General features: G+C 37.0%; 5 protein-coding genes across 10 annotated transcripts; all 5 read left to right on the forward strand.

Moving 5' to 3' along the window:
- Nucleotides 1–6538: 6538 nt before the first annotated feature.
- Nucleotides 6539–37647, forward strand: LOC103961250. 2 transcript variants are annotated; one of them, XR_007253651.1, is made up of 63 exons: nucleotides 6539–6774; nucleotides 7707–7788; nucleotides 7984–8087; nucleotides 8196–8291; nucleotides 8433–8477; nucleotides 8651–8701; nucleotides 9417–9520; nucleotides 9649–9766; nucleotides 10155–10256; nucleotides 10402–10578; nucleotides 10961–11118; nucleotides 11426–11584; nucleotides 13782–13874; nucleotides 14043–14385; nucleotides 14691–14804; nucleotides 15163–15258; nucleotides 15356–15423; nucleotides 15563–15683; nucleotides 15765–15986; nucleotides 16112–16342; nucleotides 16430–16539; nucleotides 17424–17520; nucleotides 17736–17834; nucleotides 17924–18064; nucleotides 18260–18328; nucleotides 18788–19276; nucleotides 19436–19750; nucleotides 19881–20012; nucleotides 20117–20230; nucleotides 20323–20507; nucleotides 20731–20839; nucleotides 20916–21059; nucleotides 21739–22014; nucleotides 22235–22912; nucleotides 23280–23498; nucleotides 23781–23881; nucleotides 24061–24356; nucleotides 24471–24555; nucleotides 25302–26003; nucleotides 26109–26427; nucleotides 26995–27153; nucleotides 27259–27422; nucleotides 27508–27688; nucleotides 27769–28038; nucleotides 28138–28344; nucleotides 28433–28487; nucleotides 29148–29278; nucleotides 29390–30349; nucleotides 30434–30510; nucleotides 30969–31422; nucleotides 31525–31611; nucleotides 31977–32132; nucleotides 32226–32410; nucleotides 32661–33188; nucleotides 34279–34456; nucleotides 34549–34691; nucleotides 34779–34905; nucleotides 35022–35243; nucleotides 35618–35974; nucleotides 36102–36260; nucleotides 36368–36649; nucleotides 36946–37189; nucleotides 37283–37647. XR_007253651.1 is itself a non-coding variant. In XM_048571953.1 (62 exons), the coding sequence occupies exons 1-62, from the start codon at nucleotides 6760–6762 to the stop codon at nucleotides 37090–37092; spliced, it is 12408 nt and encodes a 4135-aa protein (XP_048427910.1). In that variant the 5' UTR covers nucleotides 6539–6759; the 3' UTR covers nucleotides 37093–37647. The 2 variants fall into 2 exon arrangements, 1 of the variants encoding a protein (XP_048427910.1); XM_048571953.1 differs by having other exon boundaries at nucleotides 36946–37647.
- A 1855-nt stretch (nucleotides 37648–39502) lies between these two features.
- LOC103961251 (zinc finger BED domain-containing protein RICESLEEPER 2-like) lies at nucleotides 39503–42666 on the forward strand. The gene is made up of 3 exons (XM_009373791.3): nucleotides 39503–39869; nucleotides 40433–42245; nucleotides 42373–42666. The coding sequence occupies exon 2, from the start codon at nucleotides 40435–40437 to the stop codon at nucleotides 42229–42231; it is 1797 nt and encodes a 598-aa protein (XP_009372066.1). The 5' UTR covers nucleotides 39503–39869; nucleotides 40433–40434; the 3' UTR covers nucleotides 42232–42245; nucleotides 42373–42666.
- Nucleotides 42667–47973: 5307 nt separating this feature from the next.
- Nucleotides 47974–50661, forward strand: LOC108868232 (zinc finger BED domain-containing protein RICESLEEPER 3-like). Of its 2 annotated transcripts, none has more exons than XM_048572130.1 (3): nucleotides 47974–48174; nucleotides 49064–50322; nucleotides 50451–50661. In XM_048572130.1, exons 1-2 carry the CDS (start codon nucleotides 47989–47991, stop codon nucleotides 50297–50299), a joined length of 1422 nt encoding a protein of 473 aa, XP_048428087.1. In that variant the 5' UTR covers nucleotides 47974–47988; the 3' UTR covers nucleotides 50300–50322; nucleotides 50451–50661. The 2 variants fall into 2 exon arrangements, with proteins under 2 accessions (XP_048428087.1, XP_048428088.1); XM_048572131.1 differs by having other exon boundaries at nucleotides 49067–50322.
- Nucleotides 50662–52749: 2088 nt separating this feature from the next.
- On the forward strand, nucleotides 52750–55998 carry LOC103961252 (zinc finger BED domain-containing protein RICESLEEPER 2). Of its 3 annotated transcripts, none has more exons than XM_018650905.2 (3): nucleotides 52750–52859; nucleotides 53838–55532; nucleotides 55659–55998. In XM_018650905.2, the coding sequence occupies exon 2, from the start codon at nucleotides 53840–53842 to the stop codon at nucleotides 55517–55519; it is 1680 nt and encodes a 559-aa protein (XP_018506421.1). In that variant the 5' UTR covers nucleotides 52750–52859; nucleotides 53838–53839; the 3' UTR covers nucleotides 55520–55532; nucleotides 55659–55998. The 3 variants fall into 3 exon arrangements, with proteins under 3 accessions (XP_018506421.1, XP_048427491.1, XP_009372067.3); XM_048571534.1 differs by lacking the exon at nucleotides 52750–52859 and adding an exon at nucleotides 52866–53007; XM_009373792.3 differs by lacking the exon at nucleotides 52750–52859 and having other exon boundaries at nucleotides 53016–55532.
- A 4755-nt stretch (nucleotides 55999–60753) lies between these two features.
- Nucleotides 60754–64719, forward strand: LOC103961254 (hydroxyproline O-galactosyltransferase GALT3). Of its 2 annotated transcripts, none has more exons than XM_009373794.3 (8): nucleotides 60754–61071; nucleotides 61311–62253; nucleotides 62621–62853; nucleotides 62977–63255; nucleotides 63555–63683; nucleotides 63815–63991; nucleotides 64078–64185; nucleotides 64306–64719. In XM_009373794.3, the coding sequence occupies exons 2-8, from the start codon at nucleotides 61449–61451 to the stop codon at nucleotides 64510–64512; spliced, it is 1938 nt and encodes a 645-aa protein (XP_009372069.1). In that variant the 5' UTR covers nucleotides 60754–61071; nucleotides 61311–61448; the 3' UTR covers nucleotides 64513–64719. The 2 variants fall into 2 exon arrangements, with proteins under 2 accessions (XP_009372069.1, XP_048428334.1); XM_048572377.1 differs by having other exon boundaries at nucleotides 60755–61071; nucleotides 61559–62253.
- Nucleotides 64720–69003: the final 4284 nt, after the last annotated feature.

Raw genomic sequence — 69003 nt, forward strand, 5'->3', positions numbered from 1 at the left:
AAAGGGAGCTTTAATAATAAAAAAAAGGGTTTTGACTAAGTTTAATTTAACCAAAAACCATATTATACTATTATTTAATAAAAAAAACTTCACATTTAATCATAAGGACAAAACTAATTTATATCAGACCTACAAACATTTAACACACATGATCTGAATTAAAAGCCCAAAACGAAATGAATGATTTTTCCACCCTTGACCCTAACAGAAATCCCATCCTATCAACAACTTCTGTTAGAAATAAACTTTCCTTAAAACCCAACGTGGGTGAAGGAAAAAGGGAAGTAAAATCAAACTGATTTCATTTTTTGGATTGATCAAATATGGAACAATGTTTCTCCTTTATTATTTTAGAAAGTCTTTATTGTTTTTCCCCTTCGCTGGAAAAAGTCTTTACTGTTTGTTGGCTTTGATGTTAATATCAAAACTAATTTTAATGGTGAGGCAGCTTGGGGTTTCCTAATTAGAAATTTAAATGGTCACAATACTAGGGCTGGGTGATTTCCTTTTAATATCGAAGAGTTTACAAGATCATTATTCACGCCATACAGAAACATGTTCAGATTCCTTAGAGATTTGCTTCAGTCATACAAGACATTTGGCATCTTCTTCACCAATTTCCTCTAGAAGTGAAATATGGTTGCAGAGGTTTTGCAGCTGTTGGTCATTTTTATGATCATTCTTATACCTAGTTCAATAACTTTCTCAATTTAAAGTTTGTTTTGGAATTAATTATATTATATAAAATTAAAAAAAAAAGTGGGAGTTATTTTGATTCAATGTCATAAATAATGTGAGTTATTTTGCTATAGTTCTAAAAATCATATGGGTTATTTTGGTTTAGTTTCATAAATAGTGTGGGTTATTTTGATTCAGTTTCATAAATAGTGTGAGTTATTTTGTTAAAGTTCCAGATATAATGTGAGTTATTTGGTTCAATTTTAAATAGTGTAGGTTATCTTGCTATAGTTTCAGAAATAGTGTGGGTTACTTTGATTCAGTTTCATAAATAATGCGTGTTATTTTGTTATAGTTCTAGAAATAGTGCGGATTATTTTGATTCGGTTTCATAAATAGTGTGAGTTATTTTGTTATAGTTCCAGAAATAGTGCGGGTTATTTTGATTCGGTTTCATAAATAGTGAGTTATTTTGTTATAGTTCCATAAATAGTGTGGTTTAGTTTGTGATAGTTCCAGAAATAGTATGAGTTATTTTGGTTCAGTTTCATAAACAATGTGGGTTATTTTGTTATAGTTCCAAAAATAGTGTGGATTATTTTGTTATAGTTTTAGAAATGAAGTGGGTTATTTTGATTCAGTTTCATAAATAGTGTGGGTTATTTTGTTATAGTTCCAGAAATAGTGTGGGTTAGTTTGCGATAGTTCCATAAATAGTGTGAGGTATTTTGGTTCAGTTTTATAAACAGTGTGAGTTATTTTGTTATAGTTTCAGAAATAATGTGCGCTATTTTGATTCAATTTCATAAATAGTGTGAGTTATTTTGTTATAGTTCCAAAAATAATGTGAGTTATTTTCATTCAGTTTCATAAATAGTGCGGGTTATTTTGTTATAATTCCAGAAATAGTATGAGTTATTTTGGTTAAGTTTCATAAACAGTGGGTTATTTTGTTATAGTTCCAAAAATAGTGTGGACCATCTCAGTAATATAGGAAAGGTGTTGGGTAAGGTCAATTAAGCTATAAAGAAAATGAAGCTAAAAACTAACATAGATTTTTAGTTTTTAGTTTTTATATTCTTGCTAGAGATAAGAGGCTTACATGAAACAAGAGGGAACATATTTGGTGGTATATTTTAATCAAACAACTCATATTATTTTGATGTACACCTGAAGCTAAGTCAGACAGAATAAGAAAGATATGAAAAGAAAACCGTTACTATAGCCAATGTAGATTTCTCCATGTTGAGGGTATAAAGATGCAACGTCCTAATACCATTAGCCAAAATCTTCTTGCACATCTCGGCTCCAAGGTGAATTCCGTATAATCTCATAGTTTCTTCATTGTCCTTGATAGGCTCCAAGGCAGCAGTAACCTTAGTTGGTATCTACAGTGTGCCATTTTCTTGTTTGTAAAGTGGGGGTGATGAGGAAGAAAATAGAAGAGTGAAAAGGCAATTAATAATGTAGAAACCAATATCTTCCTGACTAAAAAAAATATCAGAGAGAAGGTGAAAAGTAGAGAGACATTGAATTTGGATAAAATGTTTCTCATTAATTGATAATGTTATTACACTAGAGTGTGTGTGTGTGTGTGTGTGTATGGCATTTGGCTTTGTGCAACAATACCCTTAGCTAACTATGACTAATTACATATTGTACCACTACTCATCTCAACTAACACTTTATTGTTATAACAAACTAACAATTTTGGATACTGAGGCATTTGCCTCAATACACCCCCTCAAGCTAATATTGGACTCAGCAAGAGTGCCAATGGGAAGCTTGGATTTTAAGTAACAAAACTTGTTTTTGGACAGAGACTTAGTGTAGATATCGGCCAACTGATCTTCACTACAAACAAACTGAACTTTGATAAGATGTCCAAGAACTAACTCTCGAATATAGTGATAATCTATTTCGACATGTTTAGTTCTTGCATGAAAAACAAGATTTGAAGCAAGAGAGATAGCCGAGATGTTATCACACCACAGAGTAGGGACAAAATTGAGAGGGAAGCCAATATCACGAAATATTTTGCATATCCATGTAAGTTCAGCAGCTGTGTGTGCCAAGGACCGATACTCAGCTTCGGTGGATGATCGAGCTACAGTAGCTTGTTTCTTTGCACTCCAGCTGATTAGGTTTGAACCAAGAAAAACACTATAACCACTAGTGGATCTGCGATCAAACAGACAACATGCCCAATCAGCATCTGAGTATGCAATGAGATGAAGAGAACTTTTCTTAAACCAAATGCCTTGAGAAATTGTTCCTTTCAAGTATCGAAGAACTCGTTTAGCAGCCTGCATATGTTGTTCTCTCGGAGCATGCATAAATTGGCAAAGTTGATTCACTGCAAAGGAGAGATTGGGTATTGTCCAAGTCAAATATTGGGGACCACCAACAATAGACCTGTAATAAGTGGAATCAGATAGAAAAAGACCACTGTGATCAAGTTTGGTAGAGCTGAGAGGAGTGCAGCAAGGTTTAGAACCTTCCATATTTGTCTTTTAAAGGAGATCAAGGACATACTTGCTTTGGTGAAGAAACATACCCTCAGATGTTCTTGAACTTCCAATCCCAGAAAGTAATGCAAAGGCCCCAAATCTTTGACTGGAAAAATAACACTCAATTTTTGAATGAAAGATTGACATAGGGCAATGTTGGGACATGTGACAAGTATATCATATGCATATACCAGCACTATTACAAAGGTAGGTCATTTGAGAACAAATAATGATGCATCTGAAGAAGATTGGACAAAACCAAAAGTGTGGAGGACCTAAAATAATTTGTCAAACCATGCCCTTGGTGCCTGTTTTAGGCCATAAAGAGACTTTCTCAATTTGCAAACATACTGAGGCTTTGAGGGATCAATAAAACCTACAGGTTGATCCATATACACATCTTCTTTTAAATCACCATGAAGGAAGGTATTGCTTATATCCAATTGATTTAAGAACCAATTGAATTGTACTGCAAGTGATAAAAGAACTTTTATTGTAACCGATTTTGCTACAAGACTAAAAGTATCTTAATAGTCAATACCAACCTGTTGATGAAAGACATTTGCCATAAGGCGAGCTTTATATCTGGCTATAGTGTCATCTGGTTTCTTTTTAATTCTAAAAACCCATTTATATCCAACAATGCTCTGGGAATATGAGGCAAGGACTAAAGACCAAGTACCAGTAGATTGCAATGCATTGAATTCTTCTTGCATTGCAGATCTCCAATGAGCATACTTGGATGCCTGGAAGTATGTATTAGGAGCATATTCAAGATCAATGGGAAAAGGATGTTTGGTTGCTGAGTATGCCTTGGGCTTGTATATACCAGCTTTCAATCTTGTGACCATAGGATGAGTGTTGACAACACTAATACTTGGAGCAGAAACAGATGAATTTGTAGTGGAATCACTTCAAACAAGATGGTTAGTAGAGGTAGATGTAAAAGATGCACTGGGAGTTCCAATGTGAGAGTTGGAAGGTAGACTAAGTGCATGACCATCTGGAGTTGTAGAGGTAGGCATAGAAAATTGCAAATCAACCGATGGTGAGCTAATGGAAGCAGTGGGAACTGATGATAGTTTGATGGACTTGTGAAATGGATATGTGCCTTCATCAAAGAGAACATGTATAGATATATACATCCTGCCAGTAGTTGGATTGAGACATTTATAGCCCTTGTGTTGTAAACTATAACCAAGAAATTCACAACCTTCACTTTTGGGATCCAATTTTGATTGAACATAAGGTTTGAGTCAGAGAAAGCAGCTACAACCAAAAACCTTAAGCCTTGAATAGTCAGAAGGCCTGTGAAAGAGTAATTCCTATGGAGACTTTGACAACCCAGAAATTGGCAATCTATTAATCAAATATAAAGTTGTGGAGAAAGTTTCCACCCAATAGAGATAAGGAACCTTAGAGGCAACAAGCAGAGTTCTTGCAGTTTCAACAAGATGTCTGTGTTTTGTCTCTGCATAGCCATTTTGTTCAGGCATATGGGGACAACTTAACTGGTGAAGAATGCCACGAGTTTGGAGAAACGAGTTAAGAACATGAAAAGCAAACTCACCCCCTGAATCCGTACGCGAAGTCTTTATTTATCACAAAGAGAGTTCTCTACATAGGACTTGAATACAACAAATGTATGAAAAGCTTCAGACTTAGTTTTTAAGGCAAAGAACCAGCTATTCTTGCTATAATCATCTACAAAACAGATCAGAGAGAGACCAATATCTTCCTGACTAAGAAAACAGATCAGACAGAAAAGGAGAAAATGAGAGAGATATTGGATTTGGATAAAATGTTTCTCATTAATTGATAATGTTATTACACTAGAGTATATATATATAGCCCTTGGCTTTGTAGACCCTTAGCTAACTACGACTAATTACATATTGTACCAGTATTCATCTCAACTAACACTTTACTGTTATAACAAACTACTAGTTTTGGATACTAAGGCATTTGACTTAATAAATAATACCTTGGTTTTGCAGAAGCCAATCATGCGTATGAAACCCTCGTAGTTATTAATAAGTGCATTTTTACTCACCACCATTTAGTGTGGTGTATGCTCATCACCCTATTTATCATCGTTAGATGAGTTTGAATTTTGAGATTTGTGCTTATTCACTACACGGATCTCAAAATTCAAACTCATTTAACAATGATAAATAGGATGGTGAGCATACACCACACTAAAGGGTGCGGAGCAGAAATGCTCCCGTTATTAATAGGCATAATTCCAGGAACAATGGGACAAGTTATTCCAATTTTGCTACATTCATTCACCAATTTGGGCAGAGTCATTCACGAATTCACGGCACCATCATCAACCTTTCTCTTTGAATAAGCTAGATCACTCTGATATGCTTTTTGAGAGGCGAGCCCATCAACTGCATGGTGTTTGAGTGGCTCATCTTTAACTACAATTCCTTCATCCTCAAAGGCTCCTAATATGGTGATTCGAAAAATTGGTGGAATTCGAATGGAATTGAAAATGAAAACAGAAATGTGGAGAGATCGAGAGATCGAGAGAGAGGTAGAGAGATCAATCTGATTACAAAAGTGGAGGAATTGTTTCTATGCAGAGGAGAGATCGAGATTAGGCAAAGAGATTGAGAATGAAGATCGAGAAATAGGGATTAGGTGGAAAGATTGAGAAACGGATAGAGGATCTGACGTGAAAAGGTTTGCCGTTAGGGGTAAAATTGGAAACTTATTTTTTGGGCTAGTCTTATTACGTTGGTTTGATGTTAGGGTTTTGTCTTAACCATTAAAAAAAAACTTATTACCTGATTTTTTTTTGTTAAGATTCAAAGTTTTAAAGTTATTTTCATTAATTTTCTTTAAATTAAATACATTAAGCGTAATTTGCAAAATATCTTCCTTGATACATACTTTTTCCATTGAAACTTTGTCCTAATTTGCAAAAATACAGTAATGCACATTATTTTACTTTTATTTGACTTGGGCAAAATAATGAATATTATGTCACTTGGTATTATGGTTTAATGGTATTCCTCTTCATTTGATTCTCGACAAAGAAGAATTTGAACTACATTATTGTTGGCCCATTATGAGGCTAAACCAATTCTCTTTTCTCTTAATGCAGATAATATCATTTATTAAAAAAAAAAAAAAGTAATGCACATCATTTATTTCATTTTTCAGAATATTTCCAAAAAATGGAAGCAGTTATTAATTTTCGTAGCAAAAAGATAACCAAAACGCACATGAAAGCAAAAAAATAAGGAAAAAAAGAAAAGAAAAATGAAAACACCTGAAAGCAGCACCATCACCTGAAAGCATATATATGGAAACGTTCACACGTCGGTTCACCGCTTCTGGTTCCTACGTAAGATTGTCCACACTGGTCCTTTCAGACCGCTCGCTTCTCTCTCTCTCTCTCTCTCTCTCTCTCTCTCTCTCTGAGCGTTTGAGCTGGCAAATCCTAATTCGACCGACGTCAATGGTAGTGCTCGGACGCCGATCACACTCAGTTTGCGCATTGTTTAGGTCGTGATCTCCGGCCGATCGTGTCCGGTTAGCGGCGGTCCGATTCCCTACCATGTTCGAAGCATACGTAAGGCTCTTCATTCCTTTCTTCCCGATTTTTATGGTTTACGCCATGAATTTGACTGTATTACAGCTCTGTTTGATCGGTTTAGCTTGTTTAATTGTTGAAATTTGATGAATGCCCTTTGGTTACTGGCTTTGTTGGATCGTTATTACTGTATCTATGAATTTTTCTCTTTTTCTGATGTTAGGGAAGGTGTAATGTGTATATATAGTGTATATCTTTGTGATTATTCGTAGAGCTCAGTAATATTGCACTTGAAACTGTTCGCCGTGTGAATTTGCCAAACCGGTTTCTTTGGAATGTTTTGTTCCTCTGGTTAAGATAAACTAGTGCGTGCATGTTGAGAATTTCGATGGTTTGTAGTGAGCATTCTAAGTTCCAAGTTTCGAAGTACTCGTAATTTGGCTTTTTATAGTTTGTAGCGACCTAATTGTTCTTCTGGACATTGCACATTTTCTAAAAAGAAACATAATTAAAAACAAAGCAAAGTTATAATGTCGGATGACATTCAATACACTGAAACAATGTGAATAACGCCTGCAGCGGTCAATTGATACAGCTATCAGATATACAATTAATTAACCAGACTCAACTGGACCAAGCAAGAAATTCACTGACTGCCTAAGAAGCAATAGTCTTCCAGTTCATATTCAGCAGAAGAAAGGGGTATCTGTGAAATCATTGGCATGGGAAGTCCCAAATCTGACCCTTTCCCATATAAGGGAATCACTTACAACCGCTTTTGTCTCAAAGAATCTGTATTCCGAAGTCTATGGTAGATGAGATGAAAATCTTGTTCATGCATGTAGTTCTTTCTCTATAACAAGGTTATGTTTACCATATGAAAAAGGATTACGTAACATTAACAGACATGCATGTTTATTCATATCTAGCAGCTCTAGATGAAATGATAACTTGTAATGTTTTATTGGTAGGTTCTGCATTTGCTTCGAAGATATTTGGGGGAATATGTCCATGGACTCTCAGTTGAAGCTTTAAGAATCAGTGTCTGGCAAGGTTTGTTTATGACTTAAGTGGTCATGTTCTCTGTATTTTCTTGTCCTTCCTACCTAAGTTTTTAAGATTACTAGCTTACCATTATGTTTGTGAAACTTTTAAGCAACGTGCTTAGCGTATTTGCAATATGTACCCAACTGCAGTGTTTTATAATATAATGACTCGCTGATACTCTTATATATCCTCAATTAACAGGTGATGTTGTTCTCAAAGATTTGAAATTGAAGGCAGAGGCCTTAAATTCACTGAAACTTCCAGTCACTGTGAAAGCTGGTTTTATTGGTACCATTACATTAAAGGTATCAAGTGGCTCCAAACCTTCCCCTGGCTGGGTTTTGGTTCTTAATCACTGCTGATAGTATGTTCACTTTTCTTTTCAATGTTCCTATTTTCCTCTTTCCTTGTAGGTTCCCTGGAAAAGTTTAGGCAAAGAACCTGTCATTGTTCTCATTGACCGTGTATTCATTCTTGCTTATCCACTTACTGATGGCCAGAATCTCAAGGTACGGTGATGTCCGTATAGTGGAAAAACTTATATTTCAATTGCACACTGTTGGAGGTGTCTTTTCTTATGTATTAAGATGATCTTGTTTTACATTACTATCATCATTAAATTATTGTTTGTTACTAATTTTGTTGTGTAGGAGGACAGGGAAAAACTGTTTGAAGCCAAACTTCAACAGATTGAGGTAAAATGCAAATGTGTCTATGTATGCTCTATCTATTTTTTTTAGGCTGCTAATATGGTTTTTATGGACATCTCTTTCATCCCACCGTAATAGTTCTTTTAGAAGTAAAATGTGTGTTTCTCATAAAAAACTGGTAAAAGTGGCAAAAAAAAAAATTTGTATATTGTGTGCAGGAAACAGAGGCAGCAACCCTTGAAGCAATGTCGAAGTCAAAGCTAGGAAGTGTATGATTCTTAATTTTATTACTATTTTACGTTGGGCATCTATTGTTGGTTAAATTTGTTATGCATCCTTAACCCTTTCTGTAGTAGTAGCTCCCCTCTGACATTACATCTTGCTTAATAATTAAAATAGGCTTTTTGCCACGTATTACTTGGATCTGGCTTTTTTCATTTTCCCTACATGAAACATAAAAACATGGCCTTTTTTGGCTCAAGCAATTTTTAGTGAGGCCACATAGCTCATAATAGGCTATTTGCAAAGCCACAAACAAGATCATTCTTGATGGCATGCACTTTTGATTTGTTTTTCCCTTTTCATAACCAAAACATTCGTCAAAGTAATGTTGGTTGTCTTTTTTTGATTGGGATATATATGGAGTTGGGTGATGTTGAAATATATGAAGTAGATATCTGTCATGAAAGTAGTGATGGGGAAGGAAATCATGTGGTGCTTGCTAGGAAATTCACATATGTTTGACATGATGGATTTGTTAAATATGTTACAAATAAGCATCTAACTCAAAAACTGAAGGCTTTATCCAGGGAAGTTCTCGTAACACTAAAATCAAAGTAGTACTTTGTGCTAACACCCATTGCATACAAACTCGATTGAATTAACACCTCCTCTTTGTCTATTAAGTGAAATAGATGGTGTAATTCATTTCTCATTCTTGGGTACAAAATTTAGCAGTTCAGTTGACAGCTGACTATTTTGCAGCCACCTCCTGGGAATTCATGGCTAGGTTCCCTCATTGCTACTATTATCGGAAATCTGAAGATATCAATTAGCAATGTACATGTTAGATATGAGGATTCAACCAGGTTGGTAACTTCCTCAGCTTCTTTCTTCTATTTGTTTTGTATGTACCCAGTTTATTTCTACTTTTTTGCTCTCCAGACAAATTTTATCAATCTTAGCTTGGAATTTGTTTGGTTCTATTGTTTTGTAGCAATCCAGGACATCCATTTTGTTCGGGTGTTACTTTAGCCAAGCTGGCTGCTGTTACTATGGATGAGCAAGGGAATGAAACATTTGACACCAGTGGTGCACTTGATAAGTTGCGGAAGGTTAGCATTGTCTTTTATTCTTTAGGATCCGGGTTTTTGCGAGAATGCTTGTCTTTGATCACTATCTTTATAATTTTCTGGACTGCTTTGATTTATGTCAATACTAAGCCATCTAACAAAACAAGCAAAGCCACATCATAGGCCAACTGAATAAACCAAAAACCAGTAGTGACACTTTTGCACAAGTAATGGATCAGTCAAGACGAATCACACTATATCAAACATCCTTGAAATGTTTAGACAAGGATGCCCTACTTTGTAGGATTGCTTTGATAATTGTAACAATGTTCGTTGTGTTTTGTGATTTTCGTATTTATTTGTATGTTTTATGCTTTTACATGTAAATTTGATAATCTTATGTTGGATACAAATAATCTCCTTGTGACAGTCCTTGCAACTTGAGAGGCTTGCTATGTATCATGATTCTGGTAGTGTTCCTTGGAAGATAGATAAGGGATGGGAAGATCTTACTCCTGAGGAATGGATTCAGGTTTGTTCTTATGCTGCAGTATTACTACCCACTGTACTCTGCTATATTAAAACGTCTACTTTTGGTAACATTGTCTGGCCTAACCTAATCTATATACTGCCTAAAAGTTCTGCTTTACTCTTTTCTTTGCATCAATGTGTACTAGATCTTTGAAGATGGTATAAATGAACCAGCTGCTGCTGCGAATCGCAAGTATTTGGTGTCACCTATAAATGGAGTTTTAAAATATCACCGCATTGGAGATCAAGAAAGAAATGATTCAGAGGTTCCGTTTGAGAAGGCTTCCCTCGTGCTGAGTGATGTTTCTTTGACTGTAATTGAGGTGCATAATGCGTTCCCCTTAAAATGTCTTATATTTTCCCTGTGTTATTTTCATTCGTCCTCTCTCGTGTTCCGCCATTGAGAAGCAAATATTAAGATTTATATTTTTAATTCTTTCTTGGTCGGAGTTAAGAAAATGCAATGAAATTTCTTTGGAGGATCTCTTTCGCATTGTAGTATCCTCGTATTCCTCTCCCTCTCTTCTCCCTCTCTCAGTGTTTTCTTCTAATATATAAGTATCGAGTAAAATTGCTTTTCTCAGCTCCCTGAGGAGAGTTGAGGTGTTAGTTTTCTGTTTTCGACAACCCAGAAAATTTGTCTTTTTTCGTACTTTCTTGGTATGCAGCTGGAGTGCTATAACTCATTACCACTGGTTTTTTTAGGCCCAATATTATGATTGGATAAAACTATTAGAAGTTGTTTCAAGATACAAGACTTATGTTGTTGTTTCCCATCTGAGACCTGTGGTGCCAGTTTCAGAGGGTCCGTATTTGTGGTGGCATTATGCTGCTAAAGCATCCCTGCAGCAGAAGAAAATGTGGTAATATATATGTATATGCTACACTCTTACTCTTTTATGGTCTATGTTTGTATGCCTGTTTACGGCCTCGTAGATTGTCTTAATTCAAGGCCTTTTTGTCAGCTCAATTCCTGTTCTTATTTTTAAAATATTCCCTTAAATTTTATAAAAAGAAATTACTGGAATTGAGTTGAACGTTGTGTTTAACTTTTCAAATATTCAGTGAAACTTCTGACCACATGCTTTTGGATGTATATTGCAAATTGGTGATGTACTTTTATGAATTTCCCGTGTTGGTTCTGACTTCACACTTGTTTTCCTGAATCAGTTACCGATTCTCATGGGACCGCATTCGAGATCTTTGTCAGCTTCGTCGCCGTTACATTCAGTTGTACGCAGGTTCACTGCAACACTTGTCAAATGTTAAGAATGCAGAAATTAGAGAAATTGAGAGAGATCTGGATCCTAAAGTAATTCTTTTATGGAGGTAAACCTTTTGACTTTATTACTATTTATTAAAACTGATTGTAGGGTTTAGGGGATGCATAAATTCTGTATTAAACTTGGCCTTACACCTCACGGTTATTATATCGGGTTCAAAGGAACCACAGTTGAATTTGGGTTGGATTTGGATTCTATTATTTAGGTGAAGTGTATGGAGTAGCAATTTGAACCCATTTGGCATATGGAATTTACAAAGTGATTAGCTTTTATTCTCTTAAATTAGTTGGAATAAAATGCCAAAGCAATAGGATTATTATGTTTGATTAAACTTGGAATGTAATCTTGGAATCCGTGAGGAATTACTTATATTTGTCGCTTTAAATTAGTTAGACTCAAGAAGGTATTGAATTTTGTCTTCAATCCAGATGTTACCTTTGAATGTCGGTGTAGGTTTCAATGGGGACAGTGCAATTTTGTCTTGCTTTTTTTATGTATTCCAAGATATGTGAACCATAGAATGTGCAATTTAAACAACTTTCCTTTCCATGGAGCAAGTATTAAAGATGCACAAGAGGATTTCCTGAGGATTTATAAATTTTTAGCATGTCTACATATTTGGGCTATATATTTGCTGGGCTTATAGAGAAGGTGGAAAAAGGACTTCAAAGTTGGAAGAAGGCGTTTTTATGCAGAGGTGGTAGATTAACTTTGATTCAAGCTGTGCTGAGAAGTATGCCAATTCATTACATGTCTTTGTTCAAACTTCCTTGTGGGGTGATTGGTCGGCTGGAAAAACTAATGAAAGGGTTTCTTTGGGAAGGGGTAGAGGAAGGAAAGAAAAACCATTTAGTTAAGTGGGAGGTAGTGATCAGAAGTAAGGAGGAAGGGGGTTTAGGTGTGGAGAATTTGAGCAAATGGAATAAAGCTTGACTCACTAAGTGGTTGTGGAGATTCCCAAAGGAATCAAATTCTCTGTGGCACAATGTGATAAGGAGCAAGTGCAGGATGGAGGCTAATGGGTGGGACGCAAGCCCTTCGCTGTGTGGTTCAAGTCGTAGTCCTTGATTAGATATTTCATCTGGTCTTTCTTCTTTCCTAGAGTGTTGCAAGTTTGAGGTGGGCAATGAGGAGAGGGTGAGGTTTTGGGAGGATGGTTGCTTGGAGGGTGGACCGTTGAAAAGGCAGTATCCTAGATTATTCTTGTTATCGAGAAAGCATGACCAGAGCATTTCAAGTTTTGTGGATTCTTCTCTTCAGCCATTGAGTTGGAATTTCAATTTCAGTCGAAAATTGAATGAGCTGGAGATAGCAGAGGCGGCTGGGTTATTAGAGAAGGTGGAAGATGTTTGTTTGATTCAATCAAGAGCAGATATTAGAAGGTGGAAACTAGATGGGCCAGGATCGTTCACTTGCAAATCCTATGGCTCCTTGTGCAACAATGGAGCTGTGCAACATTTTCCACCCAATTCTCAGATTTGGAGAAAAGCTCCTCCAAAAGTCAAAGTTCTTGCTTTGTTAGTGGCTATTGGGAAGGTCAACACCTATGATCTAGTTAAAAAGCGAAGGCCTTTCATTTGCATTTCTCCTCAGTGGTGCAGTTTGTGTAAATCAGAGGAGGAGAGTGTTAATCATATTTTTCTCCACTGTTCTTACTTGATACAGCTGTGGTGGAAATTGTTCAAGGAAGTTAGAGCTAGTTGGGTTATTCCAAAGGGATGTTTTGAGCTTCTAAGCCCCAAGTTCGAGGCTTTAGGAAAGGAGAGGAAAGCTAAAGCTTTGCGGGGCTGTTTGGTGTTGGCAGTTGTTTGGAACATTTGATTGGAGGGTAATAGAAGAATTTTTTTAGGATTATAAGGGAGTAGAAGGAGAGGAACAATGGGGTAGAGTTAGATACTGGGCATCATTTTTGGATGAGTTCAGGGTTTATTCCCTTTCTTATATAGTGATGGATGTTTTAGCAGCTGTAAAATGAAGTTGGTTCAGCTTAGTTACTAGTAAAGTAGTCCTACTTGAAGGGTCTTAGCTAGTTTTTCTAGTTGGTGGATTTCTTATCCACTTTTTGTAATTCCTACATTGTGTTAATAAAATTCTATTGTTTCTTCTTAAAAAAAATTTCTGGGTTTATTTGCTGAAGGGAATGCTTACCCTGTTCCTGTAACATTTGTATGTTAATAAATACAGTAAAGAAACATTCAATATATGATATTGTACTCATTGGATATTGGGCATGTATTATGTAGGTTACTTGCACATGCAAAGGTAGAATCTGTTAAAACCAAGGAAGCAGCTGAACAGAGGTCATTCCAGAATCAAAGCTGGTTTTCATTTATGTGGTTAGTCAGGACTCGGAACTGCTCCATTACGATCTCTGTGTTCTATGATTGTTTCTGGGTCACAGCTGTGCTTAAATTGTTTTGACCTCTATATTTATGAAAGCTCTGCATGTAGCTTTATCCACGTACACCCCTCAATTTGTGTAGTGCCACTTTTTTTTCCCTCAGGCGTACACCTGCTGAAGATTCTGCCATTGTAGATGCTTCCAAGGGGTCACAGTTAGTGGAAGAAAGACTAACTAAAGAGGAATGGCAGGCAATCCATAAGTTGCTGAGTTATCAGCCAGAAGAATCACATTCAGGAAAAGACGTGCAGAATATGATCCGGTTTTTGGTAACTGTGTCTGTTGGTCAAGCAGCTGCTAGGATCATTGATATAAATCAAACGGAAGTTGTGTGTTGTAGATTTGAGCAACTTCAAGTCTCAACCAAGTTTAAAAATCGAAGTACCTACTGTGATGTGTCCTTAAAATTCTATGGTTTATCTGCGCCTGAAGGCTCGCTTGCCCAGGTTTGTTTCCATATAAATGTCAGAATTTGATTTAGCAGTAACAGATTTTAAGTTGGTGACGGGAGAATGTTAGTGTGAATCGTAACTGTTTTGATGTGAATATTTTCTAAATTTAGTGAATTTCTTTATTTTGAAGTGGTTTTAAATTTTTTTTTTAACAGCACTTAATCTCCCTCCTCTCCTTTTCTTACATGTGAATTTCTGATATTAATCTGACACAGAATCAATATGATGCTATGTTGCGCCATTGCATCTTGTTTTTAAGTTACTCATCTTTTTCTTCCTGCCCTTTTTTCATTTGGCAGAGTGTCTGTAGTGAGCAGAAGGTGAATGCACTAGCTGCTAGCTTTGTACACTGTCCAGTTGGAGAGAATGTTGACTGGAGGCTGTCGGCTACAATTTCTCCCTGCCACGTCACGGTGATTGTCCAATCTTTGAACACACACACACACACACACACATATATATATATATAGAGAGAGAGAGAGAGAGAGATCCTCAATCTTTTGTTTGATTTCTGTATTTTGGTCAGTCTTCTTGACCAACGTCCTTGTTTTTCTTCTCCCCTCTTAATACAATCGTCTCTTTATTAAAAAAGAAGAAGAAAAAGAAAAGAGAGAGAGAGAGAGAGTGAAACCTAGTTCACATTACTATCATCTTGAAATGGTACATGCATGGATCCTTAAGGCTCAGTTCTGATTTTCTTTGTGTTCTTCCTCTCTTCTTTTTTTCACCTTCCTTATGACTTGGAGCTTCCTGAATCTTTTCTCGTTGCAGGTTTTGATGGAAAGCTTTCATCGATTTTTAGAATTTGTGAAAAGGAGTAATGCAGTTAGTCCTACTGTCACGTTGGAAACTGCAACTGCTTTGCAGGTAATGATATCATCATTGTTAGTATTTTTTAATGTGATGCATTTAATACGACACTATACTCGTTCACTAATCTTTTATCATTCATTTTTAAGAGCAGATGAAAATTGAGCAAGTGACTCGTAGAGCACAGGAGCAATTTCAAATGGTATTAGAAGAACAAAGCAGGTTAGTATGCTTTATGTATACGGAATACTGATCCTGTTTCAGGTTTTCTATTTCTATTTTTTCTTTTTTTATACTCTATAGAGTAAAGCAACTGAGTAATTTTTTTACATTGCTCTTATGTTTACTGATCCTGTTTCAGGTTTGCTCTTGATATCGACTTAGACGCTCCAAAAGTAAGAGTTCCTATCAGAACTTGTGGCTCTTCCAAATGTGATAGCCATTTTCTTTTGGATTTTGGTCATTTCACGCTGCACACCAAGGTATGCCTTTTTTTCTAATGACCTTTCCGAATTGTGCCTGATTGATTTGCATTACCTGAAATGATATATTAATCATTGCAGGATAGTCAGCATGATGAACAGAGGCAGAACTTATATTCTCGGTTTTTTATAACTGGAAGAGATATTGCTGCCTTTTTTGTGGATTGCGGTTCTGACCGTCAAAGTTGCACTTTGGATGTACCAGATTATGATAATCACCTGCTTTTATCTCCTAGCCCTGACAATGTTGAGAATTGCTATTCTCTGATAGATAGGTGTGGAATGGCTGTACTTGTTGATCAGGTAATTTGCCACATTCCTCTCCTGCTTGTTAATTTTTATATTATTTAGTGTACAAGTTTTATTCCGGTTCATTTTGATTAGATATGTTGCTTATTATTTCATACCTATGCATCTTTGAATTGCAGATCATAGTGCCCCACCCAAGTTACCCATCAATGCGCATCTCAATTCAAGTGCCAAACCTTGGGATTCACTTTTCACCATCGAGATTCCAGAGGCTCATGAAATTGTTATACATATTCAATGGTACATTGGAAACTTGCAATGCCAGTCAGCCTGCTCTTGATGATTTTCAAGCAGAAACTCCATGGAGTTTGTCAGATCTTTCTACAGAAGCTAGAATTTTAGCATGGAGGGTATGTCATCATTCAATCGATTAAGTTGTTAGTTTTATTCGTATTTCAGTGTCTGATGTTATTTTCCCCTCTATTTTTCCGATTCAGGGGATTGGCAATTCTGTGGCTACCTGGCAACTATGTTATCTTGTGTTGTCGGGAATAAATCTTTATGTGCTGGAATCTGAAAAGTCACAGAGTCACCAGCGACACACAAGGTTGCTTCTCTCTTTCTTTCTAGGTAATTTTAGTACGGAGAGAGTATACATTAGAAATACCAGAAAGTTACTGCCAAAATTTCACTGAACCATTACAAGATCTTGCTAGATGGTAATAAAAAAAGGAAAATGAGACTACTAATAATTGGATCATATTCCTGCATTTCTGCTTGCTGTTGCGGATAACAGAACGTAACGAATTTCTTGCAACTGAGAAACGAAGGACAAGATGATCCATAGTCTCAGCACTATCTTTCCACGTACAACCCAATCAACCTTCCAAATGCTGGAACAGGGGAAAGAAATAGGCATGCACCCATTAAAACCTTGTAATGAGGTGTAACATTAATAATATTCCCGTGGCCAGCGAGATACTACAACTTGTCAGCATCCGTCATCCTTATCCTTACAGAGTATAGGTAATCCAAAAATGTATAAACTGGCTATAGCTCCTAGTCGTGGGACAACATATTAAGGGTTGGAGCCCAGTGAAATCCTCCGTTTGACTGAGTAGAGTACCAAATCATATAATTGGCAACAAGATAAAGCTCTGGAGGAGATCCTTCAAGGCGTACTGTCCCATTGATTATGCCAAAGCTAAATCTGCACCCTTCACCCTCGTTAGTGCCATACCATGGGAAGAGGTCCACCTGGACTTCTTCCCAATTCTCTTACCAACTCTATATGGCTCCATCACCACATTTGCACGCTACTAACCCCATCCAAGAGCATGTACTGCACTTATAGCTTTTCTTACTCTGCCCTACAGTTTGGTGTCTTTTTTGAGCAATAGAAATGTTTTGGTTGTGTATTTCTTGCTTTTATCTCCTGCAATCAAATGTTTTATGCTACTAACTGAAAATTTCTAAATTTGGATGGTACAGCATGGCTGGTCGACAAGTATATGAGGTTCCCCCAGCAAACATTGGTGGTTCACTGTTTTGTGTCGCTGTAAGTTACAGGGGAATGGAAAATCAAAAGGTATGTCAAATTTGTTGGAAATGATAGTTTACTGTCTGAAGGACAAACAGGGGAATTAAATATTTATGTCCGTGCTGTCAACTTGACATCTGAATTATTGGATTGTGGAAGAATCATAGTCATGCTATTGTTTATTTTGTTCAAGCCTTGCTTGAAGCTGGGCATATCTTTCCTTATTCAAATCATACATGTTATAGATTTCGATTTCTTTCCAGGCTTTGGAGTCTCCTACTACCTTGATTATAGAGTTTCGGGCTGAGCACGAGAAGGCCATTTGGTTGAAAGGGCTTATACAAGCTACATATCAAGCTTCTGTATGATATAAGATCTATCTCTTAACTTAAAACTCCTATTTACTTATCTTCTTGGTGATATCTAAAATTTGTATTTATTTTGCATATAGGCTCCTCCATCAGTTAATGTATTGGGAGAAACAAGCGATCCCGTTACTGACTATGGTGAAACCCAGACTATGAATTCAAAAACAGCTGACCTTGTTATTAATGGGGCACTGGTGGAGACAAAGATATTCATATATGGAAAGGTTGGTTTTTCTTTTGGTTGATTCATCAGGTCAAAGTATCTACAGCGTCCTGCTTCCCATCATTTGTGGTTATTTTGGGAAATGATTAGCCACCTGTGGGCCTTACTACTTATATGAAGAAACAAATGGAAAAAAACTTACAAGGCTACTGATTAACCAAATCTGACAGTGTTCTTTTCCTACTATATTGTGCAGACTGGTGATAAAGTTGATGAAGAATGTTGCGAGACTCTTATTCTTGAGGTTCTTGCCAATGGTGGAAAGGTTTGTTGCTAGTTTATACTTCATTTATGATTTTATTAAGGGTGAATGTGGAATTATATGAGATTTTTAAAGTAAAAAGTCAAATGCAATTTTTCACCCTGTTCATCTTTGTTATTGTATTTGTGCCCTTGATCTGACTTGGGTATTTACTCTATATTACTTGAATTGATAGGGAGAGTAGCATCAGAATTTTGGCTACTGGCGGGGAAGATGTTTCCATGTTTGGAACATAGTTCATATTTCACTGTTCTCTGTCCGTCAGATTTAATATTGTTGATATTTCTGTTTTAGATTTCTTGGGGTTGTGGTATATTGGAACATACTGTAACAAGCGTTCTTCTACTTTACCCTCTAGTTTGTTTTTTTCCCACTATCTTCTTGTATCATGTTCAAGGGTTCTTAGCTAGTTGTCATGCATAAGTGTTTTGGTATTAATTACTATGCCATTTTGTTTTACAGTTGCACATGATTCGCTGGGAAGGTGACCTGACACTTAAGATGAAACTGCACTCTTTAAAAATCAAAGATGAGCTTCAAGTTCGTCTGTCAACAACCCCCCAGTATTTAGCTTGCTCCGTGCTAAACAATGACAATCTAGTTTCTTCTCCTGGCATAGTAGATCCACACATGAAAGAAATGTCTGCGTTGCTTCATGAGGATGATGATACTTTTACAGATGCTTTGCCAGATTTTATGTCTATCTCAGATACAGGCTTAGGTTCACAGATAATGGATATGGATACATGTGCAACCACTGAGGACGTCAATGATGATACTGGATTTGCAACTCCACAGGCCATAATTCATGAAAAAAAATTGGTTATGGAAAAGGTCATTTCTGGTGAGATATTTTATGAGGCGGATGGCGGTGATAATTCAAATTTTGTTTCTGTTACCTTCTTGACTCGGAGTTCTAGCTCGCCTGATTATGATGGTATTGATACGCAGGTATTACTGACATGAGCAGTCGACTCAACTTTAGTTATAGTTCTGGATCTTTGTTAGATTGGTTTTATTTGCAATGCAAAACTAAATTAATTAGTGTATCTTACAAATAGAAAAATCTTTATCTCCACTGCTAATGCTTTGTCCTGAAATTTTTTTCAGATGAATCTCCGCATGTCAAAATTGGAGTTCTTTTGCAACAGACCCACTCTTGTTGCTTTGATTGATTTCGGCCTGGATTTAAGCTGTGTGTATGATGTGGAAGGTAGTGCAGACATAACTAAGGTTCCAGATGATAAACCCTTGATGAACAAAGAAAAGAATGAAGAAAGTATCAAAGGGTTGCTGGGTTATGGTAAAGGTCGTGTAGTATTTTATTTAAACATGAATGTTGACAATGTGACTGTGTTTCTTAACAAAGAGGATGGCTCTTCATTTGCAATGTTTGTGCAAGAAAGTTTCCTGCTGGATCTTAAGGTGATGGGAATGTTGTGATTTACAATTATTTCGATGTGTTGGTTGAAATTTACCACTGTGAGTAGTTTCAGACTTGATATTTTTGGTCTCAAATAACTGTATTACTGACTTGAGTTGTTTGTTTGTTAAGGTCCACCCAAGTTCTCTTTCCATTGAAGGTACCCTAGGAAATTTTAGACTACATGATATGTCTCTTGGAACAGATCACTGTTGGGCTTGGCTTTGTGATATACGTAATCCAGGTGTTGAATCCCTTATCAAGGTACGGATGGAATCAATTATCAGCTATTGCATTGCAGACATAATTTGTTTTTACTGTGATATTTCTTTCATTATGAGAATTTTATCTTTCTATTTGTTTTGCAGTTCAAATTTAACTCCTATAGTGCCGAAGATGATGACTATGAAGGATATGATTACAGTTTGTGTGGCCGACTTTCTGCTGTCCGCATCATTTTCCTCTATAGGTTTGTTCAGGAGGTATGTTGGGCATTGCTCTCAATCATTTGAATACAACTTTCACAGGGATGTGTTATTGTGTGTAACCTAAATGCTTGGACATGCTAATGCAGATAACAGAATACTTTATGGAACTTGCCACCCCAGATACCGAAGAGGCAATCAAACTTGTTGACAAAGTGGGAGGCTTTGAGTGGCTAATTCAGAAATATGAGATTGATGGAGCTACAGCGTTGAAGCTGGACCTGTCACTTGATACTCCAATAATCATTGTTCCCAGGAATTCAACAAGCAAAGAGTGCGTGAATTTGGATTCTTTTTTTTACTAAGCGCATATTTGGGTAATTAAATAGTTGGGTTGCTTTTGAATGAAGAAGCACCCTAAACAGAAGCAGGAAGAGAAAAAGACAACTTCAAGATTTTGTCTCTTTATGTCTGGATCTTGTATTTTCAAAGTTAAATACATTTGTTATATCCGTATTTATGGTTGACATTTGTCTCTATATTTTATGTAATTGCAGTTTCATTCAACTTGATCTGGGCCAGCTAAAAGTCACAAATGAGTTTAGTTGGTATGGTTCCCCTGAGAAAGATCCTTCAGCTGTCCATATTGATGTCCTTCATGCTGAGGTAGGTGATTTTTATATCTTTTTATTGGACGTGATGATTGAAATTACTGAACTAATTTAATACTCTGACATTTCAGATCCTGGGGATCAGCATGTCTGTAGGAATTGACGGTTGCTTAGGCAAATCAATGATACGAGAAGGCAAAGGACTTGATGTTTACGTGAGGAGAAGTTTGAGGGATGTCTTCAAAAAAGTTCCAACATTTGCTCTTGAAGTGAAGGTAATATTGTGGGTGAAATGTTAAATTTTATTGTTTTTTTTTTTTTTTTATAACGTTGTGGCAGATAACACACCTTTAGTAGGCATTACGATGGGGGGCTGTTTAACTTACCGTTGTTGATATTCGCATAGTTGATGATTGATACACGTGGACGAACTTCTGATTGAGTTCATCCTGCATTGATTGGTAGTGATACATGTACAACATCATATTAAGTGCATTGGGTCATAATATTGTTTCAAATGGTGAACATACTTAGGAATTGCTTAGCATTTTGGACCAATCCTTTACTTTTTTGGTAGTCAATATATGGTGATCTAACTTATTCATCCTCCATTTGCTTCATTGTTGTGATCACGTGTTTTTAACTTTATATGATATATCCCTGCATATATGTTTCTATAGAGGGAGCTTCAATTGAAGGATGCCTCACCTTGTATTTCAATGATCCGAACCGTATTATTTTAGGTCTTCTCTCATATATCACCATTGCAAAATATCACTCAAATCTGAAACCATTTACCACTTAATTAAATGGTTGTCGTTTAATGTTTCCTTGAAATAACGTGTTCTTCTATTTTCTTGGCTACTCCCCATATTGCCAATTGGTTTTATTCTGTCATCATGCAGACTGTCATATTTCTCTGTTAATTCCTACCCTTTGATTGTCTTGTACCAGGTTGGCTTATTGCACGGTGTCATGTCTGACAAAGAATATAAAGTCATTCTGGACTGTGCATACATGAACTTATGCGAAGAGCCAAAGCTTCCCCCTAGTTTCCGTGGTGGTAAATCTGGTTCGATGGATACAATGAGACTGCTGGCTGATAAGGTCAACATGAACAGTCAACTCCTACTATCAAAAACTGTTACCATAGTGGCAGTTGTAATTGATAATGCCCTATTGGAATTGTATAACGGCATTCATGCTGAGTCTCCTTTTGCTCAAATTGCTGTGAGTACTTGCATCAATCACATTTAAGTAGAGTTCATTTTGAATTGTGTGTATTTAGGTCCTGTTTTAGCTCTCTGAGATTTCAACTTTCATTTTAGTGGTAAGATTTCGAACAGAGTTGTTTGTTGTTTTCTGGCATTGTATGTCTGTTCTGATCGTGTACTTGTTCTCAGAAAAAATAAAAACAGAATCTTATGTAATTTGTTTCTCTGTTTAACAGATCGAAGGTCTTTGGGTAACGTATCGGATGACTTCATTGTCAGAGACAGATCTCTACATAACCATTCCGAAATTTTCTGTTGTTGACATTCGCCCCGATACAAAACCTGAAATGCGCCTAATGCTTGGATCATCCGCTGATGATTCCAAGCAAGTTTCTTTTGGAAGTTTGCCCCTTTCCTTAAATACGGGGAGCTTTAGAAAAAAAGACTCTGATGCTGAATTTTCTCATGTGGATTTACCAATATCAACAATGTTCTTGATGGACTATAGATGGCGCAAATCTTCCCAATCATTTGTGGTTAGGGTTCAGCAACCTCGAGTTCTTGTTGTAGCTGATTTCCTTCTGGCTGTGGGTGAGTTTTTTGTGCCTGCATTGCGAACAATAACTGGTAGAGAGGAAGTGATGGATCCTACAAATGATCTTATTGGTAAAAGCTGTAGCATAGTATTCTCTGGACCTATTTACAAACAGATAGAAGATGTGGTGCACTTGTCTCCAAGTAGACAGTTAGTAGCAGATTGTTTGCAAATTGATGAATATACATATGATGGATGTGGAAAGACCATCCATTTGAGTGAGGAAACGGACACAAAATATCTTCATTCAACTAGGCCTCATCCCATTATTATAATTGGGTGTGGAAAGAAGTTGCGATTTATGAATGTCAAAATTGAGGTACAGATCCATCCTTTCATATGCGACAATAGTTGTGTTCTTTTTCAATTGTTTTTAATGCAGCATCAGAACATGCCTAAAATTTCAGTACTATTTAGAAGGTCTGCAACGGGTTTGGGGAAAATGTTTTCCAATAAATATCATGAAGCATAGGTATAGGATTCAGAAACCAGAAAAACGACTATAGAGGTACAAAGACCATTTCAGTGTAGTCAGTAAAAGATAGAAAAAAAGTGTATCAATTTTTTATATGTGACCATATGTGTTGTTTTGTTTTACTTATTTTATGTTTAGTTTGTTTTTCTCATCCCTCAGTAATTGGCATGTGTTCCAACTATTGATTGACGCTTTCCCGTTAATACATCAGAATGGTTCTATTTTGAGGAAGTACACACATTTGAGTAATGATAGCAGCTACTCGTTATCTTTTGAGGATGGTGTGGACATCACATTGCTGGACAGTTACTCATCTGATGAGGACAAGAAGAGTCTAGAAGACTCTCATAAATCGTCAGACACCTCAAATATTTCTTCGGATTCTGAAAGTGATCCAAATATGATCCCGAGTTTCAGTTTTGAAGCACAGGTAAGTAAGTCATTATTAACATAAATGTTTCGCAAAGTAATTCATGGCATAGCACTTTACATTGAAATTTGCAAACTGATTGAACCATTGGTAGATTATTTTGTGGTAATCTGATTGTATGCTACACAGTGCTTCCATAAGTTACTACTTAAGTGCTTATTAGTTATACTGGGATCAATATCTCTAGCATATCATTTTTTTAGCTTATATTATGCTGATAACCTTTTGTGCAGTTGGTTTTGATGTTCTGTTCATTTTTGGATTACTTATTTTGGCTTTTAGGTAGTTTCTCCTGAGTTTACCTTCTATGATTCTTCAAAGTCTTGTCTGGATGATTCATATGGTGAAAAGCTTCTCCGTGCAAAGTTGGATTTTAGCTTCATGTAAGAGTTTTCATATTTGTTTTTCCCATACTTCTACACTTTTTCCAGGGAAAAGGTATGGCGCAATAGAAGTTACTCTGAAAGCTTGCGTACTTGAAATTTAACACTTATTATACTCCTAAATGTATTACGTAAAAAAAAAATTTGCACTAACTGAGCTAAATAACCTGTTAATACAGGTATGCATCCAAAGAAAATGATACCTGGGTTCGAGCCCTGGTGAAAGATCTTACAGTTGAGGCTGGTTCCGGTCTTATTGTTCTTGATCCAGTGGATATATCAGGGGGTTACACTTCTGTGAAGGACAAAACAAATATGTCCTTGTTATCAACTGATGTTTGCTTCCATCTTTCACTGAGTGTTGTTTCTCTTATACTTAATTTGCAAACCCAGGCAACATCAGCATTGCAATTCGGAAATTCTATGCCACTGGTTGGATGTACCAATTTTGATCGAATTTGGGTGTCCCCGAAAGGTATTTTCTCATAGTCTCCGGTGAAGTTTAATATTTTAATTGCTCCATTTCTTTTCATCAGAATGGCTTTCATGTCAGTCATCAAAGACTTAACATTGGTGTGTATTTATGCAGAAAATGGTTCCTGTTACAACCTTACCTTTTGGAGGCCTCGAGCACCTTCAAATTATGTTATACTGGGAGATTGTGTGACATCAAGGTAGAGTTGAATGGAATGTTTTTCAGAGAACACTATTTTCTTGATGAAATGGAAATTACAAACTCTAGACAAGCAGTCCACATAAACAGAGATGAAACTAAAGGGTCCTATTTTACAAGAAGAGTCATCAAAGAATTTGGCCCCATGCTGCATATCCTTGCGTGTTTTATGCAGATGAGTTCCCAAGTAGTAATAAATTACAAAGGAAGGCAATGTAAATATCATAACTATGAGTTAATCTGGTGATCTTGTTTGTATGTGTCATGATTCCAAGTGTAAAGGTGGACTTCTTTTCCATCGCATGTACTTTTTGAGCTTATACGCTCAAATCTTGAGAAGAAGAAAAAATATGTTCGTTGTACGTTGCCATTAGGTAGAAACTTCCCAGGCATGTGCTAATGCTCCTTTGTCATTAGAAATTAGTAATCTTGGTGAGTTTTATTAAAGCTTGTTTAACCTGCATAAATTTTATTGTATCAAAGCAATTTACATGTGCCCGTGCCTATGTAATCATGATTTGTATTATTTTCATCTAGTTGTCCGGAAGTAAAAGGAACATAAAGTAGATGACCTAATTAATAATATATGGATGGTTTGGGTACAGATCACGGTATTTCGTTTATTTTCTTGATTGTTGATCTATCTGGGGAAGATACTCACCTTGTTTGTTCAAGCTGTTCTGTTTTGTGTGATAGTGTGTTTCGATGCTATACTTAGTTATTTTTGGTTTCTTGTGATGTCATCAGGCCAGTTCCTCCTTCACAGGCAGTAATGGCAGTGAGTAATGCATATGGGCGTGTGCGTCAACCAATTGGTTTTAATCTCATAGGCTTGTTTTCTACTATTCAAGGATTTGGTGGGGGGGATTCTGATGTTGGTAGTGATTGTTCTCTTTGGATGCCCATAGCACCACCCGGATACATAGCATTGGGTTGTCTAGCAAATATAGGGAAAGAGCAGCCACCTAATCATATAGTTTATTGCCTACGTTCTGATCTTGTTACTTCAACAACATATTCAGAATGCTTATTTTCTTCTCCATCAAATCCTCATTTTGCATCTGCATTTAGCATCTGGCGCGTGGAGAATGTTCTTGGATCATTTCATGCCCATTCTTCTACTGAATGCCCTTCTAAAGACAATTGTTGTAACCTCAATCATCTTCTTCTTTGGAATTGGAATCGCCAACAATCTTCTCCTAAAGAATCTGCCTCAAATTTGGCTGTTGACATTAAGTATGCAAGTCACCAAACCAGAAACCAGACTGGAAATTCTTCTCGATGGGATATAGTCAGATCAATTTCAAAGGCAAATAATTGTTTTATGTCGACCCCCAACTTTGAGAGAATCTGGTGGGACAAGGGTAGTGACCTCCGCCGACCAGTCTCAATATGGCGGCCCATCGCGCGTTGTGGCTATGCTATATTGGGCGATTGCATAACCGAAGGGTTGGAAATTTTATCTTTGTGTGTTCTTTATCAGGTTTTTGTCAGTTGAATTTTTATTGTTATTGTGATTTTTGCTAACCAACATGTGTTCTTTCTTTCTTTCAGCTTAGAACCTCCAGCTGTGGGCATAATTTTTAAGGCTGATGATCCTGAAGTATCTGCAAAACCTGTACAATTTACTAAAGTTGCCCACGTTGTAGGGAAAGGTTTCGATGAAGTATTCTTTTGGTACCCACTTGCTCCGCCTGGTTATGCATCTCTTGGATGCATAGTCTCCAGGACGGGTGAAGCCCCATGTGTTGATACAATTTGTTGCCCTAGGATGGATTTTGTTAACCAAGCTAATATTCTTGAGGCGCCAATTTCAAGATCTTCGACTTCAAAGGGATCTCAGTGCTGGAGCGTTTGGAGAGTTGAAAATCAGGTTGGGTTTCTATCTTTCTTTATTCAGTTTATTTAATTTTGTGTGGAGTTAGTGGGGGGGCTGGGGAGGGGATTGGGAGACATAAACTAAAGATCTAACCTAAAGATAACTGGTGGCCACAGCCTATACAAGAAATTAAGTTACATTCAGCTCAAAACTTGCACCTAATCATGTAAGAAGTATCCTACATTTCTTGGTCACCAAAGTTCTTCAAGAACCTAAATATTTATTCTAGCCCCAAAAAGTCCACTGCCCTGCCTTGTCATTGAATATCTTGTTATTTATATCTATAAAAATAAAAATAAATAAAAAAACAGAAAAACAGAAAGAAGTCAGATCTTGTTAGATGAAGATTTGGTTACCTGTCGGTCTAAATCTGCCATGTAAGTATGCAGCTACCATGCCTGAAGTTTGGTACAAAAATTATGAGAGAAAAGTAACTTTTGCCTTCATATGAAGTTTTTATTTTTATTTTACAATGATGTGTTTGTATTTAACTTATTATGTTTATTGTGCCATAATTATACAAGTTTTTACGTAATTCGGGGCTTTCTTCTGTTTCTGCAGGCCTCCACTTTTCTTGCACGGGCTGATTTGAAAAAACCGTCAAGCAGATTGGCTTATGCTATTGGTGATTCCTTGAAGCCAAAGACTAGGGAAAATATAACAGCAGAGGTGAAGCTAAGATGCTTCTCTTTAACTGTTCTAGACAGCTTATGTGGAATGGTACGTCTCATAAACACATTTCTAAATGCATAAACTGATGTAAAGGTGGTTTTCATTTCATACTGTTAGTTGTCTTGGTTATGTTGGATAACTTCGATTTTTCAGATGAAACCTCTATTTGACACGACAATCACCAATATCAAGCTTGCAACACATGGCCGACTGGAGGCTATGAATGCAGTACTGATTTCCTCTATTGCTGCATCAACATTCAATACTCAATTGGAAGCGTGGGAGCCACTTGTGGAGCCTTTCGATGGAATATTCAAGTATTATATGAGCTCTTTCTATTTGATTTTGAGTTCAGTTAAATTTTTGTAATACTCAGGAACTATTTTTGTTGACTTTGTCAAGGTTTGAAACTTATGATACTAATGTGCACTCGCCATCAAAATTTGGGAAGACAGTGCGTATTGCTGCCACCAGTATCCTTAATTTAAATGTCAGTGCTGCAAACCTTGAAACTTTTATTGGGAGTGTTCTTTCGTGGAAAAGACAATTAGAACTTGAACAGAAAGCAATGAAGATAAATGAGGTAATACCTAGGTTTGATTTCTTGTGTACCTATGCTTCCTGTATTAACAATACTTTGAATACCAAATTGTGTCTTTGCAGGAAGCTGGTGGTCTATATGGACAAGGAGAGGACCAGACTCTCTTTGCATTGGATGAAGATGACTTTCAGACTGTAATTGTAGAGAATAAACTTGGGTGTGAGATATATGTGAAAAGAGTTGAGGAAAACTCAGACAGAGTGGACTGGTTACATCATGGTGACTACATTTCCATATGGGTGCCTCCTCCAAGGTTTTCTGATAGGTTCAATGTTGTAGATGAATCTAAGGAAGCACGTTATTATGTTGCTATACAGATACACGAAGCCAAGGTTGTTACTGTTGTTAAATTTATTGTTTTTTCTTACCTTAAATGTTGTATCATTTTGTTTTCTACTTTCAGGAGATAAGATTGATTCTTTTGTTTGCAGGATTTACCTATTATAGATGATGGTAACGGCCATAATTTCTTCTGTGCTTTGCGCCTTGTTGTTGATAGTCAAGCAACAGATCAACAAAAACTTTTTCCTCAAAGTGCAAGGACAAAATGTGTTAAGCCTGCAGTTTCAGAATTCAATAACTTGAATGAAGGCACAGCGGAATGGAATGAACTTTTCATATTTGAAGTTCCCCGGAAGGTTTCTGACATAGTTATTACTGGATTTTACTCTTTCCTCCCACTTTTTATTCTTTAAGTTTCCAAGCTTGAGTGTGCAAGTGTTGCAGGGCCCAGCTAAAGTGGAAGTGGAGGTGACAAACCTTGCAGCAAAAGCAGGAAAGGGTATGTACTATCGGCAACCTTCCCTGAATTATGCTTTCTTTCTTGTTTTGAACTTGCATCCACATATATTGATTCATGCACTTAGGTTGTTGAGTCACTAGTTTATCTAGCATTAATAAACCTCTTATTCAAAAGGGGAATGAAATCTTCAGCGCATTGAATATCTTCTCCCACAGTTACTACATATTAAAGAAAGTTGAGGTTCCATCATAAAACCAATTGCCATTATGGGGAATAGCCCAACTACTTATAAGCACATGCAGGGTCCCTCCTCTCATCAATAAGGGATTCATTCTTAACACATATTCCATCTTGTGTGTTTATGATATATTCTGATGGCTATCTGTTGCTGCTCTGAACGTGTTTTTTGGATAGGTTTTTACCAAATCCGAGCTTCACTTTGTATTAACTGCTTTCTTTTTTTCCAGTTCATTTATTAATCATGTGTACTTGACAAATGTATCACGACTGTTCTCTTTTGAATCTTTTTTCGTTTTTCTTTATCTTTTTGGTTGGATATTTTGGGCCTATTCATGCAGAAGGATACGATACTACTTAGTAATCATTATTTTCTCGTTTTCTTTGCAATTTCTTACTGAACATAATCATCTGGAGGCAAATTTCTTATGCATTTGTTATGGTCTCAATACAATGATACAGGGGAAGTTGTGGGTGCACTCTCATTTTCTGTTGGGCAAGGTGCAAATGTGTTGAGGAAAATGGCTTCAGTTAGGGTGTTCCATCAAGGTCATGATGTTCAGAACGTAGTATCACATCCACTAAGGGGCAGGGTGAGCATATTTCACCTTATTTATGCATTGATCGGTGTCATTGGTTGTGCACATGTACTGTCTTAGCAATTGACTGTTTTTTTCGTTCTTCTTTGATGCTGTACTTTAAAGGTTCGACATAACAGTACCGAAGACACGGACAAATGTGGATGCCTGCTGGTTTCAACTTCTTATTTCGAGAGGAAAACAACTCCAAGTTTTCAAAGAGATCTGGAGGCTGAAAATGTAACCGATAGAGACATAGGTTTCTCTGTTGGACTTGGCCCGGATGGTGCTTGGCAGAACATTCGGTCACTGCTTCCATTGTCAGTTGTCCCGAAAGGGTTACAGAATGATTTCATGGCGTTGGAAGTTGTTGTGAAAAATGGCAAGAAGCATGCAATATTCAGGGGTCTTGCAACAGTTGTAAATGAGACTGATGTTAAGTTGAAAATTTCAGTCTGTCATGCATCTCGAATTCAAGGTCGTGATTCCTCTCTAAGAAGAAGTGATAGCATAAATCCTGGGAGTTCTTTTACTTTGCCTTGGAGAAGTACATCCAGTGATTCTGACCAGTGCTTACAAATATGTCCTTCCGTTGATCATCCTCAGCCTCCATATTCATGGGGTTCTCTCGCGGCAGTGGGTACTGGTTATACATATGGAAAGGACCTGACTATTATAGATCAGGTTTCACTTTCTAGACAATATACTTCAAAGCAGGAAAATAATTTGCAAAATGTTACTTTCAAGTTGAATCAGCTTGAGAAGAAGGATATACTTTTGTGTTGTACTAGTACCATAAACAAACAGTTTTGGCTTAGTGTCGGGGCGGATGCCTCGGCGCTTCATACTGAACTAAATGCACCTGTTTATGACTGGAAAATATCTGTCCATTCTCCTATGAAGTTGGAAAATCGCCTTTCCTGTCCGGCTGAATTCACAATCTGGGAAAGAACCGGAGATGGAAAATGCGTTGAACGACAGCATGGTATGATCTCTTCACGTGGGGGTGTACATATATATTCAGCGGACATTCAGAAACCTTTGTATCTTACATTGTTTGTCGAGGGTGGTTGGGTCCTGGAGAAGGTACTAGCTCTGTCTAAATATAAGTAACATGCTTGTTATATCTACATACCATTGTGAGTTTAATAACTATGGTTGTTCTGGCAGGACCCCATTCTTCTTTTGAATCTTTATTCCAATGACCATGTCTCGTCATTCTGGATGGTTCACCAGAAAAGTAAAAGGTTTGTGGTTCCGGAGAAAAGATTTCTTTGACATTTTTTTGTTTGTTTGTTGTAAAAGGTGTTATTGTACTGTTGTTCCCAAAAGCTCAACCTGTTAGGATGTAGGTGAATTCATATAATATTCAACACTTCTCCCTTATGGATTTCTGCCAACCAGCATGAAACCCAATACATGGTTTTCAGTGAACATTAAGAGGTTTTAATTGCAAGGATTCCAACTCAGAATCTCTTGCTGTTATGCTATGTTAGGTTTTTATGCTGGAAATAATTTTTTGTATGACGTTTCCTCATATTTTTTGTTCTACACTTGTGTGCCATTTATAATGTCCTAGGATGAGGTCTCATTGGTATGTCTGAAATGATTACTTACTGGAAAATTTAAACATTTCTTGTAAATAATGTAACACGTAATTTATTAATTATCAGATTCATTATCTCCACTACCATCATTTTCGCAGGAGACTGCGCGTGAGTATTGAACGTGACATGGGAGGAACCACTGTTGCACCCAAAACAATAAAGTTTTTTGTTCCGTACTGGATTACTAATGATTCATATATTTCATTGGCATATCGAGTGGTAGAAGTAGAACCTTCGGACAATGCAGATACAGACTCCCTAATGCTTTCTAGGGCAGTCAAGTCTGCAACACCAGCCTTGAGAAGTCCCACAAACTCTAGGGACAGGAAGCATTCTGCCACAAGGAGAAACATTCAAGTACTTGAAGTTATTGAGGACACTAGTCCTGTTCCTAACATGCTTTCTCCACAAGATTATGCTAGCCGTAGTGGGGCTTCGCTGTTTCCATCTCAAAAAGATGTGTATCTGTCCTCACGAGTGGGGCTTTCTGTTGCCATGCATCATTCAGAAATTTACAGTCCTGGGATATCTCTTTTTGAACTGGAAAAGAAGGTGATTTCAATAGAGCATCAGATCATTTTCCTTTTCATGATTATGCTTTGCAGTTGCTGAAATTTGTTCACTATCATATGATCTTTGAACTTTCTTTTCCAGGAAAGGCTTGATGTAAAAGTGTTCAGTTCAGATGGATCTTATTACAAGCTTTCAGCGAGACTGAGCATGACCTCAGACAGAACAAAGGTTGAATTTAAATATCTTGTGACGTAAATCTTTAATGATTCTCCTCTGAGAAACTGCTAGAAAGAATGTGACAAGGGACTTACCAAATTAGATATGTAAAACATTAGCTCTGAAGCCGGATTACAGAAAATAAGTTAACCCTTAAAGAAAAATGATGAAAGATTCTCTTCACCAGACCATCTGCATGTTTAGAGAGGACAGAAGGTTCCTTTCATTGGAGGTTCCTTACTCCTTAGTCCTTAGTAAAAGCTATTGTTGTTAGTCCCAATTTTTCGTACTTGATGGTACTCATAAGCTACGCATTTGTCAAGTTTCTTTGGTGTATGTTAATAATAATAAACAACTGCTCGATGGTTAATATTCAGGTTGTGCACTTCCAGCCCCACACCTTGTTTATTAATAGAGTTGGTTACAGACTCTGCCTGCAACAGTGTGATTCTCAGTCCGTGGCATGGATTCATCCCACGGACTCTCCAAAGCCCTTTTGTTGGCAGTCTAGTGCCAAAGTCGAATTGTTGAAGGTCAGTGAAGCTTTATAATCTTTCATGTTCGCTAATTATGTATGAATAGCATACATAGTCTGAATCCCAAGTGGGATTTATTATTCTTATCAGGTGCGGGTGGATGGTTACAAATGGAGTGCACCATTTAGTGTTTCTAGTGAAGGTGTCATGCGTGTTTGCTTGAAGAAGGATGACGGAAATGATCAACTTCAATTTCGAATAGCTGTAAGAAGTGGAGCTAAGAACTCAAGCTATGAAGTTGTTTTCCGTCCAAACTCTTCTATTAGTCCTTACAGGTAATGGTTCACTATGTCTTATGAAAGCTTGTGAAATGCAAAGAGAGAATGTAGTTATCATAAGGTATTGTAAGATATGGACGTTAATTCTTTTTGACGAAAGTGAAATTTTGTTGAACTTGTAATGTCTGTTAATATGGAATTTATCTTATTACAGTACAATAAGTCATAAATACTGTTTCTTCTCCTTTACTTGTATGCATGTGTTCCTTTGTTTTTTGGTCCACTGCTAATAGTTTTCGATCAACAGGATTGAAAATCGTTCCATGTTTTTACCCATCCGAATTCGCCAGGTGGATGGTACCAACGATTCATGGAAAGTTCTTCCTCCCAATACAGCAGCTTCTTTTTTATGGGAAGATCTTGGCAGAAGACGTTTATTAGAGATCCTGGTTGAGGGGGAAGACCCATTAAAATCAGGGAAGTATGATATTGATGAGATTTCTGATCACCAAGCCATTCATGTGGGAAATGTGCCTTCTAAAGCTTTACGTGTTACTGTTATAAAAGAAGAGAAAGTGAATGTCATCAAGATGAGTGACTGGATGCCAGAAATTGATCCTTCTGGAATCTTGAGTACAAGCCACTCATCACCTCTGTCTCAGCTTTCTATACAGCAACAATCACCAATGATCGCTGATTGTGAGTTTCATGTTATCATTGAGCTTGCTGAGCTTGGGATATCCATTATTGACCATACACCCGAAGAAATCTTGTACCTTTCGGTCCAGAATCTTGTGTGTGCATTTTCAACTGGCTTAGGTTCTGGAATCAGTAGGTAAGTTTGCTTTCAATTTTGTGGCTTGGAGAACAATTTGTTTAATTTATTAGTTAGTGGGGTGCAGTTTCCTTAACTGTGAAAAATCTTGAGTGTCGTCCCACGTGTGAGGCCCAACGGCCACACGTGTTCTACATCACGCATTGTGTTGTCTACGTGCTAAACTTGAAAACTCAACACACGTGAGGGGGAGTATTTGAATGAATTCCACATTGATGGGAAGAACACCCCAATGGGTAGTTAGGAATGTCGGTACTACAAGATAGAGAATGCACAAAGTAAAGTAGAAAATGGACACCAAGAATTTACATGGTTCGGCAATTTATGCCTACGTCCACGGAACAACAATCAATCTTCACTATATGAAAATGATGAGTACAACAAGAGTAGTCTTACCAAGCCAAAGACAAGATTTGATGGATACAAAAAAGTATAACACACACTTTCTATCACTCTAAACTTCACTCACATAATGTGTAGTGGAACACTCTCACTCTCACTCTTGGAGTGGAACTCTAGCTTTGAACTTGATCCTTTTCTACTCTCATGTTTGCTAGCAACACCAACACACCTATTTATAGGTGGGTTTTTGCCATCATACCCATTGCACACCGACTTTGGCTAGAAATGATAGCCACACAATTATACAAACTGCTAGAACTTTCTAGAATATGCATGCGCTCCACCGACATGCATATTTGGACCAGATTTTTCTAGTTCCTTGGCACTTGGTTTGCTTATATAAGATGCTAGAATTTTCTAGCATCCATCCTTTTATAATGGGCTGGATCTTTAATGTCCTTCATCATGGGCTGGACCCATGGTTTACCAACATAGGTTTATGGTGGAACCCCAACTTTCTTTTCATACCCTGTAAGGGGCAATCTTCCTCCTGTAACATAGTGAACATATGCATATCAAGTTCAAAAGCTAATAAATACATTTGGGAAAAAAAGATGCTAAATGATGCAACATTATCATCAACTACTGTGGCCTAAAATTGTGATTCTTTTAGCATTATGTGTACTTACCAGGATTGTAATGTCCGAAAATTATTAAATCTGGAAGCCTTTTTGTGTCATGTTTTCAGGTTCAAACTTAGAATGCGCGGGATACAATTGGATAACCAGTTGCCCCTTAGTCCAACTCCAGTTCTTTTTAGACCTCAGAAAGTTGGAGATGATACTGACTATATCTTGAAAGTTTCAATCACAATGCAGTCAAATGGGTCACTAGATCTATGTGTCTATCCATATATCGGTCTCCAGGTAAATATAAGAAAGTTACCATTTTCCAAAAGAAGGTTTTCTCATTATTTTTTTCTCCAGTTTATATTAATTACATGCAACTGATTATTCAGGGACCTGAAAATTCTGCCTTTTTGGTAAACATTCATGAGCCAATCATTTGGCGCCTTCATGAGATGATTCAGCAGGTCAACCTCAGTCGGTTGTCTGATACTCAAACAACTGCTGTTTCTGTTGATCCGATTATTGAAATTGGGTATTCAAGGACTCCAAAATTGTCTTATCATTGTTTTTCACTACATTTAGTCGTAATTCCCTTAAATAATGTTACTTGTACTTGCAGAGTTCTTAGCATTTCAGAGGTTCGATTCAAAGTGTCAATGGCTATGTCACCTAGTCAGCGGCCAAGAGGCGTCCTTGGCTTTTGGGCATCTTTGATGACTGCATTGGGGAACACTGAGAATATGCCAGTAAGCGTTGGGATTCTTCCTCCTGCTGTTTTCTGATTTCATGGTTTTTTTCTTTCTTTCTGGAATTCATCCTAGAAGCTTTCGGCTGGCCTAAGTATTTACGTTTGTTATTTTAGGTGAGGATATACCAAAAGTTTAATGAGAATGTGTGCATGAGGCAGAGTTCAATGATTAGTATTGCTATTTCAAACGCTCAAAAGGATCTTTTAGGCCAACCTCTTCAACTGCTATCTGGTGTTGACATATTGGGCAATGCAAGTAGTGCCCTTGGACACATGAGCAAGGGCATGGCTGCCTTATCATTTGATAAGAAGTTCATTCAAAGCCGACAGAGAAAGGTTTGCTTTAGATTGCCATTCGAAAAGGTCTTTTCACCTGTGCACTGATTATTTTATCATACATACAATTTTCTATGGTTGCAACAGTGTTACGTTCTTATAACACATGTGAGGGAGATAAAACAATTATTGGTCAACGTATATTTGGGGAAGTTATTGATTTATTAAATTAATATTTTTTACATAAATTTGTTCATATACGGTAATGGATATAGCAAATGCAATGTACCGTACTCTCCTTGGGCTGTACTTTTCCAGCTCTTGCTCATTGCAATTTCGGCACTGCTAAATCTCAGTATTTCACTTATGGCTATATTATCTGGACTGTTTGTATTTATTTACTTTTATTTTAATTAAAAATTTTCACTTTTCAGGAAAGCAAGGGTGTAGAGGACTTTGGTGATGTTCTCAGAGAGGGAGGTGGAGCACTGGCGAAAGGCCTCTTCAGAGGAGTTACTGGCATATTGACAAAGCCGCTTGAAGGTGCCAAAAATTCTGGCGTTGAGGGTTTTGTTCAAGGTGTTGGGAAAGGATTAATAGGTGCAGCTGCACAACCAGTGAGCGGGGTTCTAGATCTTCTGTCAAAAACTACTGAGGGTGCCAATGCGATGAGAATGAAGATAGCATCAGCAATAACTTCTGATGAGCAACTCCTCCGCAAAAGGCTGCCTCGTGTAATCGGTGGTGATAATTTGATTCGACCGTATGATGGGTACAAAGCACAAGGACAGGTACTAATTTTTTGACTGCTTTGTCAGTAATGTTATTTTTTTTATATTAATTGAACTTGGTTTAGTTTTATTGATACCCCCTTTGTTGCTCGTTCTTACTAAAACTTTCTTTTTCTTGGTCATGAAGGCTATATTGCAGCTGGCGGAATCAGGCTCGTTTTTCCTCCAGGTTGATCTGTTTAAAGTACGTGGGAAGTTTGCTCTATCAGATGCTTACGAAGATCACTCTTTACTACGCAAAGGAAAAATTCTTCTAGTCACTCATCGAAGAGCGATACTGTTGCAAGTAAGTTAGCAGATTAGAATCATTCGTAGTGCTACAGTCCTTTCCTATCATCTATAAGTGATAGTAAAAAGTCACCAAACAATGACATTGTAACTTTTGTCATTCAGCAACCCTTCAATGTAGCTCAGAAGAAGTTCAACCCCGCTAGGGATCCATGTTCTGTATTGTGGGATGTACTTTGGGATGACCTGGTGATAATGGAAAAGTCGTACGGGAAAAAGGACCATCCAAAGTCTCCACCTTCACGGGTCATTCTTTATTTACAAGATAAACCAGAGATGAGGGAACACGTTCGTATCATAAAATGCATCCGTGATACCCCCCAAGCACTTGACGTGTACTCATCAATTGAACGAGCAATGAACACTTATGGACCAAACAAACCAAAGGTTAGATTTTAATGCCATATCAATGAGCTTTTGCAGTGTCAGGTTGTTGCATTGACTTTTTACTTGTTCAAATCACCATGAAATGCTAAACTTGTCCATACAAACTAAAGAAAAATCGAAAATATGCAAACTGAAGAAAAATCGAAAGTATTTTACACCGTTGCATTGGTGTTGCTGATAGATACAGTTATCTTTCTGAAGGCTTCTTGTTTGTGATATTCTTCTCAACTTTTGTGACATTCTTCCTGGACAGTTGACGTTTTACATGAACTTTCTTGTTTTGCAATTCTATTCAGCAAATGCTGAAAAAGAGTATGACATTGCCATATGCGCCATTTGTCGATAACGCCAGTGCTGAAGCTACATCAAAAGAACCAGGGTTGCCCCGACAGGTGCCGGCATCTATTCCTCGTAGTTCAACTTTTGGCAGCCGCTTCAACTGATCCCGAGATCGTTGATGGTGAGGAAATATGGTGTTTGGGAATTCTGCTGTGGTCCGGTCACAATCCTGCATGCTCAGATGTTCTTACCGTCTGGCAGGTATTCTAGTTGTGATCATTGCACGAAAAATTATCATATTGGTGTCTTCATGGGTGCTTAGGTTTACAACAACGGTGAGGTTGTTCCATACAGGTGTTTTGTAAGAAGCGGTGTAAAGGACCAGTGACAAGGACGACGTAAGAAATGCCGACATGGATTTTCGTGGTCGAATTCCGACATGGATATGAATGGTGTTAGCCTCAAACACAATCGATACTATTCTTAGTGCAAGGCTTTCATATATAGCGCATACATTTGCCATTAGTTACCAGAGTTCACCTATATATATGTATAGGTTTCAGACATTCTATGTATATATGTTAGAATACTCGATGTATACGCACCGATTACCGAAGGTGATCGTGCCGATCATTTTGAAAGCCAATTGTATATCTGGTGCCATATGAACACGATGTATGATAAGGTTTAGGAAGTAAAATCCTAGTGATTGCGTTGCACCGTGTGTTTACGTTATGGTGTAGCGCCTTCGGAGTTGGGACAAGTAAAAGAACCTCACCTATTCAAGTTAAGAGCTGTAATTTTTTGTTGTATATCATCTATTTGCTTCATGCTCATTCGATTCCGCTAGGGAATCCAACCATTACGTAATATACCAGAAACAAAGAAAAGTTCACACTATCAATTATTCGCTAGGATTTGAGCCCAAAAGCACCTAAGAGCATTTCCACCAATGTTCTTTTGCCTTGACAACATTGATTTTGTGTATATCATCGCTTGTATTAAAAAATATAATAGAGATAAAGAGCTAGCCAAGAAAGATCGGGAGTGAGCAGAGAGGAAAGTTGTAAACTCTAAACTCTCTCTCCTGTACTCTCACTCCCGATCTTTCTCTTCTAGCTTTCTATCTATATCCTATTTTTCTCTCTCGTCTGATCAGATTATTTCTCTCCTTTCTTTCTCTCTCCTCCTCGCCTCCAAATCTTTGTCTCCTACTTCTCTCTCCTCTCTCTGCTCTTCCTCTCTCATCCCTCTCCAACCCTCTATCTCTCTATCTGTTCAATTGAATTTAGTTGTAATTTCTGAATCAAAAGGGAGTTGTAGGGGTTTTTTTTAATTGTAAATTTAGAAACAATTTTAAATCTCATACCAAATAAGTTTTTGGATCTTAAAAAAATTTGTTCTTAGAAGACGTTGTTAAGAAATGTTTTAAAAAATTATGAAATTGTTTAATACGACAGATCCTAAATAACTACTGGATAACATGATAACTGATACTTGATTAGGGATGACAATAGATTGAAGCAAGATCAGATACGTCATTCTCATCCCCATCCTCGATAAAGTGTCTTCTCCTATCCCCATTTCCCACCTTCATTGTCGCCATTGGGTAACAGTTTTCCCCATCTCCCCATTGCAAAATAAAAACAAATTGGTCACGAAACAAATTGAATGGTTAATAGTCGATTGGTCACAACATATTTTAAACGCGGCGGATTCGATATATATGGGATTATATATCCTCACTGCCTCCGAAACTTAAACCCGTTCTCGTGCCGATTTATATCTTTAATGCTCTATCCACCTCTTCTAGGTCTGGAGAGGTTGGAGAATTTTACTTTGTTCATGATCACAGTCAAGTAGACTTACCGATTCGAAACATCAAACCGAAACCTTACATTTTCTTTTTTTTTTGGCGAGTCACAGTTCGCGTCCTTACCGACATGCCACTTGATGTGGTTATTAGTTCATTAAATGTTTTTTATATGTTAAAACAGTTTTTAAACAACATTATTAGTACATAAATGGAGACTAATTCAAAACTATTACAATAATTTTGGAAATAAAAGAAATTCGAAGGTGGGACGTATTCGTAAAAACTCACACCTTATTCATTAAGATATTAAACCATGAGTAAAAATTATAAAACATATTTTAATTTTTTTTTAAATATTTGTCATGTAACATTAGTATATGGATAATAAGATTTCCCACTGAAGACCAGAACATATTTGATACGAAAAGAAAATTCACCATATCGATGGACGGGTTGACAAGAGATGATTTGATGTGTGCAGAAAAATTACAGCAGGAAAAGAAGGGATTAGATTCTCTTTTCCTTTTTTTTTCTTCCCTTTCTATCTCCTCTTTTTACCTTCTCTATTTTATTGTTCTTTTTTTATAAAAAAAAATTAGAAGAACTAATAAAAATAATTTTAAAATTTTGATTTTTAATGATAAAGAAAAAAAAGCGTAAAATGAATACTACCAGATTAATTTTTTAGTGTAAAAATATAATTTTTCGTTAAAACTTCTTAAAAAATTAATATAAAATGTTAACGTGACTTAATTATAACCGTTCAAATAAAAAGAAGAAACAAAAAAAGGAAAAAAAAAAAAGAAGGGAGAGTATCCTGCTTCCAAAAGAAATGGGTGCGAAAGAAACGAAGAGACATTTTGTTCATAATCTAAAGAAGGGAGAGAATCCGAAAAGAAAAGGGTGCGAAAGAAACGAAGAGACATTTTTTTCATAACCTAGACACGTGTACGGTTCGATGCTGTTGTTGCTTAGCATTCCCGCTAAAATGAGCCACATCCTGAGCAGCCCATATATACTGCGTTTCTTTCTCAATCCATTCCACTTCCCACACGACCCCCACAATCCCTTGTTCTCCGCTTCCCTCCTCGCTTCCTCTCGCCGTTTCATCACCAGAAAACAAAGGTTCGGCTTCCACTCGAAATCATATATTTGTTTTTCCAGATATATATTTCATAGAATGATCACACATGATATATTTTTTGTGGAACTATGAGTTTTTGTTTTCTGTCCTGTCTATTTTTTGTATATTTATTTTCCTATACGGTCTACTTTGGTATCTTTTGTTGATATTATATCATTCAGTATATTACCTTTAAGTTCAGAGTTCTATGGGGTTGAATAAATTCTGAAGTTTTAAGATTCCACTGCAAGATTTTGGGTTATTTTGCTGATGGGTATTCTTGGTTTTACTTTATAGTGCAAAAGAAATAGACGAGATGCTTGTTTTGGACTGCTTTTGTAAGAAGCACGTAGTAGGTGCTTTGTGCTTCTCCATAAAGCGGTTCAATTTACGACCCCAAAAACGTTTTTTGAGTTTTTCTGCCAATTGTCAGTAGCGCTTTTGGGTTGTTAGAAAACACTTAGCAAAGCAATCTCAAACATGCCATAAATCAACTTGCATGAATTAATGTTTTAAAAAGTAGGGTTTCTAGGGTTCTATATTTTGATAATTTTGTGTTTGCTAGATATGTCTGATCATGGAATTGAAGGCAGTGTTGTGGGTAGCAATGATGGAATGGATAGGATTTCTATTCCATCAGATTCAGATACAAGGGACAATGTTGAGGAGGGGGTTGATAAAGATGATGATGTGCAAAAAGCTACTACAGAACTTGCAGTGTTTATGTACGTTGTAGGTCTTCTTCCATTTAAGGTGGTTGAAGATAACTACTATCTATGGATGGGGCATATGCTTGTCGAATACGATGAGCAGAAAACTCTGAGGGCTGTTGCGGACTTTGTTTGCTCCATTGAGTTTCCGCCTACGTTGGTGAAGCATCCTATTTTTAGGAATTTGGCACTTAGGCTTAACCCGAGGTTTAATCTTACTTACGCCATGGTTAGAAGTGAATGCATGAAAGTTTATGGGGAAAGGAAGTTGGGAATTAAGGAATTCTTTGAAAATTTCAATGGGCAGATTAGCCTTTCTGTGGACTTATTGAGGTACCAAAAATCGCTTAGTTTCGACTATGACAGTGAAGTTTACTTATGCCTTTACGCGCATTTTGTTGACGAGAATTGGAAGCTGAGGAAGTGGGTGCTTTACTTTCGTCATCTCAGCGATTCATCTGATGATTGTGCTGAGGATTGGGGAATTTTTAAGTCCATTCAGGATTGGGGCATTGAGGACAAGATATCAGCAGTCACCACAACTAATTTTGATTATTTAGCCGAGTATGTGAAAACTCACATCCAAGAAAAGAATGAACTTCAACTCGGCGGTCAGCTGTTTAATGTGAATTGTTTGGGGAAAACACTCAGTTTAATGGTTGAGGATGCATTTGAAGAGATTGAAGATTTGATCGACAAAGTTTCTCTACTGTATTCTTCGAAATCATTACCCCTGTGGTATCTCACGAGTTCCAAGCTCAAACCAGCTATAGAGTTATATCATATGGGAGAATTCTCTTCAAAAGATGTGACTGATGATTACGATGTACCATCCGCCGAGGAATGGAAGACTCTTGAAGGTGTTTGCAATCTTGTGGATAGCATCTATGAAGTGGCAAATGCATTGTTCGAAACAAAACATCTGACCGCTAATGTTTATCTTTATCACCTGCATGAAATTCGCGAGGTTCTGACCACAATGTCCGTTAACTCGGACAGTTTTATCAGAACTATTATTGAGGAAATGTTGAAGAAGTTTCGTAAGTATTGGGATGACACGTTCTTGCTGATGGCCATAACTGCAGCGCTGGATCCTCGATTTAAGATGAAATATGTAGAATTTGTTTGCTCAAAAGTCAAGGGTGACGATGCAGACTCACAAGTTGCAGCTGTTTTGGGGGCTATTCACAAAATGTTTGATGAGTATATGATCCGTTTTCCTGAAAATGAGAGTTTCGTGAGTGATTCATCTTCTTTGGATTCAGATTCAGAAGGAGAGTCTCCCGACTCTACTCCTCCACTTCCTCCTAAAAATGTGAGTCATACTTTTGGTGTGTTGCAAGCCTACCAGCAGTTCGTCGAACAGGATATTCAGCCTACAAAAAGATCGGATTTGGATAGCTATTTGGAGGAACCGGTCTTACCTTGGAGCAAGGATTTTAATGCATTGACCTGGTGGAGAACCGCAGGCGCCAAGTATCCTACCCTTGCGAGGATGGTGCGCGATCTCTTGGCTATTCCAGTTTCTGTTGCGACTTCATTTGAGGCATTCTACACCGAACCAAGGCCAGTTGACGAACGTGTAGCTTTCTTGAAGCCGGACTTTCTGAATGCCTTAATGTGCACCCGGAGCTGGTATGCTGGGAGGCTCTGAAAGATTGTTCGCAGGTCATCACTACTATTTTGTTCTCAGTTGTTTTCATTTAATTTTTGTGATTATTTTCCATTATTTCACTCCTGCAACAGGATTTCTTAAAAGATTTTAATCTAAATCCGGGGGTGTTGTTTGATGCAGGTACGTTTCTTTGCTTTTTAGATGATCTTTGCCGTTTACATCTTACCCCGGAGGGCATCTTGTTTATTTTGAATTCCATTAGGGAAAGTGGACATCTTTATTTTTTTTTTGTATTAAACTGTTGAATGGATCTTGTTTTGGTTGTCTTGATTTCTAGAGAAAGGTGGGTGCGCGTGCGTGTGAGACAATGGATATGATATGGAATGCATGCTAATTTCATATCATATTTGCTTTTATGTTCTTTTTATTTTATGCTCGATATATGAGAAATCTTAATTTTATGCACTGATTAAATTAGATGCAAAAGTTTATATAATTAACTTGATCTCGTGATTATGCTAATTGATCTTGTTATAGCGGCTAAGGTGCACCACGAAGTTTTTATGTACCTTTTTAATGAGAATATTTAAGGTTTGGCAACCAAATCACATGTCTGTTGAAATAAGAACAGCTCCATTGTGGTATTTAGCCATGGGGATTGGCAACAAATCCAATCCAATTGTCCTTCAAACTGGTTTCAGCCCATTCGGGCTATTGGGTTAAGGGGGAGCCCTTGGGAGAGGGCAGGCAGGAGTTCTAGGCCCGAGTGCCTAAGGGAAAGTGACGTCAACCACGTTCAAAAAAAATTTGCATCAACCGCGTGGACAACACGCCCTCGTGGGGGTGTGTCTCAAGTATATTTTCAAACGATGGGGCCTGCATGTCAGCCTTACTCAGTCACTTTGAAATAGGACTATTTGATTTTCAGATCAACAGTCCAATTTTTTCGGCTTTAAAAAAATCATAAATGTTTGGGTGGGCCACGTGTCTCATTCTGGATGGTTGGATTTCAAATTTTTTATAATCCGACGGTCCAGATTAATCAAGTTAATAAAAAAAAATTAAAAAATCAATTAAAAATCCGAAAAAAAATTTAAAAAAAATTATAATATTTTTTTGTATAAGTACCTTACAATTTTTTCTCACCTTACACTACATTTCAATATTTTCAACGATTCTAAATAGGTAAGAACATGTCACGCAACGGAATTGGTTAAAAATTTTATCAAAATCTATTTACAAAAATTGTACTTTCGGATAATGACATATGATGAGACGAGATCGGTTAAAAATCTTATTCAAATTTCAATTTAAATTATTTCTTATTATTTTATAAAATAAAAAGTACTAATATTTTATTGTCTATTGTCATGGCTATTCAGTTTATGAGTAGAAATACAAAAAACAATTACTATTAATTAAAGGCAATTACTATTTACCATTGTTCCAAAAATCCCCACCTAGCGCCGCGTAGGCCTTGGCCACAGCTCCAATTAATGCCTAGACGTTTGAAAATTAAGAAACGACACCTAGACCTCCTGAGGCACCTACCTAGACTGCCTAGGCACCCGCCTAGCCCACCCATACTTGCCTAGGCACTTGATGAGTCCATATTATACTATATATTTCACCTTAATCTTAGTATTAATTTATTGATTATTTTGGTAGAATTTTGATACTTTGTTATATATTCTCAATGTAGGACATGTGACTTCCTCTGGAGCAAAAAGTGAACTAACGGATAAATTTTGGAGTGATTATAATTGGAGGATGTTCATGATTCTTTCAAGATAATTGTGTCAAAATTTCAGATTTTTCTACCAAGCCGTTTGACCATGGTGATGAAATAAAGGGTAGGTTTTCCATATTGACGTTTACGGAAATTTTAAGTATTTTGGAGGTCAATATGGTATATTTTGAGAAAGATTCCTTCTGAGGATTTATAGGGGACGTCTCCAGCTTTCAAAAGAGACCTTTTGGGACCAAATCGGAGTTGATTTGGTCTGTCAAAAGTCTGATTTTCTGAGAAGTCCGAATTTTAGTTCAAATAGGAAACCTTTAATTTCTGTTTTATTATTTTTATTATGTTTGCTAGTTTTATTCTAACACCTTTTAGGGTTTTATTTTGTAATAGTATAAATAAGGTTTTTTAGCCATTAGGGTTAGAGGGGAAGGAGACGTGGAAACACACGCACAAGCCTTTGACAATTTAAGTTTATTTTCTAGGTGTTTTCTATCTTTATTCTTAATAATATTTTATTTTATGATTGTTCATAACTAAATTCTTTTGTTAGGGCGAAGCCTTGAGCTTTAGCATGAATATATGATTTTATTAATTTGCTTATGAATGGATGCATGCTTGCTTTGAATTATTAATCACCGCGATTAAAACTATTTAATTGTCTTAGTGATTCACGACTATTAGGGTTTTTTGATAAGTAATTTGATACAATTTCTGTTGGAACATCACCCTGAAATTGAGGAGAGCTTCTTGTGACTAGTAATTGTAAGTTCACTTAAGGCGAACATCACACTTTTAAGGGTTGCATGATTTTTCAAAAGGTTTTTACAAAGCTTAATGAGTCTTGCATGTTTATATTTGATTTGAACATCACAGACGGGTTGCATGTTAGATATACGTTTTCGCTTGAACATCACGAGAAAAATATGCATTAGGAAAACCAAACCTTCAAAGCATGTATGTGGAAATTCATAAGTAGTTGGTAAAATTGCGTAAGATTGTTAAGGGGGCGGCAGAATCCAAGACTTTTACAAATTGATTTTCTTTAAATTGTTCTCTAGTTAATTTCTTTAATTGTTTTATTTTAAAATTCGTTTTTATTATATTAAATTCTAAAATCAACATTTTCCAACTTTGTTTTCAATAATTAATTAAGAGTTGGATTTAAACACAAATTATTCATTCAATCTCTGTGGAAAATGACCTTACTTGAACTGCTATACTACGACAACCTTATACTCTTGCAAGTGTTTTTAAGTGTTTTATCTCTATTTTTGCAGGTGCTAAAAATCATATCAGCACTCGCCTAGGTCGCAACTTAGTTAGACAGAAAATAGATAACTTTCATTTTGCATTTTATTTTTTTCTAATAAATTGTAAGAGACTTGTTGCATACAAATGAACAATCATTATATCCTTATTTCACATGTTTTTATTATGTTCTAATACTTCATAATATATATGCATTATATTTTGTAGTTTATGATGAAATTATATATATTTTAAGTATAAGCAGATCCTTATTTACACGAAATATGATAGATTTACTTAAATTTGCCCAAACGCTAGGCCCTAGCCTGTCGCCCGACTAGTGTCTAACGTCTTTAAGAACTTTGTTATTTTACTAGAGATGATTCAATTGCCAATGGCCATAAGGAGCCCTTAGACACTAAAATTTCTCTAAGGCCATCTCTAATTGAAGGAGGGCTAAATAGCTCGTTTTAACCTTATAGTCTTTTAAGAAATTAATATTTTAATGAACAGTGCCAAGCCGTATTTCATATCATCTCCAACAGAGGGGTCAAATGACCATAAGCCAAACGTAGCATTGTGACAAAAAATCATCTCCAACCCAGGGGGCCAAAGGGTCATAATAGAGAATGTGAAGAATTGAAATAAAATTAGATAATATAATATGGGATAATAAAAAAATATGTGAGAAATAGTGTAGGAAAAAATTAGAAATTAAAAAAAAAAAAAAAAAGTGGACAGGAAAAAAAAAATCCTCAAAAAAAAAAAAAAAAACAAAACAAAATTGGGCTGGCTTAGACCATCTCCAACAATGGGCTAAAAAAAAAAAAAACAAAACAAAATTGGGCTGGCTTAGACCATCTCCGGCATTTGTCTGTGCAGCTTTAAGTTGCAACATGCTTGGGACATCCTCAAGGATTGTCCAAGGTGGGGAACCGATGTGGACCAACAATGGGGAAGATTATTTCAACGTGAAGTTGCACAGACAAATGCCGGAGATGAAGATGTTGTTGAAGGTGTCGATGAAACGACCCCATCTCCTTCTTTTGCAAGGCCCCCAGGAAGAGATAAGCAAAAGGAAGCAAAGAGAAAAGGGAAGTCCCAAGATCTGATGAGTGGATACTTTGATACCGGAATGGCAAAATTGAACGAGACTCATAGCGCTCGCCAAGAAGAAGCGGCTCGAATGCGTTTGCAAATGAAGGAAATCTCGGATAGGGAGGAAAATAGGTTTGAAATTGAATTCATGATGAAGGACCTCAGCCAATACACTCCAGAGAGGAAGAAGTTCTTACGTGATAAACAAAAGGAAATTATGCGAAAGTCTGCCTCAAGGAGTATGTTTCAAGATGATGAATCTTCTCAACCCTATATCCCAACATTTCAACGAAGTCCATCACCAAGTGAAGATAGTGGATATGATTGTTAAGTTTATGTAGTGTATGAATTATATGCTTTATTAATTATGTGCTTTATTAATTAAGTTTATTAATCATGTGCTTTATTAATTAAGTTGACGGCTTGCTTTGTGGGAAATTTAGTGATTTTTCAATATTTATCGGAATTTAAATTTTTTTAGATTAAAATGTTCATAAAATTAATTTACGATAGTCTACATATTTATTTTTTTTAAAAAAATTAATTTAACAAAAAAAATAGCATAAGTTCATTCTTTAATAATCCCGGGCTAAAATTTTAGACCAGAACGGTTGGAGCAGAAAAGTTGTTTCTGGGCTAAAAGCTAAATTTTTCGGGCTAAAAAATTTGGCTTTTAGCCCAACCATTGGAGATGGTCTTATCGGGCTAGCTGGCTGGTTAGAGATGGCCAACCCACTAGCTTGATTGGTTAGTTTTGACCTGATAGGGTCACAAGTTCGTTGGCCTAGTTCTTGGTTGGAAACAATTTTCATATTATTTTAGACTATTTTTGATTTTATGATTCTCTGACCGGATCAATTGAAGATAGTCTAATAAACACCGCATAGCACCCTTCTTATTTGTTAAAAAGTTGAAATCGAACCAAAACGGTTGGATTGATTTGATTTGTCCTGCTTGAACAGTTCAGCACCTTTTCTACCTACCCCTAGGGATAGCCGGCTAGGGTTGCTCAATACATCTGAAAGCTATGAACCAAACGAAAATTGAATTAAGTTAAATGAAATTATTTTATTTAGCCAGGAAAGGTTGCCCACTTTTTAACTTTGTTGAGTCTGATTGACATGACGCAATGCTCCTTCGGCTCTGTCTCAGGATTTTCCAAGCAAATGAGTGGTTTCCTCGTAAGTGCCAGAGATCTTGGCTTTTTTTTTCTCAATGAGATAGAGATCTTCTGACAAGTTGATGATAACTTTTGAAAAAATTGTGTTCTCATTTATTGGTGTAAGGTACCATCTAAATTTTTTTTGTTTTTTTCGCACACTTTTAAATGTTCTATCACAATCGCTACTCTTATTTATTTTTTGCTTGAAATAAACTTCAAATTCGTATTCTACGTAACACGTTTCGATATGATTTCAAATATTAAGTGAATCACACAATAATAATTAGAGAAGACTAAAATGCTTTAGTAAGCATTCTCTGCCCAAAAACAATAGATTGTCATGGTAAAACGACTAATTGGTCATTTTATTTAAAACGGAAAATTTTTTTGATTGTACCGAAAAAATGCTATTATTTTAAAAGTAAGACTCGTCGTGAACTTTTTGTATTTTATATTTTAATGTTAGTATTGAGTCTAATATTAATGAGTCAGATTTCACTAAAATCATAAAATAAAAATTGAGCTTGCCACGTGTACGGTGCCGATGCTGTACTCTTTACTCTCCCGCCAAAATGATCGTTACACAGCCGACCTGTATACTGTGTTTCTCTCGCACCGGTCTCTTCCTCTTCTGGGAGAAGGCCCTAAATTCCTGTGTGCCTCTTCTTTCTCCTTTTTCCATCCGGCGACTCCTGTTCTCACGACTCCGACCACCGCCGTACCTAACGAGGTTAGATTTCTCCTCAAAATTGTACCTTTTTAATACTTTCTTATCAGAATACATTCTTTGGGAGATATTATCAATTAAATGTTTCAAATATTAATCACGCATATTTTGCTTCATGTAATCTAATTCCTTTTTTATGCTTTTTGTGCTTCACTTTTTTGTTTGGGTCAGGATTATTCTGTCTTTTTATATACCAATTAGCATATTTGTATAATTTCTTTTTTCGTTATAATATTTTTATGATCAGATTTTTGGTAATTTTGTTAATGGGTTTCCATGAAAATACTCAAATTTTACTTTTTGAGTGTGCTTTGAGCGTTTGGAAACAAATTTGAAAGTGTTTTAAATGAAAATAAAATCACTTTAATTGGTTTTATGGAGAAGCGCATGGACTTTAGAAGTAATTACTTTGAAAAACAAAGGATGAAGATTTTAGGGTTCGTTTGATAACATTTTGTTTTTAGTTTCTACTAAAAAATGGAAAACTGAAACATTGTTTGACAACGGACCAAAAATTAGAAGCTATTTCTTGTGTTTGAAAAGTTGGTTTTGTTTTTAGGGTCTCAAAAATGATTAGATGAATACATACGAGAGTAAAGGAGTCATTCGAAAATTATGTGTTTAGTGCATTTGTAAAGTTTTTGTTGTAGGTTTTTTGTGCACGAGTAGTTCATTGATAGTGTTTATGTAGTGCATATTTGACAATTGAGTCAAGAAACTTTAAAAATTCCGTCATCCAAACATAGGGTTAGTTCCATAAAGCAAGACAATTAGATGACATGCTTGAATTATTAGTAAAAGGATGGGGTTTCTAAGTTTCTAATTATTTTGTGTTTCTTAGAAAGTGTGGGGGTTTTCCTGACTACTAATTGAGCTTTTGGTTTCTGAACAGAAGATAATGGGTACCAAAGAAATCTTGAAGAAATTTGACGGGCAGATTAGCCTGTCGGTGGACATTATGATGAACGAAAAAAACTTTGATCGTTATCTATGCCTTTCTGCACATTTTGTTGATGAGAAATGGGAGCTGAAAAAGCAGCAGGTTTATTTCCGTTCTCTTGAAGATACCAATAATCTCCTTCCTGAAGACGAAGATTGGGGCATTTTTAGTTCTCTTAAGAAATGGGGCATTGAGGACAAGGTATCCACACTCACTATGACCACTGATGGTGTGTATAATGAGTTAGCTGGATTTGTGAAGGGTCGGATCCAAGAAAAGAAAGAACTCCAACTTGATGGTCAGCTGTTTCGCGTGTATTGTTGTGGGGAATTAATTGGCGAAATGGTGAATGGTGCGTTTCAAAAGATTCAAGATATCATTAACAAAGTTGACCCGTTGTATTCTGTTGCAAATTTACCATTGTGGTATCTCACTAGTAGCAAGCTTAAAGAAGCTCTGGAGTTATGGTCTAAGGGAGAATTCTCCTCGGTAGATGAGACTTTTTACGAAGTACCATCCACTGAGGAATGGAAGAAAGTTGAAGGTGTTTGCAAAGTTTTGGAGAGCGTATATATAGTATCAAATGCATTGTTTGAAACAAAAGATCTAACTGCGAATGTTTATCTTTGTCGCCTTGATGAGCTTCGCGATTTTCTGACCCAAATGCACAATGACTCAGACGGTTTTACTAGAAAAATAGCTGAGGGCATGCTGAGTAAGCTTGACAAGTATGTGAACGACATGTTTTTGCATTTGGCAATAGCTGGAGTACTGGATCCTCGGTTAAAGATGCAATTTGTAGAAACTGTTTGTTCAAAAGTTAAGGGTGCAGAGGGAGGCTCACGAGTTGCAGCTGTTTTGGAGGCCATTCACAAATTGTTTGATAAATATTCGCTGGACGTGCAAATGAATAATTACCCTTCAGTAGGATCAGACTTGGATCGCTATTTGGGAGAAGCTGTTGTGCCTTGGAGTCAGAATTTCACTGCATTGGCTTGGTGGAAAACCGCAGCTGCCCGGTATCCTACTCTTTCCAAGATGGCACGCGAATTTTTGGCCATTCCATTTTCTATTGCAACTTCATATGAGGCATTCTACATTGAACCAAGGCCAGCAAAGAAAAATTTAGTTGGCTTGGAGCCAGGCTTGGCAAATGCCTTATTATTCACCCGATCGAAGCTTGTCTAGTAGGCATGGAAGAATGTTAACAGGTAACTTACACCTCAAGCTTCCTTCTGTGTTCCTTTGTTTTAATTGCCGTTTTTAATATTTTTTTTTGCTTGCTATATTCTCCCGGATGATGTTTCTTATGTTTTTATTTTTCTGTTCCATTTTTCAGCATTTGATGACATGAACAGGTACTTGGCTTTTGTGATGACCTCTATTTTGGAAGACTTTTCTGAACTCCGCTAGAGAGATTGAACATCTCCTTTTGTTTTTGGTTGTAACTTGCAATTGTTTGTGAACTTGTTCCCCTTGGATGGTGAGAACTGGTTAACTTTATGGCTGGAGATGGTTTAATATGCATCAAGTTGAGATTGCTTACCTTATTTCTTGTATTTGTGTGTGCGTAATCAAGGATAGTGCTATTCGCGCACATCTTTTTACCTTTCACACATCTTTATTAATTTTTTTACCATTGATCTTCTTCAATTCAATCGATTTGACGGTTAGAATTTGAAAGAGATATGAGAGGTATAATGCGTGTGTGAATAGCATTGTTCTTAATTAATATGTAGAATTGCAATTACGTTGGAAATATTGGTTATTTGACTTGTTCATGAGGACAAAAATGGACGTGTCTCAACAAAATGTTTTCGAAAAATTCTAAATTACACAAGTATATGGCGTGCTTCGTTAATTTTACCATTGAATCCAACGGGGTCAACTATTTCCCTTAGGCCACGTTTGGTGTATCATTAAGCTTAATAAGTAATTTGGTCTTTTTAACAAGTAATTAAAATTTATTTTAATGCTAGACATCATTTAAGGCCTAGAGTAGAATAGTAATCGCCATTGGATCATCAACTATGTATCGATCCATACAAGTATTGGTTATCAATGCCTCATGATTATCAACCACAAATATCATCCGTTACCAGAAGCTTCTCATTCTTGGTTCTCTCTCTCCTTCCTCTTATCAAACCTTAAATCTACAAACTTCATAGCCGTCGTCCCTTTGCTCCAGCTTAGGGCTGGTGGCAACTCTTTCTATTTTTCTAGCCTTTCTCCTTTATCTTCTTATGGAATTTTATTTATGTATTTTTCATCTTAGTATTTCCGTCAATAAGTGTCTCTTGGTGAAGTTGTTTATGAGTCTCTCTTCGTGAGTATTAAATTTTGTGTTGGTGTGTTATCGGTTTCTTTGGGTCCACTTTGTTGGAATTAATATCTTTGTTGATTGTATTGCGCAGAAAATTCATAGTGGTATGAACATGAATTGGTTCATAGTCAGTTCCTCTTCAGAGTCCGTTATGGTCATTGTCAAAATGTATCCTCATGCTCATTATAGTCAGAACTTTGTAAAGAAATATTTATCAAGAATGAAGTTTCTTTGTAAGTTACAGAAAAGTTTTGTTCAAGTCAATACTTAATTATTACAAAGACTTTTACAGACTTACAAGTTAGAAGTCATAAAAAGTTGCTAAAGAGACTTTTAAGAGATTTTTTATAGATTTTCTGTCGTCTTATCGTTTAACGTCGATTCTCATTTCAATATAATAAAATATTATTATAAAAACATGAGGTGATAAAAAGTCAATGAAAAGTTCCACTTTTGAAAAAGTTTTCATAACATTTATCTTTATTCAATACAAAATGATTTTTACAAACTCCTTACAGGTTTATATTGAATATACCTAAACCAAAAAGTCAAGCAAAATCCATCAAGCTTCATATACAATACATCTCCCTAAATTTTAATTTTTAAATTATGTGACAGTGTCTCGTTTAGTTAAATTTCAGTTCATTTCAAACTTGATTTATTTCTAACAAGTAAAACGTTAAGAAAAATAAAATAAAGACACCATTAGGATGCCACCAGGATCCTCTCCGGATCTTTCTGGTGAGGGTTTTATAAATTCGTAAATTGTGTCTGCTCATCATATATTGTACGATCAATTTTTATCATGTACTGTTTGTGTTTAATTTTAAATAAAAATATTTAAAATAATTTATAATCGCATAATGTCCGATGAACGAACATAATTCACGAATTTCTAAGATCCTCACAAAAAGGATCCTACAAGAATCCGAATTCATTAGGATGTCGGGCAGGTTTGGTATTACTGTGCTTTGAAAAAAAAACTACTTATGCTGTGTAGTGAGAATAAACTCATTTTTACTGCTTCACGTTTTCAGTTTTTTTCACCTAAAACTGTGAAAATGTATTATTTTTAAGTGTTTACTAAACACCTTTTTAAGTTCAACTTTTTTTATACTCATTTTTTATAAAAACATCTCAGTACCAAATCAGTGCGTAGTCTAAAAGACTTCCAAATGTGAAGCGAGCGATCGAGAGAAACGAGAAAACGAAAAGTCACTTTGTCCTGTACACCAAAAAGCAAACATTAAGACCTGTCTTATCAATAACCCTGCCACGTGTACGGCTCCGATGGTGTTTTTTTTTTAACTTTCCCGCTAAGCTATTCATACGCTCCGTCTTTCTCTCCCTGTCTGGACTCTAGTGTCTACTCAATTTCCCACAACCCCAAAATCCCTTGAGCGACTGCGACTCGACGCGGACGAGGTTCGTCTTCGTCCTCCACTCAAGATTTCACCTTTACTGTTCATCTATCAAAATCGACGTTTGAATTACCGATTTCGTACACTTCTCTTCCTGTGATGTCGTTCCGTGCTGTGCTTTCTGCGTTTTATTCTTCTTTTTGGTTCTGAGGGTCTGGTCTTTTCTGCCGTTTTCGTGCTTTTTCATTTACCAATATTGTAGTTTTTTGTGGTCATCTTTGTATTATCTTTAGTGGGCGAATAAATATTCAATTTTTACGATCTCTTGTGTAATATTTTTACTATATTGTTAATGCGTTTCCATGATTGTGCGCCAAGATTACTTTTTTGGTTGTTTTGTAGTAATTTAACTTGGAAATCTTGTGTTTTTGTTTACTAATATTGTCAATTTTTTTGTGTATTTTGTGTTTTTTTTATATTTTATTTGTGATCTTTGAGTTCACAGTTTGGTGGGTGAATATTAGAATTATGTTTTTCAGAATTTAAAGTAAGATTCTTGGTTATATGGTTAATGATTATCCCTGATTGTGCCCCAAGAATTTAAAGTAAGAATTTAGTACTTCAATGGTTCAACTCGAAACACGAAAGAGAAATAGATTTTATACATGAATCTAGGCGGCCTTTCTTATTTTTTAAGCGCTTAGTGATTAATCATGATGGTGACAAGCTGCCTAGCACCTAAGTGCGCTAGGTGGGGACTTTTATAACACTAGCTATGGTGCTGTTAATCTTTTTCTGGCTGGGCTTAGACGTATCTGGGTCATTTTCTAGTCTATTTGTATCCTTGTGAATAAAGCTTCTGCTGTTATGAATTCACTGTAAGATTTTTGGTTGTATTGTTGATGGGGTATCCACGATTCTGCACCAAGATTACGTTTTTTAAGTACTTTAACTCCATAACACAGAATGAATAGATGTCATACGTTAATTAGTAGAAAGAATGATGGGTTTGATATGGTACTAATAATCTCCTGTTTTTCAGATATGCCTGGGGTTTCTGGAACCAATGAAAGTGACAACAGTGGTGATAGCAAGGATGCCAAATCCTCTTCATCAGTTTCAGTTACAAGGGGCAATGTGAAGGTACGTGAATACGATCCAAGACAGGATTTGAGGGCTCTTGGACAGTGGATTTGCTCTAACCAGGATCCACCCAAGTATTTTGAAAATGTTGATTACATACAGTCAATTGGCGTGTTTAACCAGCTGTTTAAGCCTACTTTCAATGAGGTTGAAAGTGAATGCATGGAAGAATATGAGAGAATGAAAGTGGAAACTAAGAAAGTATTAAGAAACTTTGATGGACAGATTAGCCTCTCTGTGGACGTACTCACGGACAACAATGACTTTGGGCAGTGCAGCAATAACTTGGGACAACACTACAGTGATTATTTGTGCATTTCCGCGCATTTTATTGATGAGAAATGGAAGTTGCGAAAGTGGGTTCTTTACTTCTGTACTCTTTCGGTTTCGGGCCAGTCTGATGATTTACTTAAAAAATGTGAAGATCGGGGCATATTTAGGTCGCTGGAAGATTGGGGCATTGAGAACAAGATATTCACACTCACTATGGGTAATGATAAGTTCTGTAATGAGGTGGCTGGGTATGTGAAAAGGTACATCCAGGTACAGAAGGAACTCCGACGTAATAGTCAGCTGTTTCGTGTGTATTGTTGTGGGGATCTGTTCCGTGAAATGGTGCAGGATGCATTTGACAAGATTGAAGATATCGTTCACAAGGTCCGTCGAGTGTATACTTTTACAACTGATTACCCCATGTGGTTTCTCAAAATGGCCAATCTACAAGAAGCTCTGAAATTGTGGTCTATTGGAAAACTCTCTTCCAAGGATGTGATTGACTCTCACGACGTACCATCCCCAGAGGAATGGAACAAAGTTGAAGGTGTTTGTAAAGCTGTAGAGAGCATACATGAAGTATCAGGAGCATTATTTGAACCAGAAATACAAGTAACTGCTAATGTTTATCTTTATCACCTTCATGAGCTTCGTGAAATGTTGACCCGAATGTCCATTGGCTCAGAGGGTTTTAATAGGTCAATAGTTGAGGGCATGTTGGGAAAGGTTGACGAGTACTGGGATCACATGTTCTTGCTGTTGGCAATATCTGCAGCACTGGATCCTCGATTCAAGATGAGATATATTGAATTTGTTTGTTCAAAAGTTGAGGGTAGGGACGGAAACTCACAAGTTCCAGCTGTTTTGGATGCCATTCGCAAACAGTTTGATGAATACGTGATCCGTTTTCCTGAAAAAAGGAACCGTGCGAGTTATTCACATTCAGAAGGGCAGTCCGATCCTCTTGTACGTGCCAATCATACTTTCACTGTGTTGCAAGACTACCAGCAGTTTATCCAATCGAATCATCACCCTGCAAAAATATCAGAATTGGATATATATTTGGACCAACCTGTCTTGCCTTGGAGTCAGGATTTTAATCCATTGGCTTGGTGGAGAAGTGCAGCACCTAAGTACCCCACCCTTTCTCGGATGGCACGTGATTTTCTGGCCATTCCAGTTTCTCTTTCGACTTGTGGCGAGGCATACTACACTTTATCAAGGCCAGCTGATGAACATATGATTTGCTTGAAGCCGGACTTGATGAATGCCTTAATGTGTGCTCGAAGCTGGGCTTATAGGCGCTGAAGAACATTAGCAGGTAATGAATACTACCTTCTCCTTTGTTCTTCTTCCCTTTTCTGTTCTTAATCATATCAGTATATATCCTGCAAGATGCAAGACTGCTCACAATGCTTTTTTTCCGTTCATTTGTGTGCTTGAACAGGTGCGTTTTTTGGGTTTTTTGCCGCCTCATTTTTGGAAGGCCAGAGAGAATCAATTTAGCTAAGCATTTGACGTGGACATCAAGTACGTACTTTTAAAGTTTGAACTCCATTTGACACCGGCGGAGATTGAAAACCGATCATTGTTGCATTAGAACTGTTTTTTGAACAGTCGTTACTGGATGCCTCCACGTCTTGAGATGCTTTGATATTAGGATGCTGAAAATTGGCCCCTCTCCCTGTGTATTTTGCAGTTCCGATTTCAGGGCGGAGTTTGCTGCTTAATATCATGCTTTATGAACGTAAATCTGAAGCAAGTAGTTACCTTGTTCTTTCTAAACACTCGTGGTTTCCCATTTTTTGATGTGTTTTCAACACAGATCGATTTTTCTTTTACATGAAAGATCGATTCGGTTCAACCTTGCGAGATCATCCAAGAGAAAGTTTGGTCTTTAGAGGCGGAGAAAAGAAGCTGATGAGCCGGAGAAGCTTAAAAAACAAATAATGAGTAGTTATAACATTTACTTCTCCAGTACGGACTGCTTTGCGTTTGAGGTCTTGCATTTGGTTCCCTCCTCGTCCGACGTAGATGTGGTAAACTGGAACACATTTACAACAAAAACAAGCAATAATTCTAATGGAAACACGTTTTTACAGCACGGGTCCCTCAAATTATTGTAGTTGCTAATTGAACATTGTAATTAATGTAACATGTACGCTCCATATTTTACTATCTGGAGTTTAAAATATTTTTCACGTAATTTAGAATTTCTTCTAAAAAAAAGAAATTTAGTCACAAATAAGTTAACTTTAAAAGTGTACTCATCTCTACACTCAAACTCGAATCGCGTTCAAAATTTCCACTTAGTTTATAATAAAGTAAAATATTATTGACTCAAAAAAAAAAAAAAAAAAAAATATATATATATATATATATATGTCCTCTTATCAAGGTAACCATTTTACGCTAATTTAAAAAGCGAGTTGAAACTTAAATTGTACACTTTCTTTATATATTTCTTCTACATCTCTACCCCTATCATTTCTATTAGGGAGGGGCAAAATACCCATGGGTTTGGGTAATCGTGGTTTTCCGTCCATTTAAAGTTCACGGCAATGGTTATGGGTAACCGTTTAGATGAGCAAACGGTTTATCCGTGAAATTTAAATAGGCAGTTATGAGTATTACTTGCGGTTATAACAGGTATCCATCGGTTATGGGTATTACCTGCGATTATAACCAGTATCCATTTACCCATTTAATGTGTGTATATGAATGTTGTACACTCACAAAGAAAATAGAAGATATTGTGTACCACTACGATGGGACGTTGACGATCATTAGGACCTTCCCTTTGTAGGTGCTAAAGATATATCTATTAGAGAGGAGAAGGACTAAGGATCGCTTTTGTTTACTTTTTTTTTTTTTTTTTTTTTTGTTTTTCTGATAACTAAGTGTACAATGTAAACCTTCTATGATCACTTACCTCTGTTGGATTCATGTTAATTGGTGTCGGTGTTCCTAAATGGGATACTAATTCAATGTATACATTTCTTTTGTAGGCTTCTTTTAGTGACAATGAGTCGATGAGACTTTGTGATTGAACGTGCTAAAGCATTAGTGTTCAAAAGTGTTTAGTTTCGGAATATTTTTGGAGTTTTGAATCATCTAGTATTCAAAATAATGACTACTTTTTGTTTTTAAAAGCTTTACTTTGTAATCATATGTATTATAATTAAAGACTTGCTTGGGTGTAGTAGAAAAATATCGTTCATAAACTATTATTTTAATTATTGGAATTGTATGAGGCCTTAAATGATTAAAATAGGGAAATGCATGCTAAAATATACCTATAACGGTGTTTAATTGTCAGAAAACAAAAATTATGACAAATTTTTTCTTTTGTAATTTTCAAGTTGTTAAAAAAAAACATGTGAATGGGTGAAAAAATGGGTAAAAAAAGGATAAACGGGTAAATGGTTATGGTTAAATGGGTATACGGTTATGGGTATGGTTAGCCGTTTATTAACGGTTATGAGTATGAGCATAAACGGTTATACTCATACTCATAACTGTTTATAAACGGCTCCACGTGAATGGGTGTGAGCATAAACGGTTATGTGGGTATGAATATAAACGGTTATAGGTAAATAACATCGGTTACCCGCCCGCCATAACCATGCCCATCCCTAATTCCTATTCTATATCTTTCGTTTTCCCATTGTATTTTCCTCTCTCTATTCCAAAAATAGAAACTCAAAATAAAATGGTTATCAAGCCATCATCAGTAATATGAATTTTTTTCTTTTATCATTCTTAAAGAAAACAAACTAAATTGGCATAAGCAACATTTTAAAGTATGGTGGGACCAACAATTCACCGGGAGTACAAATACATGCTTTACAACTTGAGAAGGAGATTTAAATATAAGTGCAAACTGTTAGAATTCCTTCGTCCCACATCGCCCAGAAGGCTTGAGAACAAGCCCTTTAAATAGAATTGCCCCACTCTAACTAACATCGAGGCATTTTGTAATAAAACCCCAAACATGACGGATTAAGTAGGTGGCCAAGTGGGGACAATGTCAGTGTTGTTGAAGTAGGCCCATAGCCTGTCCACCTGAAATTTAAGATGGTATCAGAGCCAGAGGACGGACTCGTACTACCACGTGAATGGGTGGGTCTCCTTTGGCCTCACGCGAATGGGTGAGCCCTGACTTGGCTCCACGTAGGTCAAGAGATACCACGTGAATGGGTGGGTTCTTATTGGCCCCGCGTGAACGAGTGAGCCCCAACTTGGCTCCACGTGGTTGCTGATGTGTGGAACTCCAAGTGTGACCCATAAAATGGGGTCTCACGTGCGGGGGAGAGTTGGAATCCATTGTCCCACATTGGACAAAGGGAAAGAAAAAAATCAGTTTAAATAGAATTACTCCACTCTAACTAACACATATGCCTTTCGCAATAAAACCTCACACCTAACAGATTGAGCAGGTGGCCAAGTGAGGACAGTATCGGTATTGTTGGAGTGGACTCTCAGCTTGTCTACCTGAAATTTAATATGGTATCAAAGCCAAGGGACGGACCCGTACTGCCACGTGAATAGTAGGTCCCCTTTGATCCCGCGCGAATGGGTGAGCCCCGACTTGGCTCCATGTAAACCAAGAGATACCACGTGAATGGGTGGGTCCCTATTGGCCCCGCTTGAACGGGTGAGCCCCGGCTTGGCTCCACGTGGTTGTCGATGTATGGAACTCCACGTGTGACGCATAAAAATGAGGTTTCACATGTGGGGCAGTGTTAGAGTTCATCTATCCCACATCGACTAGAAAGCTTGAGAACAAGTCCTTTAAATAAAATTACCCCACTCTAACTATCACCGAGACCTTTTGTGATAAAACCTCACACTTGACGGATTGAGCATATGGCAGTGGGGACAATATCTGTTAGATCCCACATCGCCCAGGGAAGATGATCCTCTATGCCTTATATGTACATGCCTACCTCCATATAGCACGAGTCATTTTGGGAGCTCACTGGCTTCGAAGTTCATCGGAACTCGGAAGTTAAGTGAGTTCGCGCGAGAGCAATCCTAGGATGGGTGATCCACTAGGAAGTTCTCGTGTGAATTCCCAGAAACAAAACCATGAAGGTATGGTCGGGGCACAAAGCAGACAATATCGTGCTACGGCGGAGTCGAGCCTGGGTCGGGATGTGACAATTTAGTATCGGAGTAAATCCCTGGTCAAAAGTGTGCCGACGACGACTTTGGGCCCTTAAAGGGGTAGAGTGTTAGATCCCACATTGCCCAGGGAAGAGGATCCTCTATGCCTTATACATACATTCCCACATCCATATAGCACGAGGCCTTTTAGGAACTCACTGGCTTTGGAGTTCATCGGAAGTCTGAAATTAAGCGAGTTAACGCGAAAGCAATCTCAAAATGGATGAACCACTAGGAAGTTCTTGTGTGAGTTCCCACAAACGAAACCCTAAGGGCGTGGTCGGGGCTCAAAGTGGACAATATCATGCTACGGCGGAGTTGAGCCTGGGATGTAGTGGAGCCCGGGTCAGGATCTGATAGTATCTATATTGTTTGAGTGAGCCCATAGCTCGTATACCTGAAATGTCCCCTTTGGCCCTACGTAAATGGATGAGCCCTGACTTGGCTCCACGTAGGGCAAGAGATACCACGTGAATGAGTGGGTCCCCATTGGCCCTGCGCGAACGGGTAAGCCCCAACTTGGCTCCACGTGATTGCCGATGTGTGGAATTGCACGTGTGACCTATACAATGGGGTCTCAAGTGCAAAGGAGTGTTAGAATTCCTCTGTCCCACATCGGGCAGAAGGCTTGAGAACAAGCCCTTTAAATAGAATTACCCCACTTTAACTAACACCGAGACATTTTATGATAAAACCCCACACTTGACGGATTGAGCATGTGGTCAAGTAGGGACAGTATCGATGTTGTTGGAGTGGGCCCATGACCTGTCTACCTGAAATTTAAGATGGTAGCAGAGTCAAGGGACGGGCCCGTACTACCACTTGAATGAGTGGATTCCCTTTGACCCTGCGCGAATGGGTAAGCCCCGACTTGGCTCCACGTAGGCCAAGATATGCCACGTGAATGAGTGGGTCCCCATTGGCCCCACACAAATAACTGGGCCCCACGCAAATAACTGGGCCCCGACTTGGCTTTATGTGGTTGCTGATGTGTGGAACTTCACATGTGACCTATAAAATGGGGTCTCACATGCAGGGGAATGTTAGAATTCCCCTATCCCATATCGGCCAGAAGGCTTGAGAACAAACCCTTTAAATAGAATTACTCCACTCTAACTAATACCAATGCCTTTTGCAATAAACTCCAAACTTGATGGATTGAGCAGGTGTCCAAGTAGGAATAATATTGCTGTTGTTGGAGTGGACCATGACCCACCTACTTGAAATTTAACACAAAAAACAACACAATGTATTGACCAATTGTCATAACTTATATCTGTAAACACAGTTAAACAATTTAAATCTAATCAAATCTACAGCTCTAAAAAATAAATTAAAATCGACAGTATAATCGGCACGCCTGAGCACACTGGATAATGACCCGGCAACCTCAATGTTGTTAATCAGACATTAATCATCTTTTGTAAAATCCAGACAAAACGTCGAACTGTGCGTTGACAAGGGAACCTCCTAAAGACGACGCCGTATCGAAATCCCCCCGAATCTGCAGCATATGAAACTCGATTTTTCTCACTGCATTAAGGTCACCCTAGCTTTCCATTTCAAGAACAACCCTTCTTAAAAGCTTGCAACTTTTGCATTTATAGTACGATTTGATAGCAAATTTTGGTGCTTTTGGCTTTTTGGAGAATCAGATTTGGAAAAGCTCAACTTCTGGAGCACCATATAAGGTAATGCTTCTTCTGAGCTTGTATAGAAGCAGCTTCATTAAGGTTGCAATCATTTATTTTCGCTGATAGATACTTGATAGTGACACTGAAAGTCTGAATCTATATCCTCATCAGAAAGATGGAAAATTTTAGTAACATTTTTTAGTTCTGGGTTTTCTGGGGTTTTGATTTTTGAGCAATTTTTCCTTTGAAGTTTTGATTTTTAATTATTTATTTTTGTGTATTATTGGGTTTTGAAGAAAGAACAGTAGCATTCAATGTGATTGTGCAAGCTAAACTTTAGCAAGAATGTGAGAGAAGATGAGATTTCGGGAACTGGGTTTGATGCTCACTTGGGTTTACTGCTTATAGAAAGAGGGGATAGGAGTAGAGGTGTCATGGGGGTTTTGTATAAGCATCAGATTCGCCGGTTAACGAAAATGAAGAAGTGGTCCGGGGGCTTGTTAATCGTACTTCTTGCTATGATATTGGTTTTTCGATATTCCAGCATTGTCAAAATCGAGCCACCAACACAGGCGCCTAAGCAGTCGGCTGCTGAGTTCTTTGGAAACCATCCAACAACTAATGATTCTGTTGTTGTGGATTCGGAGAAGAAAGGAGAAAAGCCATATAAGAAACACCATTTTGTAGAAGTTGATGGGCTGGATGATCTTTTTGCTTCACATGACATTTTCAAAGAAGGGTCGAGGGCCTTGCTTGTATGGCCTCACATGCGTACCCTACTCTCTAGGTCCGATGCTTTGCCTGAAACAGCTAAAGGGGTTAAAGAGGCCTCCGTTGCGTGGAAAGACTTGTTGTCTGCAATTGACAAGGACAGGGCTTCCAAATTAAACAAAAGTGATAACGATGAAGTCAAAAATTGCCCCTTCTCTGTAAGTACTTTTGACAAGATAGAGTCAAGATACGAGAATATACTTGATATCCCTTGTGGCCTCATTGATGATTCTTCCATTTCTTTGGTTGGCATTCCTAATGGGCACTCTAGAAGCTTTCAAATCCAACTCCTAGGCTCCCAACTTTTAGGAGAGTCTGAGCCTCCTATTATCTTGCATTACAACGTCAGTCTTCCCGGTGATAACATGACACAGGAGCCATTTGTAGTTCAAAATACATGGACTCATGAACTTGGGTGGGGCAAAGAGGAAAGGTGCCCTTCTCACTGGTCTCCTAGCAACCTCAAAGGTAAATAACTAAATTTTCTGTTTAGACTTCGGACTGAGAGTGTCAATTCCAACTCCTTCGCTAGAACATTCTCACAATTTACCTATCATGTGATGGCTCAAATTTGAACCAAATATAGAACATTGTGTAAAAAATGTAAATAAACTCATGGTATAAACGACTCTAGTAAGATTTTACCTTTCTTATTTGTTAATCGAAAATGGTACTTACAACACTGTTTCCCAATATAGTCAAATCTCGATTGTTTGTTATTTTCTGCTTTCATTTTCTGTCACGTAAGAATGAAGGTCCCTTTAGAAATAAATAAAAAAAATTTCTAAAGGGGTTTTTCAGCTCGAAATCTAACATATTTTAACGAATTTGACAGTTGATGGACTTGTTCTTTGCAATGAACAAGCTGTGAGAAGCTCGTCGGAAGAAAATCTAAATGTGAGTCAGCCTAGTGGGGACATGTTGACCAATGTTTCTGGAGGTGCCTATGAAGGTTCCAATTTCCCATTTGTTGAAGGAAATCCCTTTACCGCCACATTTTGGGTTGGTTTAGAGGGATTTCACTTGACTGTGAACGGAAGGCACGAAACATCTTTTGCGTATAGGGAGGTAAGGTATGAATTATTGGTAATAAGCTAATAACAGTTTATTGAACAAAATTTATTGCTCTGCAAGACATTCCGTTTTTGTAGAACAATACAACCTGCCTACAATACTTCTTTTCATATGCAGAAACTTGAGCCATGGTCAGTTTCCAAAGTCAGAGTGGCCGGTGGTCTGGACCTCTTATCTGCCTTAGCAAAAGGCTTGCCTGTTTCTGAGGATCATGATTTAGCTGTTGATGTTGAGCACCTTAGAGCTCCGCCCACTTCGAAGAAAAGACTATTGATGTTGGTTGGAGTTTTCTCTACTGGAAATAATTTTGAGCGTAGAATGGCTTTGAGGAGGGCTTGGATGCAGTACAAGGCTGTGCGTTCTGGAGATGTGGCTGTCCGGTTTTTCATCGGCCTTGTAAGTTGAACATTGCAGGCTGGGAGTGGTTTGCTTATATTTTTTGCTTAAATAGAAATTTAACCAACCGTTTCCAGAACAGATATGGGTGAAAAGAAATTTCTGCTATTTAGCTTTAGAGCTTGCTGCTCATTGCTTTCCTTATACTCTTTTACATTATGAACCTGAAGATGTGAAATAATCTCTGCGTTTAACAAACTCCTCTGACTCCAACATAGTGTTATAGTTGTGATATCAACATATTGATTGCTCGGAAAAATTGGCCGATAATGAGGTTTACAACTTTTTCATACATGCAGCACAAGAACAGCCAAGTCAATATTGAGCTGTGGCGAGAAGCGGAAGCATATGGAGATATCCAACTGATGCCATTTGTTGATTACTACAGCCTGATCAGTTTGAAGACAATTGCAATTTCTATTTTTGGAGTATGTTGATACAAATTTCTGCAAACTAAATTATCCATGATTCATAACTACGTTTTTGTTATTGAACTTTTATTTGTTTTAGAAAATATATTGTTAGAAAAGTTACCAATCATTTTATCTTAAAAATGCAGACCAAAATCCATCCTGCTAAATATATCATGAAAACAGATGATGATGCTTTTGTTAGAATCGATGAAGTGATCTCTAGCCTCAAGGGCAAGCCGACCAAAGGTCTCTTGTATGGTCGAATATCCTTTGAATCTTCACCCGATAGGGACAAAGGCAGCAAATGGTTTATTGATAACCGGGTATTCACATCGGATTTCATTCTGCACAGTGCATTTTGCTTGTTTCACTTTGACTTTGTTTTTCTTATGAGTCTCCTTTTGTGCAGGAATGGCCATATGCTATGTACCCACCATGGGCCCATGGTCCAGGCTACATAATCTCTCGGGACATCGCCAAATTCATTGTCCGTAGCCACCAGGAAGGGGATCTCAAGGTAAATTTCTTGTTAACCTTGTTTTGTTTTTTAAAAGACTGATAGTTGAAATACAAATGAGCAGGCTTTGAGTTGATTTTCTCACTCCTAAACTTACATCTCGGCGTTATGACTTTTCAGCTCTTTAAACTAGAGGATGTTGCAATGGGAATCTGGATTCAACAATTCAAGTATAGGGGTCAAGAAGTGAATTATGTCACAGACGATAGGTTTTACAATGCTGGATGCGAGGCGAATTATATTCTCGCTCATTACCAAAGCCCGAGATTGGTGTTGTGCCTATGGGAGAAGCTGCAGAAAGAGCACGAGGCCATCTGCTGTGAGTAAAAATGTCAACTTTAGGGGGAGTTGGTGGTTTTGGCAACATTGTGTTGGATAAAAGTTGTAACTGTACAGATATTCTTCAGCCTGAGGAAGTGGGAATTTTGGACTGAACTCGTTTTTCTTGTTGGATCAAATGGTATTCTTTTGTTGATTTACAGTAAAGATTCTGGTGGTTTCCCACATCTAAGGGCTTTTTGGTTTTTCTCAATAGATCATATTGACCTCTTCAATGTCTTCATAGATATTCATGTGGCAAAAAAAGTGCCCGGAAGAATTTGCTCATGCTTATGAGCAAAAGTGCTTCGAGCCTGTTTAACGTTTTTGGTGTAAGCACTTCTACTCATAATACTTTTCTAGAACAACTTTTGTTAGAAGCGTGCCAAATTGTTAAAAGAAAAAATCACTATAAAGTGCTTCAAAAGGCTCCACGTAAAGCATTTTTTTGGTCCTTTCAAAGTTGTCATGATCGCTTTTGATTGTCTAATCACGCTTCTAAACCTCAGAAATCAATACCAAACTAGCCATGTCCACAACATACTCTCAAATTGGAGAAACTTTAGTAGGGTTGGTCTATTAGTGTAAGTCTCACATTAAACAGAATCAATTTGGTATCAGATGAAATCAAAATACAATAATAGTTTGCATTTTTATAAAAATTCTTATGTAGCAAACGTGCTGGGGTGTATACTTTTTTGTAAAATAAAAACATGTTACAAATAACGTAGTCGGATATTCCAGCACTCCAGATGGGTATTGGAAAAGAAGTAGTGGATGTATGACAATGGAGGGTGATGAGTTGACTTGTGGCTTTAAGCTCACCCCACCCAACCCAACCAGGCAACCGCAACCCAACCTCCAGTTTTGGACCATGAGAAGTGTGGCATCAAATTAAATCGAGATCAGATCAGATCAAGTGTCGCATCAAATTATTGTTATGTTATATGCAATGGTGGACCGACACTCACAGGGTCCTTTCCAAATTTTTTTGGTGAGAATCTTAAGAATCTGTTAATCGTATTCGTTTATTGTATATTATGCTATCAGTTTTTATTAAATACTGTTTGTGTTTAATTTTAAATAAAAATATTTAAAATAATTTATGACCGCACAATATACGATGAACGATATAATTGACGGATCTTAGGATTCTCACAAGAAGGGACCGGATTCGACCTACAGAGTCACATTTTTGTATACTTTTCAGCAGATGTGACATTTGGCATGCTGTTTGATGATCATTGGCCGGTGTGGATTGGACCAGAAGAAGATTGGCCAATCAAAAATATCCGAAGGGTAAGAACCTTGCCAACACAAGCGATTCTTGTTGGGACACGTATACAGAAGAAACTCGAGTGCGTTACCCTAGCTAAAAGTTTGTGGAACTTTCGTGAATAAATACGAATATGTCGGACCAAATGATAAAAATATCGTCAAGGTTTTGGTTTTGATTGATGGGGAGGTGTCAAGTTTTGGACCAATCATACTTGCTATCTAGATACCTCACGAGATATAAACTTCTACGTTACGGATGTTTGTAGATTTTATTTGGTTTCTCGCCCTTGCGTAATTGGTTGAACTCTACTTGTAACACAGAGTTTGTTTTGAAATGTTAATAAAATGATTAAAATGTTTTTGGTGAAAATATTTTTGAAATAAATCTTTATTAAAAATTCAAGTAAATCCTGAAAAAAAAAAAAACATTTAAGTGATTATTGGAAGAAGCATACATTTGGTGCTTCTTCTAAAAAACAGTTAAAATGGTTTGGAACTCAAAAATCAAAATCAATTTCATCAAAAACGTTTTTAGTTATTTTAAAAGCAATTTAAAATGAGTTCTATAGACGTTATTGTTAAAATTTGGACTTATTATAACAAAACAAAGAATAAAAATTATACGAGCGAGTCTTATCTGAATTTTGCTATTGAGAGGGTTTGAAAATAACATTCAGCTTGTTCTTCAAACTCGAATTCAGATTTTTTTTTTTTCCCGTTCTCAATGAGATAGTGGTATTTATTTTATTTTTTGAGATGGACATAGTGGTATTTAAAGAAATCAAATTTGCAATTTATTTTACTTTATATTGGTATTAAGGGGGATATTAAACCAAAACAACTTTGTTTTAAAGTTGTATGTTCCAGAAAGCACCCAAGGGAATTTAATTTTATAAATTCGTACTTTTATGATCTACATAACAATTAGCATGCAGCATATCCACAAATTAAAAAAAAAAAAAAAAAAAAAAAGGGAAAAGACCTCCACCTTGTAAATATGGACGCCAAAGAAGAAAGATGTCGGAATCTTTGATGGGTAGGCTGAGATAGTTGATTAACTATGTGGCTAATCTGCTTTTGACTTTTTGTTAGATAATAAAATTAATAATTAACAAATTTAAAAGAAAAGTAATAAAAGTAGAGGAAAGAGGACTTGCGAGTTAAGTTACTCTGAGTAGTGTTGGTCTTAGAGCTGGTTTATTATTGTTGTGCTTAAAAAAAAAAAAACGTATGGTATGCTATGAGAATAAATAGTTGTAAAATAAAGAAATTGAGTATGTGGTCCAATACCGGATCTCCATAACTTAGACAAGTCAGACCTCAATGACCCCATTTGGAGTCACAAACTTGACAGATTTGTCGCATGCAAAGCTCAAATTTCAATTTCCTTGTTCTTCCTTTCTATAAAACCTTCAGGGGGCGTTTGTTGCGCCGGACTATCTCGGACTGGATTAGCTTCAAGGACTAAGCTGGACTGGCTTAGACTAGACTAAATTGGACTAACTTAGTGAAGCGTTTGGTGCAGTATTGGACTAAGAAGCTGGATAATAACAAATTCTAATATTATATTATTTAATATATAAATCATTAATATTTTATTATGATCTTATCTTTTTTTTCATCTTTTCCTCCCATTTCCGTCCTACTCTTTTCCTCTTCTCTCATTGTCCCACCCTCTCCCTTTTTTTTTTCCTCTTAGACCTCTCAATTCATGTCTCTTTCTCATTCCTGGTCAAACTCCTTATTGATTCCAATCTCTATTTCTTTGTCCTCCCTCCCTCTTTAGCAATGCGTTGTTCGAATGGAACCTCACGGCTCCAATTTTCCCGACGAGTTGCAGGTTTCCCGATGTGTTTTCCGGCCAACCCTTGTTAAATTGGATGATGTTAGCACCGCCAAAAAATTCATCACCATCCCTAGACCGAGATCTTAGTTTTGAATGCTCAAATCTGTCATGGATTTGAAGAAGCCCAAACAGGCCGAGACTTCCAGGCCATTTTTCGGCCACATTCGACCACATTTTGGCCTCGATTCAGGTAAAATCGTAATCTTGTCACTCTCAGCTTCAATTTGGTATATTTTATATGAAAGTTGATTGTGAAATGGATTTGAAAGAGAGTCGGAAAGTTAATGATTGATCTAGGTGACCGGAGATGATGAGGAGTCTGTCGGGAGTGGTCATTGAGCATGACGAGGACGAGAAAGGAAGGATAGTCTTAGCTAGTCCCATGGTTATTGAGGGGTCTCGCTAAGACCTCTTAGTGAAGGGTTTTGTCCATGCTAGTCCCCTTTAGTCTCATTAATGTTAGTCCCAGCATGGAACAAACACAGTATTGGACTAATAGCTAGTCCAGTCCAGTCCAGTCCAACTTAGTGAGGGCAAACAAACACCCCCTCAATCTCTCTATGTTCCTATGTTGATTTTTAAGGTAATTGAAGGTCGCCAACCTTCAATCTGAAGAACTACAACAAGAAAGGGGGAAAGTAAAGGAGAAGCGAGGATTGGTTGTGGAGGTTGATGTTCCTTACAGAGAAATTATTTTGAGAACTTTATTACTTGAATACTATTCATCCGCGTTTAAAAAAATAAAAAAAACCGATTTTGAGAAGCAACTCCAGCTTTTTTCTGATTATTTTGGCATAAGATTTTGAAAAGAAAAAAAAAACCAGATTTTTTTTTTTTTTTTTTTACCAAACACATGATTTTTAACACAACTTTAAAAAAAATTAATCAATCTCAAACCAATGCTTAAACAACAAATTAGTGGCTAATTGCTGACCCAAGCCACAAACTCTAAATCCAACCAGGCAACAACTAACCAAAACGAACTCTCGTACGCAACCTTTTGGCTATAAGATTTGAAAGGAGGAGCTTTAATAAAGTTGCTTAGTCACTCCGCTTCTTTAACTAAAAAATTAGTAACCTAATTATTGAAAAGAAAGTACAATTAAAACAAAAACGTTTAACATAAAATACTGCATTTTAACGCTACATGCATCCTTGTGTGAAACGAGGGAGGAATTTCGGCTTTCGTTTTCTTCATGATTAAAAAATAGGGAAAATTTGAAATAGGTCTAATTTTATAGCCTACTTTTTGAAATATGTTTAATTTTTAGTGACTTTTGACTTTTGAAATAGGTTTAATTTTTAGTTACTTTGGACCAATTTCAAAATATCCCAAAAAAATAATGGCTTCCTCCTAATTTAATAATCATAATTTG

This window comes from the organism of the source record quoted next, unplaced genomic scaffold (assembly GCF_019419815.1).
Source record: "Pyrus x bretschneideri cultivar Hongxiangsu unplaced genomic scaffold, Pyrus_bretschneideri_v1 Contig6, whole genome shotgun sequence".
Lineage (NCBI taxonomy): Eukaryota > Viridiplantae > Streptophyta > Magnoliopsida > Rosales > Rosaceae > Pyrus > Pyrus x bretschneideri.

Bases quoted from the DNA above. Each gene is read 5' to 3' on its own strand.
- LOC103961250 (XM_048571953.1), top strand. The intron at 14,386-14,690 runs GTTTGTTTCCAT...TTCATTTGGCAG, and splicing joins CTGAAGGCTCGCTTGCCCAG to AGTGTCTGTAGTGAGCAGAA. The intron at 24,357-24,470 runs GTATTTTCTCAT...GTATTTATGCAG, and splicing joins AATTTGGGTGTCCCCGAAAG to AAAATGGTTCCTGTTACAAC.
- LOC103961251 (XM_009373791.3), top strand. From the start codon at position 40,435: ATGTCTGATCATGGAATTGAAGGCAGTGTTGTGGGTAGCAATGATGGA.
- LOC108868232 (XM_048572130.1), top strand. From the start codon at position 47,989: ATGCTGTACTCTTTACTCTCCCGCCAAAATGATCGTTACACAGCCGAC. The intron at 48,175-49,063 runs GTTAGATTTCTC...GTTTCTGAACAG, and splicing joins CCACCGCCGTACCTAACGAG to AAGATAATGGGTACCAAAGA.
- LOC103961252 (XM_009373792.3), top strand. From the start codon at position 53,762: ATGAATAGATGTCATACGTTAATTAGTAGAAAGAATGATGGGTTTGAT.
- LOC103961254 (XM_009373794.3), top strand. From the start codon at position 61,449: ATGGGGGTTTTGTATAAGCATCAGATTCGCCGGTTAACGAAAATGAAG. The intron at 63,992-64,077 runs GTATTCACATCG...CCTTTTGTGCAG, and splicing joins AATGGTTTATTGATAACCGG to GAATGGCCATATGCTATGTA. The intron at 64,186-64,305 runs GTAAATTTCTTG...ATGACTTTTCAG, and splicing joins ACCAGGAAGGGGATCTCAAG to CTCTTTAAACTAGAGGATGT.